Raw genomic sequence first — 68123 nt, 5'->3', positions numbered from 1 at the left:
AGCTGACAGGAGGAATGAATGGCTGGAAGTGGGACAGTGAGAGTGATTAATGGCCGGGCTTTGTGTGACCCGAGCCAGGCGGCTGAGCTCATACATTTTATACCAGGAGAAACCAAGCAACCGGAAGATGGGCAAGAGACGGCCGAGCAGAGCCAAATCTACACCCGCCCGACTCACCCCGGGGTAACAACACTGCAATGAGAACTAACCCTCACTCCACCGAGCCACGTGATCTCCTACACCCCGGGGGGGGGGCATGTAACGGAGATCTGGAGAACTTTTGCTCTATTTTTTAGGGTGGACTCAGCAGATCTATCAGTTTATTCAGTTGTCTGGGACCCGACCCCATCATAACGCCGTATATTGCCCCATACTCCCGTGCTACACTACAGACTACCCGATACACCATCAGACATTTTCTGGCCTGGTGGTCATTTAGTGTACAAGTCTCCTGCCCCCCTGGCCCAACATACTAATTGCCCAAGGTGCCCCCTGGGGATCCACATGTGTGATATCTCCCTTACAAAAAATTACTGCAGTTTTTCTGAAGTAATACTGCAGTTTTTTGGACATGAAAAAACTGCAATACTGCACTTTTACTGCAGTATTACTGCACATTTACTGCACTTTTTTTATATTGCAAACCTACAGTTGTTCTTCAATGTACTGCAGCTTTATTGCATTTGTACTTCCGTACAAAAACAACTGCAGTAAAACTGCAGTACAGTGAAGTACAAATGCAGTAAAACTCCAGTAAATGTGCAGTATTGCAGTTTTTTCATGTCCAAAAAACTGCAGTATTACTTCAGAAAAACTGCAGTAATTTTTTCGTAAGGGCTTCCTTTGGGGTCTTCTTGTTTAAGAATTTTAATAAAATCTCCCTTTTTAACCCCTTAAGGACAATGGGCGGTCCCTAAACCCATTGAAAACAATTTTGAGCCCGTACATGTACAGGCTTTGTCATTAAGGGGTTAAGTTCTGTTTCCCCTCGTTAAGGACTCGCAGATACCTCCACTAGGATCGTTATGATCAGGAGATGATTAGAGGAAGTGGAAAGTGCAACAGAGAACTGCTTCCCCCTGCCCTGGTGAAAGAGACGGGGGACCCCGACACACCGCGCGTCACCCAGAGAGAGCCCAGGTATGTTGATTGGTTTTTGCCATAGTAACAGAAAAGGCTGTAATTTACCATCTCATGATTAGTGGAGATCTGTCAATGCTCCGTCATATCGGAGTCTGGATAATACTTAACAAAATGTTAATTTAATGCAATCTAAATAACAACGCCAATGCCCCAAACCTTTAATTGCCCCTGGCTGATGATTAACCCCATGCTTGTACTACATACTAATAGGGATGTGTTTACTTCTCCAAACATGACCTCGGACCGTTTTACAGCCACTTATAATCAGCGCCTGAGGACTTTATCTCAAGCCTTGCCACTGCCTCCTCCCTCTGCAGACTGGTAATTCTATGTACCCACTACGTCTGCTATTCCCACCAGTTTGAACTCCTGCCCCTGACTACCCCCGGGAGGCAGATGTATAACGAGGTGCTGAACCCATTGACTCTGGTCTAATATTGACTGCGGCTGGAAACGGGGGAAATGCCACCAGTACTAAAAAACCACCACGGTCACAGCAAATGACGGACCCCGGAGTCCTGCAAAGAGTCTCGAGTCTCACGAGTCTCCTGCTTATTATTCCTTGTAGCGCTTTAGCTCTCGTGGAACGTGTTGGCATCTGGAGAGGGGACATTATGTTCCACCCTCCAGGGAGTCTCCGTTAAATAGTAACCAGACCCCCCCATAACACGTTGTTAAACAGATTGTTACCCCGGGCAAACAAGCAGGATCTTGCTGGTACCTGTGCAAGGAAACTGGGCCGACAGGACACGTGAAGGACGTCGGTCCATAAACAGGGGTCCCGGGAGTTAGCACACGGGGTACCTCAAACAAGGCTGGGGTACAGCTGGGCCAGGGGCAGTTCCAGGTCGTGCACCTGCCTCTAGCTGGGGATGTTTCAGACGATGGTGGGGGTATATGAATTCAGACAATCACAGGGAGCCCGGGGTACCTCAGTGGCAGGAGGCACCGCGTCTCGCTGAGGATGAAACGCGTCGGGTATTGAAGCGACTTAAAGTGTAACTGGAGGCAGAGAAGTCCCAAGAACTTACCCTGTGGGGAATTAGGAATAGGTGTGGGGTCCGGATACCCTCACACTGGGGAGTGCGCATGGTGAGATGGTGCGGGGCACATGGGTACGTCACGTGTCCATGGTGACCGAGCTGGACAGATACCCCGGGGTATCCAACGCCCATTCCTATAGGAGCTCAGGCCATTCAGCCCCTGGCTCCCGATCGCTGCCTAGTGCCTCCGCATGGGGGCAGGAATGCACCTGGGCTCCGGCTCCTGAAACGCACCAGCATCCAGCCCCTGACATTCATCATCCATCAGCGGGGCGGCCAAGGGACGGGGAGGACTGAAGCCAAAGAGGAGGAGGCCATGAGCGGCCCTGACAGTGGCATCATTGTGCATTCCTCAGGAGCAGCTCTGAATAGATCTGGGAGCCGCACAAAGAGCCCCTTACAATGGCCCTGTTTAGTATGCGCCAGGAGGGACGGGGCCGCTGCGCTCTCCTCTCTGTCCCTCCAACTCCCCTTCATCTCTCCAACTTCAAACGTACAGCCTGCACCTCCAACACCAAGGAAAATCATAGGCGATCAGGGTCACGCGGGGTACCCCCGCTCGGCCTGGGACACCCCCGGGACATGCAACAGGGCACCGTGCACCTGCAAAATAGCACTGCACACCTGCACTAGAACATGCAACACGGCACTGCACACCTGCACTAGAACATGCAACACAGCACTGCACACCTACAACACGGCACTGCACACCTGCACTAGAACATGCAACATGGCGCTGCACACCTGCACTAAAACATGCAACACAGCACTGCACACCTACAACACGGCACTGCACACCTGCACTAGAACATGCAACATGGCGCTGCACACCTGCACTAAAACATGCAACACGACACTGCACACCTGCAACACGGCACTGCACATCTGAACTAGAACACGCAACAGGGCACTAGACACAACTGCACTGCAACACAACACGCCAGCACTAGAACATGCAACAGAGCACCGCATACAGCACCATGTGCTACACAGCACTGCACACCTGCACTGCAACACAGCACTGCACACCTGCACTGCACACCTGCACTGCAACACAGCACTGCGCACCTGCAACACAGCACTGCGCACCTGCAACACAGCACTGCGCACCTGCTACACAGCACTGCGCACCTGCAACACAGCACTGCGCACCTGCAGCAGAACACGCTCTCCGTAAAGTAAAACTCCCTCCCGTTCCATCTCAGTCTCTGACGCTCTAGTGTTAGATTCCGCTCTCTTGTTGTAATTTTTCTCCTCCTTTGAAATAAATTTCCTCCCGTCCTTTATCCCTTTATGGATTTAAATGTCCCCTTTCTCTTTTCTCTCCCCGTCTCTCTCTCACTAATTTCTCTCCCCGTCTCTCTCTCTCCCCGTCTCGCTCCTCACTCTTCTCTCTCCCCGTCTCGCTCCTCACTCTTCTCTCTCCCCGTCTCGCTCCTCACTCTTCTCTCTCCCCGTCTCGCTCCTCACTCTTCTCTCTCCGTCTCGCTCCTCACTCTTCTCTCTCCCCGTCTCGCTCCTCACTCTTCTCTCTCCCCGTCTCGCTCCTCACTCTTCTCTCTCCCCGTCTCGCTCCTCACTCTTCTCTCTCCCCGTCTCGCTCTCTCTCCCCGTCTCGCTCCCCTCTCTTCTCTTTCCCCGTCTCGCTCCTCTCTTTTCTACCCCAAGCCGGACATATTGAGACCCCCTCGGTCTCTCCTCCTCTCTATCTTGCGAACCGCTCCCCATTTAAGTCACCTCCACTGAACTCTCTCCATCATGTCAATAATCTTCTGCAGATGGGGTCTCCAGCACTGTACCCACTACTCTAAATGAGATAGTGGGCAGAACCTCCTCCCTCTTCTTGCCACTATTACCCCTGTGGTGCCCGGTATTTCTTCTATGGGTAACCCACGTAAAGTTCTCTGCAGCCAGTCACAGGGGGCCGCGAAACGATAAAGCGCACAGAGAGGGGATGCGGGCGTTTCTGCCCCAGCATTTATCTGTAGGGTAGTTTATTAAGATCTAAAACAATATCGTATATCGAGTTCTGACGCCACGATACCGGGTAACATCCAAAGAGCGCAGCGTGACTGGCGAGACCTCAGCCGCTGCAGAACAGCTTTCTGCCCCAAGCCCTCGGGCCGGGGAAGACCCCCCAAAGCGGGGCAGATGACGTACCTTTAACCTATTAACGCCTGGATTCCATGAGGGGTGTCGGAACACGTCGTGGGTTAAGACTTCGCTCCCAAGGGGCAGATTCTGCGAGCAGGGAGAGCGGGGACCACCACTTGGTATTATCAGAGAGAAACTTTTCTTACCGTGACGGGCGGCGGATCCTCGGAGGACGGCACCGCACAACGGCAGCTCGAGCCCCGCTCCAATCGTCACCTCGTCACGGACCGAGCGATGTCGCCGGACGCAGCGAGTGACAGAACGAGACAACCTTCCTGATCAGAGAGAGACCTCCCGGCATCAGATCCTCTACACAAACAGATAGCGTCTCGCTTCCCACCGCCAAACAAAACACTCTCTATTGAGCACTCAACGCACCAAAGGAATATTTTTATTTAGCAGCATGGAGGGCGGCCCGACGGCGAGAGCCCGGTGAACGGGACGGCGGTGATTGGAGGGACATGAAATAAAGTGGGATGTGAGGAGGGAGGGGAAAGCCAAAGTTACAGAGAGATTTAATGAGCTGGAAATGAATGGAGTTCGCGAATCGCATTACTGAGAGCCGGGACAAAACTGGATACCACCGGGGGTGAGGGCGTTAGCAGCGGGCAATGGAGAAAAGGGGCCGAGAGACAGAGAGGGATGGGGGGAGGGGGGGAGTCAGGGGTACGGAGAGAGCGGGAGTCAGGGGTACGGAGAGAGCCGGAGTCAGGGGTATGGAGAGCAGGAGTCAGGGGTATGGAGAGCAGGAGTCAGGGGTATGGAGAGCAGGAGTCAGAGGTATGGAGAGCAGGAGTCAGGGGTAGAGACAGAGGGGTCCTCCAGCTTTTTCTTATTCTCCAGAATTTTTAGAGTAAAGTAAAGGGCCCGGTTTGTCCCGAATCCCAGGGGCTGAAATCCAGTAACCCCGTCCCGGGCTTTGTTTCGGGCTGAATAAATGGCGATGGAGGAATGAGGTCAGCGCCGAAGCGATGGAGACACAGAACTCCTTCACGTATCAGATGGCAGAGTCACCTCACAGTTACCCCTACCCGGCCCTCATCACTCGCACTATATACCCCTGTACCCGGCCCTCATCACTCGCACTATATACCCCTGTACCCGGCCCTCATCACTCGCACTACATATCACTATCATTGTTTGATAATAGACGTGCATGCCCAGGGGGTAGTAATATTACAGTACGGGGCATGTTTGTAGTTCAGCCAATCCTGGTGTGAGCTGAGGTGCGAGGGTGCATCGCGTGGGCACGAGGGGTGGAATCGTCGTAACACTGTACGCTTGTTTGGACACAAGAAAGCACTTGTTTGTGGCTTTAAGCCCACACTAACTCCACAGAATATAGTTTCATTTTGCTTTCTGTGATGGAGACCCCGTGTGCTACGTGGGAGCGAGCGCTCAGAGCAGAGATACTTCTGCACCCATTCAGTAAAGCAGGAGGAACGTCGGGCCCACTGACTGTATCCCCGCCCCAGCATATCACAGAGAGGACCTGTATCCCCCCCTCTCCATTATATCACAGAGAGGACCTGTATCGCCCCCTCTCCATTATATCACAGAGAGGACCTGTATCGCCCCCTCTCCATTATATCACAGAGAGGACCTGTATCCCCCCCCACCCCTCCCCGACATATCACAGAGGGACCTGTATCTCCTCCTCTCCCCGGCATATCACAGAGGGGACCTGTATCCCCGGACCCCTCCCCGTCATATCACAGAGAGGAACTGCATCCCTCCCCTCTCCCCTGCATATCACAGAGAGGACCTGTATCCCTCCACCCCTCCCCGACATATCACAGAGAGGACCTGCATCCCCCCCCTCTCCCCTGCATATCACAGAGGGACCTGTATCCCCCCACTCCTCCCCAACATATCCCAGAGAGGACCTGTATCCCCCCCTCTCCCCGGCATATCACAGAGAGGACCTGTATCTCCCCCTCTCCCCGGCATATCACAGAGAGGACCTGTATCTCCCCCTCTCCCTGGCATATCACAGAGAGGACTTGTATCTCCCCCTCTCCCCGGCATATCACAGAGAGGACCTGTATCTCCCCGGCATATCACAAAGAGGACCTGTATCTCCCCCTCTCCCCGGTATATCACAGAGAGGACCTGTATCTCCCCCTCTCCCCGGCATATCACAGAGAGGACCTGTATCTCCCCCTCTCCCTGGCATATCACAGAGAGGACCTGTATCTCCCCCTCTCCCCGAAATATCACAGAGAGGACCTGTATCTCCCCCTCTCCCCAGCATATCACAGAGAGGACCTGTATCTCCCCACCCCTCCCCGACATATCACAGAGAGGAACTGCACCCCCCCCGTCTCCCCTGCATATCACAGAGAGGACCTGTATCCCCCGTCTCCCCGACATATCACAGAGAGGACCTGTACCCCCCCTCTCCCCTGCATATCACAGAGAGGACCTGTATCTCCCCCTCTCCATTATATCACAGAGAGGACCTGTATCCCCCCTCTCCATTATATCACAGAGGACCTGTATCCCCCCCTCTCCATTATATCACAGAGAGTACCTGTATCCTCCCCTATCCATTATATCACAGAGAGGACCTGTATCCCCCCCTATCCATTATATCACAGAGAGGACCTGTATCCCCCCTCTCCATTATATCACAGAAAGGACCTGTACCCCCCCTCTCCGTTATATCACAGAGAGTACCTGTATCCCCCCCTCTCCATTATATCACATAGAGGACCTGTATCTCCCCCTCTCCATTATATCACAGAGAGGACCTGTATCCCCCCCCTCTCCATTATGTCACAGAGAGGACCTGGATCCCCCCCTCTCCATTATATCACAGAGAGGACCTGTATCTCCCCTCTCCATTATATCACACAGAGGACCTGTATCTCCCCTCTCCATTATGTCACAGAGAGGACCTGTATCTCCCCCTCTCCATTATATCACAGAGAGGACCTGTATCTCCCCCCCCTCCATTATATCACAGAGAGGACCTGTATCCCCCCTCTCCATTATATCACATAGAGGACCTGTATCCCCCCTCTCCATTATATCACAGAGAGGACCTGTATCCCCCCCCTCTCCATTATGTCACAGAGAGGACCTGGATCCCCCCCTCTCCATTATATCACAGAGAGGACCTGTATCTCCCCTCTCCATTATATCACACAGAGGACCTGTATCTCCCCTCTCCATTATGTCACAGAGAGGACCTGTATCTCCCCCTCTCCCCGGCATATCACAGAGAGGACCTGTATCTCCCCTCTCCATTATATCACAGAGAGGACCAGTATCCCCCCCTCTCCATTATATCACAGAGAGGACCTGTATCCCCCCTCTCCATTATATCACAGAGAGGACCTGTAGCCCCCCTTCTCCATTATATCACAGAGAGGACCTGTATCCCCCCCTCTCCCCGGCATATCACAGAGAGGACCGGTATCCCCCCATCCATTATATAACAGAGAGGACCTGTATCCCCCCTCTCCATAATATCACAGAGAGGACCTTTATCCCACCACCCCTCCCCGACATTTCGCAGAGAGGACCTGGACCCCCCTCCATTATATCACAGAGAGGACCTGTATCCCCCCCCCTCCATTATATCACACAGAGGACCTGTATCCCCCCCCTCCATTATATCGCAGAGAGGACCTGTATCCCCCCTCTCCATTATATCACAGAGAGGACCTGTATCTCTCCTCTCCATTATATCACAGAGAGGACCTGTATCCCCCCTCTCCATTATATCACAGAAAGGACCTGTATCACCCCACCCCTCCTCGTCATATCACAGAGAGGACCGGTATCCCCCCCCTCCATTATATAACAGAGAGGACCTGTATCCCCCCTCTCCGTTATATCACAGAGAGGACCTGTATCCCCCCTCTCCATTATATCACAGAGAGGACCTGTATTCCCCCCCCTCTCCATTATATCACAGAGAGGACCTGTATCCTCCCCTATCCATTATATCACAGAAAGGACCTGTATCCCCCCACCCCTCCTCGTCATATCACAGAGAGGACCGGTATCCCCCCATCCATTATATAACAGAGAGGACCTGTATCCCCCCCTCTCCATTATATCACAGAGAGGACCTGTATCCCCCCACCCCTCCCTGACATTTCTCAGAGAGGACCTGGACCCCCCTCCATTATATCACAGAGAGGACCTGTATCCCCCTACCCCTTCCCAGCATATCACAGAGAGGACCTGTATCCCCCCACCCCTTCCCAGCATAGCACAGAGAGGACCTGTATCCCCCCCTCCATTATATCACAGAGAGGACCTGTATCCCCCCCTCCATTATATAACAGAGAGGACCTGTATCCCCCCCCCCTCCATTATATAACAGAGAGGACCTGTACCCCCCTCTCCATTATATCACAGAGAGGACCTGTATCCCCCCCTCTCCATTATATCACAGAGAGGACCTGTATCCCCCTCCCTCCATTATATCACAGAGAGGACCTGTATCCCCCCCCATTATATCACAGAGAGGACCTGTATCCCCCACCCCTTCCCAGCATATCACAGAGAGGACCTGTACCCCCCTCCATTATATCACAGAGAGGACTTGTATCCCCCCCTCTCCATTATATCACAGAGAGGACCTGTACCCCCCCCTCCATTATATCACAGAGAGGACCTGTATCCCCCCCCCCATTATATCACAGAGAGGACCTGTATCCCCCCCTCTCCATTATATCACAGAGAGGACCTGTATCCCCCCTCTCCATTATATCACAGAGAGGACCTGTATCCCCCCACCCCTCCCTGACATTTCTCAGAGAGGACCTGGACCCCCCTCCATTATATAACAGAGAGGACCTGTATCCCCCCCTCTCCATTATATCACAGAGAGGACCTGTATCCCCCCACCCCTTCCCAGCATAGCACAGAGAGGACCTGTATCCCCCCCTCCATTATATCACAGAGAGGACCTGTATCCCCCCCTCCATTATATAACAGAGAGGACCTGTATCCCCCCCCCCTCCATTATATAACAGAGAGGACCTGTACCCCCCTCTCCATTATATCACAGAGAGGACCTGTATCCCCCCCTCTCCATTATATCACAGAGAGGACCTGTATCCCCCTCCCTCCATTATATCACAGAGAGGACCTGTATCCCCCCCCATTATATCACAGAGAGGACCTGTATCCCCCACCCCTTCCCAGCATATCACAGAGAGGACCTGTACCCCCCTCCATTATATCACAGAGAGGACTTGTATCCCCCCCTCTCCATTATATCACAGAGAGGACCTGTACCCCCCCCTCCATTATATCACAGAGAGGACCTGTATCCCCCCCCCCATTATATCACAGAGAGGACCTGTATCCCCCCCTCTCCATTATATCACAGAGAGGACCTGTATCCCCCCTCTCCATTATATAACAGAGAGGACCTGTATCCCCCCTCTCCATTAAATCACACAGAGGACCTGTATCCCCCCTCTCCATTATATCGCAGAGAGGACCTGTATCCCCCCCTCTCCATTATATCACAGAGAGGACCTGTATCCCCCCTCTCCATTATATCACAGAAAGGACCTGTATCACCCCACCCCTCCTCGTCATATCACAGAGAGGACCGGTATCCCCCCCCCTCCATTATATAACAGAGAGGACCTGTATCCCCCCTCTCCGTTATATCACAGAGAGGACCTGTATCCCCCCTCTCCATTATATCACAGAGAGGACCTGTATTCCCCCCCCTCTCCATTATATCACAGAGAGGACCTGTATCCTCCCCTATCCATTATATCACAGAAAGGACCTGTATCCCCCCACCCCTCCTCGTCATATCACAGAGAGGACCGGTATCCCCCCATCCATTATATAACAGAGAGGACCTGTATCCCCCCCTCTCCATTATATCACAGAGAGGACCTGTATCCCCCCCCTCTCCATTATATCACAGAGAGGACCTGTATCTCTCCTCTCCATTATATCACAGAGTGGACCTGTATCCCCCCCCCCTCCATTATATCACAGAGAGGACCTGTATCCCCCCCCCCTCCATTATATCACAGAGAGGACCTGTATCCCCCCCCCTCTCCATTATATCACAGAGAGGACCTGTATCCCCCCCCTCCATTATATCACAGAGAGGACCTGTATCCCCCCCTCTCCATTATATCACAGAGAGGACCTGTATCCCCCCCCTCCATTATATAACAGAGAGGACCTGTATCCCCCCCTCCATTATATCACAGAGAGGACCTGTATCCCCCCCTCCATTATATCACAGAGAGGACCTGTATCCCCCCCTCTCCATTATATCACAGAGAGGACCTGTATCCCCCCTCCCCAGCGTTTCTGTGCCGTGGGAAGGAGCAGCTGCCAGTTTTCTTCACACCCCTCTGTACTCGGCTCGCTACCTTTCCGGATGCTGCGCATCTCTCTGGAGTTTATTCTTAGAGCCCTAATAACACCATGACCCCGCGTCCAGGTGCCTTCATCCCCCGGACAAGGTACGTAAAATCCCCACATGCCCCCCCAGCTCCATCCCCGTTGGGTTCTCCCATCTCCATCACAAAGAGCATTTCTAAACTGAGAATTCCCAGCAAATTCTTTTCGAGGCGTTTAGTAATTATTCTGCGTCTGGGAGATTTTTTCTCCATTTTACCGAATAGCTGCTGTCTCAGGTGCCCCTCACTGAAATCAAACCTCTACATGCTTTTTTCCTCCCCATGGATGTGTTACTTTCCCAAATGGAAATGTCAGATGCGTGTCATTTTTGTGTGGTGTGTTATGTAATGAGGGTGTGGAGCCCATGGGCAAGGCGAGGGGGCATCAAAAAACCCTTTTGTGTGTTTACCGCCCAGCTCGGGGCAGACCCCATAAAACGCGAGCCATTTATATATACGGTGAGCGCCGGGGACTCGCAGACGACATGAAATCTCAAAGTGGTTTCCATGGAAACAGGCGAAGCAGGGGTGCCTGGGAGAGAGTGAAGCGACAATATATAGACTTTGGCCATCGGCTGAGGCTAAATTTAGATTCAATCAAAATTCTCAATATTTAACCCTTTTACGGCAGCAGCTCAGGTGAGGAGATGGGCTACACGTCAGGGACATGCTAACTCCGCGTTACGTGTGCTCGGTAGAGCGCGTGCAGCCCGCGTCGGGGCAGACACGCAAGTAACAAGCTATTCCAACAAGCCGCGCATGCTCATCTTCAGAACGAGCCACGTCTGACAGACCGGTGAAGGCCATCGGGGGGACCGCGCCACGCGGCACACAGCAGGCAAACAGGGGACAAGCGCGGGCACACGGTGTACAAACCACGCCGTTTTTAATTCCATGATTTTCTCTTCCATTCAGGTCCTAATACAGCACAGGGAGTCGGTCGCCATGACAAAGGACACCAAGGCATTCACATCAGCTTCGGGGGCCACAGTCACCAGCGCCAAACCGTTGCCCGTCTCACGCGCCACCAAACGGGCTGAAAAAGCAGAGAAAGCGGATAAAAAGCTGAGGCGGCGGCAGAGGTACGTGGAGAAAGACGGCCACTGTAACGTCCAGCACGGAAACGTGAGGGAGACTTACCGCTATCTGACCGACATCTTCACCACCTTGGTGGACCTGAGGTGGAGGGTCAGCCTGCTGGTGTTCATTCTGGCCTATGCCATCACCTGGCTGTTTTTTGGAGTTATCTGGTGGTTTATCGCTTACTGCCGAGGGGACTTGGATCACTTGGAAGACCAAACATGGACGCCTTGTGTCAACAACCTCAACGGCTTCGTCTCTGCATTCCTGTTTTCCATTGAGACGGAGACGACCATTGGTTACGGCCACCGGGTCATCACAGATAAGTGCCCCGAGGGGATTATTCTGCTGCTGCTGCAGGCCATTCTGGGCTCCATGGTGAACGCCTTTATGGTGGGCTGCATGTTTGTTAAGATCTCCCAACCCAACAAGAGGGCAGAGACGCTGGTCTTCTCCTCGCACGCAGTGATCTCGTTACGAGATGACAGACTCTGCCTCATGTTCCGCGTCGGAGACTTGCGCAACTCTCACATTGTAGAGGCGTCCATCCGAGCCAAGCTCATCAAATCCAAACAAACGCAGGAGGGAGAGTTCATCCCACTCAACCAGACGGACATAAACGTGGGATTTGAGACCGGCGACGACCGTCTTTTTCTGGTATCTCCTCTCATTATCAGCCATGAGATCAATGAGCACAGTCCCTTCTGGGATGTGTCCAAACGGCAATTAGAGAAGGACGAATTTGAGATTGTGGTGATCTTGGAAGGCATGGTAGAAGCTACAGGTATACAAAGCATTATAACCCAGCAGTCCCCGGTCCAGCAGACCTCAGCCGGCCCGGCATAAGAGCTCAGCATATTATACGCAAGAGAAAAAATACATTAAATACCACAAAAAAAATAACTTAAACACAGGAGCTTCCCTGATGATGCAGCACACGCTGACACCACCAGGGGGCGCTCTGACATGATGAGTCAAGCTTTGTTTATAAACGCGGCCCCCGACATACAGCGTGTAACCGTTACACGACGCACAGCAAACTACGCTAACCGCAACTGCAACATAACGTAAAGATCCACCCGGGTCACAAGCAGACAATCTGAAGTCTGCAGCCTCACCCCGGCAGCCGTGCCCCTAACCTTCACTTGGATCCCACAACCTCCAGGCAGATTGGCCCCATCCGGCCCGTCTAGTCAAACCTTAATCAGTTGTCGGTCTCGTCTTAGATTCAGGAGCCGTATGTCTATCCCATTCATGTTTAATCCCCTCATTGTATTACCCTCTACCACCTCTGCTGGGAGGCTGTTCCACTTATCTACCACCCAGTCAGTAAAACTTGCTTCCGTTGCATGTAAGCCTCTCACCTTTTAGTGTTAGGCTGTGGCATCTTGCATTTCCCCTCCGTTGCCCCCTGATGTTCACTGCACCCTTGCCCCGATATGCTTCCTGCCTGGGTGGGTGGTAAATACAGGGCAGATGCGGATTCCTTTTGGCGGAAGCCGATCTTAAGGCTGGGGCGAGGAGAAGACACAGAATTTCAAGACATGAGACCAATTATTCTGAAAGTCTGGCTTTCACGGCAGTGTTACAAAGCAGTGCCGCCCAGCAGGGTTACAAAGCAGTGCCGCCCAGCAGTGTTACAAAGCAGTGCCGCCCAGCAGGGTTAATTTAAACAAAACTGATTGTGTAAAATCCCCCCGAATCTACTTCTCTAGTCGGTAGCCGTTTTACTTTATTACTTTTGCTAGTAGCTGCCGCCCGTCACCCACATGCAGTGATTTGTGTTGCCCCCATGTCCTTTTCAAACCGTGTCCGCATCACTGGCTTTGAGATTTGCCCTCATGGTGAATACTCTTGCCCTCCCCATTAACTACTGCAGTGTTACAGAAGGCTGGGCAGGGATGAAAGTGCAGTGAATGTTAGGGTGCAGTGCACGGTGTGAGGGTGCAGTGAATGTTAGGATGCAGTGAACAGTGTGAGGGTGCAGTGAATGTTAGGGTGCAGTGAACAGTGTGAGGGTGCAGTGAATGTTAGGATGCAGTGAACAGTGTGAGGGTGCAGTGAATGTTAGGGTGCAGTGCACGGTGTGAGGGTGCAGTGAATGTTAGGGTGCAGTGCACGGTGTGAGGGTGCAGTACACGGTGTGAGGGTGCAGTGAATTCTAGAGTGCAGTAAATGTTAGGGTGCAGTGAATGTTAGGGTGCAGTGCACGGTGTGAGGGTGCAGTGAATGTTAGGGTGCAGTGCACGGTGTGAGGGTGCAGTGAATGTTAGGGTGCAGTAAATGCTAGGGTGCAGTGCACGGGGGGAAGGTGCAGTGAATGTTAGGATGCAGTGCACGGTGTGAGGGTGCAGTGAATGTTAGGGTGCAGTGCACGGTGTGAGGGTGCAGTGAATGTTAGGGTGCAGTGCACGGTATGAGGGTGCAGTGAATGTTAGGGTGCAGTACATGATGTGAGGGTGCAGTGAATGTTAGGGTGCAGTGAATGTTAGGGTGCAGTGCACGGTGTGAGGGTGGAGTGAATGTTAGGGTGCAGTACATGATGTTAGGGTGCAGTGCACGGTGTGAGGGTGCAGTAAATGATGTGAGGGTGCAATGAATGTGAGGGTGCAGTAAATGTTAGGGTGCAGTGCACGGGGGGAAGGTGCAGTGAATTTCAGACAGTAGTGCCCAGCGAGGGGTCTATATATTTCTGGTTGGGGTAAGTGCATGGAAGGGCGGGTGTGCAGTGGGGCTTGTGGCTGGGCAGTGCACTGAAGCCTTTCCTCTTGTTGTAGGGATGACCTGCCAGGCCCGGAGCTCCTATCTGGTGGATGAGGTGCTCTGGGGACACCGCTTCATGTCTGTGCTCTCCCTGGAAGACGGCTTCTACGAGGTGGATTATAACACCTTCCACCAGACATTCGAGGTGCCCACCCCCACATGCAGTGCCCGCGAGATGGCAGAGGCAGCAGCGCGCATGGACGCCCATCTCTACTGGTCTATCCCCAGCCAGCTGGATGAAAAGGTGGAGGAAGCGACGGAGAAAGAGGACAAGGAACAGAATGGGAGCCTCAACAGCCCCGAGAGTGAACCGGTCCCGGCGGAGTGAGCTTTGCCTCCAACACTGTTAAAGACGAGCACTTGTGTTGGGGTATAAATGGAGGCGCATCCGCAGCAGGGGGAGGGGGTTCAGCCGCTTTCTGCCCCGGTCTCACCAATGTCTCATAATAGCTTTTGCCTCAACGTCCAGGACCAGCCCTGGCACAGATCCTTTAGTTAAATTCGTCTCTAGGACTCCTGATTGTCCTCCCAGAACCAGGACTGGATCGCCACCTAAATCGGGATCCTGCCCCTTCCTCCCACCCTTGCTTCGTAGGGTAAAGTCCTAAAGCGGGTTATTGGCCTTTCAATGTTAGGCCCTGGATTTAATTGGATTTCTGACCTGAGTCCATGCAGCCCTTTCAAGTATTTATTTTTTACCCCCATGGCTTCAGCCCATTAGAAGCCCAGCGTTGGGGAGTGAGGCTCGTATGGGCAGTGTTGGGGAGTGAGGCTGGTATGGGCAGCGTCGGGGAGTGAGGCTGTTATGGGCAGCGTAGTGGAGGGAGGCTGGTATCGGCAGTGTTGGGGAGTGAGGCTGGTATGGGCAGTGTTGGGGAGTGAGGCTGGTATGGGCAGCGTCGGGGAGTGAGGCTGTTATGGGCAGCGTAGTGGAGGGAGGCTGGTATCGGCAGTGTTGGGGAGTGAGGCTGGTATGGGCAGTGTTGGGGAGTGAGGCTGGTATGGGCAGCGTCAGGGAGTGAGGCTGGTATGGGCAGCGTAGTGGAGGGAGGCTGGTATGGGCAGCGTAGTGGAGGGAGGCTGGTATCGGCAGTGTTGGGGAGTGAGGCTGTTATGGGCAGCGTCGGGTGGTGAGGCTGGTATGGGCAGCGTCGGGGAGTGAGGCTGGTGTGGGCAGGGTCGGGAGGGAGTCTGATATGGGCAGCGTCGGGGAGGGAGGCTGGTATGGGCAGTGTTGGGGAGTGAGGCTGGTATGGGCAGTGTTGGGGAGTGAGGCTGTTATGGGCAGCATCGGGGAGTGAGGCTGGTATGGGCAGCGTTGGGGAGTGAGGCTGATATGGGCAGCGTCGGGGGGTGAGGCTGGTATGGGCAGCGTCGGGGGGTGAGGCTGGTATGGGCAGCGTCGGGGAGTGAGGCTGGTATGGGCAACGTCGGGGAGTGAGGCTGGTATGGGCAACGTCGGGGAGGGAGGCTGGTATGGGCAGCGTCGGGGAGGGAGGCTGGTATGGGCAGGGTCAGGCGGTGAGGCAGGTATGGGCAGCGTCGGGGGAGTGAGGCTGGTATGGGCGGCGTCGGGCGGTGAGGCTGGTATGGGCGCCGTCGGGCGGTGAGGCTGGTATGGGCGGCGTCGGGCGGTGAGGCTGGTATGGGCAGCGTGTCGTGGAGTGAGGCTGGTATGGGCGGCGTCGGGGAGGGAGGCTGGTATGGGCGGCGTCGGGGAGGGAGGCTGGTATGGGCGGCGTCGGGGAGGGAGGCTGGTATGGGCGGCGTCGGGGAGGGAGGCTGGTATGGGCGGCGTCGGGGGGTGAGGCTGGTATGGACGGCGTCGGGGAGGGAGGCTGGTATGGGCGGCGCCGGGGAGGGAGGCTGGTATGGGCAGGGTCGGGCGGTGAGGCTGGTATGGGCGGCGTCGGGGAGGGAGGCTGGTATGGGCGGCGCCGGGGAGGGAGGCTGGTATGGGCAGGGTCGGGGAGGGAGGCTGGTATGGGCAGGGTCAGGCGGTGAGGCTGGTATGGGCAGCGTCGGGGGAGTGAGGCTGGTATGGGCGGCGTCGGGCGGTGAGGCTGGTATGGGCGGCGTCGGGGAGGGAGGCTGGTATGGGCGGCGTCGTGGAGTGAGGCTGGTATGGGCGGCGTCGGGGAGGGAGGCTGGTATGGGCGGCGTCGGGGGGTGAGGCTGGTATGGGCGGCGTCGGGGAGGGAGGCTGGTATGGGCGGCGTCGGGGAGGGAGGCTGGTATGGGCGGCGTCGGGGGGTGAGGCTGGTATGGGCGGCGTCGGGGGGTGAGGCTGGTATGGGCGGCGTCGGGGAGGGAGGCTGGTATGGGCGGCGCCGGGGAGGGAGGCTGGTATGGGCAAGGTCGGGCGGTGAGGCTGGTATGGGCGGCGCCGGGGAGGGAGGCTGGTATCGGCAGCGTAGGGGAGTGAAGGAGATACTGAGCAATAACAGGCAGTGAGGCTCGCAGTGGCAGAGAAGGGCAGAGAGGCAGTTACTGGGCAGTCCAGGGCTACCAAGAGAATTAGGGCATGGCCCTACAGATGTTTTCCCAAAGGGTTAATTCTCGTTTTAACCCCTGAGCCTCCCATGTGGTGGCACCAGACAATTATAAAAGTGGATTAAAGACAGAAGAGGGCACAACACTCCCTTTAACCCCACCCACTACTTTTAGGAAACCTTCCTGTAACCCCGCCCACAGCTTCAGGTAGCCCCTCCCAATGCCCTCCATTGTTGGACCATGAAGGAGCCATGACACTTTTTGTTAACAGATTTTATTTCTCTGAACAATATGAGAGAATTAGTAAAAACATCATGAATTTGCATTGTGCTTTTTATTACTCGTCACATTTATGGGATCTCTCTGTATTTACTGGTCGGCGGCTGCTCATCGAAGCATTCAGACATTCAGGGGTTAATAGGGGTTCTACTACTGTAAATGGAAATAGTGGCTGACTTACACCCCACCACCACCGGTCAGTGCCAGTAACGGCTCGGCCCACGAAAAAACAACCGGGTCAGTCCAGGTCAATCCGCGCGACAACCGGGACAGTCCAGGTCAATCCGCGCGACAACTGGGTCAGTCCAGGTCAATCCGCGCGACAACCGGGACAGTCCAGGTCAATCCGCGAAACAACCGGGCCGGCCCATGGAACCGGCCCATGGAACTGGGGCCCTCCGGAGCTCCTCTGACAGCTTTAGCGTCCAAGAAGACAGATTTGTACCCACAGGAGAGGCGTGTTTCACACACGCTAACGTCTGCACGGGACACCACGGATAACGCGTCCACAAACTAGAAGAGCTCAAGGCTTCCGCTCCTCGGTTGTCAAGATGTCTTCGTGAAGCAGCGGTCAGCCTCGAGACCCCGGCCCCGGCCCCGGCCCCGGAATTTAGTTAGAGATCCCCCTCCACCTACTTCAGCAACGTCTCTCAGATACATGAACCTTGCTGCTGGCGCTGCTTCACCTCTTGCGGTTCCGTAGGTGTCTGATATAGCAGCACGTGACTGTAGACATTACGGTGATCCCGACGAGTAAGGCGCTCGCCACGCCGCTGATCATGGGAATCAGAAGCAGGTCCTTGACTGAGAAACAGAAAGGACAATGAACACAGAGGAACAGAGAAAGGATAGAGAGAGGAGAGAGAGAGAGGAGAGAGAGGAGAGAGAGGATGGCGGAGAAAGAAATCCAAAAGAGACAACAAAGAGAAGCAAAGAAAAAGCCAACAAGAATACGTCCAACGGACACGAAGCCCCTGGCTGCGGCCCTCACCCCGTGAGTACGGAAACACGATGACGGAGTTGGACGCGGCAGACATGGCGTTGTACCAGCTGCGGTCGGGGTACTGGATCCAGGCGTTTACGGCACAGTGGTAATTCCCCTCATCTTTTGACTGGATGTCATATAGACGAAGCCGGTAGGTCTGTGGCCCCACCTTGTCCATGCTCAGGTCTCTTCCAGAAGCACGCTCCCCTGTCTCGGACACTCCGTCTCGGTTCACAGAGGCTAAGAAATGCGCGCTTGTCTCTTGCGGCATCTCGCCTGTCGACTCCACCCACCAGCTGACGGCCACATGTACCGGCTGCGCCGTGTCCACCGTCACGTTGCAGAGCAGGACGGCCGTGTCTCCGCGGTGCAGGGTCGGGGAGCCCGTGAACAGATGTGCGTTCAGAGTAACATCTGCAACGGGCACAAACGGCGTCACCGTCACCGGATATTATCACCGGACTGAACACTTACTACAAAAACCAAGGAGGACCCACCTTGCGTTGTCGTCACCACAGCCACAGCCTGGGACACCTTGCCGGCTACTTGGACGAGCCTTTGGCCGCGGTACGACACCATCGCCTTGACTCGGCAGCTGTACGATCCCACGTCTCCTGGCTGGGCAGAGTATATCCGGAGACGATAAACGCCAGGGTTTGGTGAGAGCTTCTCCAGGGAGATGTGCCTCTCGCCAACATCATAGCTGGTGTACCGTTCTCCCAGTGCCACCACCCCGTCTGTGGCCATCGCAGCCACGAGGTGTTCCCCAGAGTCCCCGGTGGAGGACACCCACCATTCAATGGAAAATGCCACATGTGGAGGAGGAGGGGGAGACACCGACACGTCGCAGAGGATCTCCAGCGCGTCCCCAGAACGCACCTGCAGCTCTGGAGGACGAGCACTCACCTTCAGCAGAGAGTCTAAAACACAGAGGACGAGAGTCATTAACGGCCTGCGCGGACCTCTCTCAGGGGTCTAATGCCTAAGGAGCAGATCCACGTCACCCCCAACAATGTATGCGTAGCTCGGGAAAGCCAACACTCGCATCTGCCCCTTAGAAGCCCCCAGCTCTTTCATCTGCCCCTTCCCATAGCAATGACCAGCCCTGGCGCCTGAGGTCTCACCTATACTTTGGATGGCCACCTCAGCCAGTACAGATCTTTTCTCTGTGATTTTTTGCCAGCTGCCATCTGGATCCTGGATCCACTGTGCCGCCGTGCAATGGTACGTGCCCGAGTCACGCGGCTGAGCCCGGGAGATCTCCATCTTGTAGGTAGGGCCGTCGGCTTTCTCTACTCTTATCTCTCCGTTCCGGTATCGCTCCTCATACACCGGGGAGGGCTCTACGCCGAAATCTCGCCGCACGGACACTATGTCCTGCAGGGTCTCTCTGCCAACAGGGGCGTTGGGGGCAGTCACTCCAAACGAGACGGAGAGGTGCGTGTGCTGCTCCGAGGAGCTCTGCGCTGCGCAGGTGAGATGCAGCTCCCTGCCCTCCGTCAGGGTTACCTGCAGAGGTGGCGCTGAGGCCAGCCTCCCCTGGGGAGCAGATCTGGCAGAAACCTGGAGAGTATCTGAAATAACTGAAAAAAGGATCCATGAGAAAAAGAGAGCCCACTCTATGCCGCAACATAAGATCCTGCACTGTCTGCATCAGTAACCTGCGCTCCTACCAGATCCCACACTGTCAGTTACCTGCGCTCATACCAGATCCCGCACTGTCAGTAACCTGCGCTCATACCAGATCCCGCACTGTCAGTAACCTGCGCTCCTACCAGATCCCGCACTGTCAGTAACCTGCGCTCATACCAGATCCCGCACTGTCAGTAACCTGCGCTCATACCAGATCCCGCACTGTCAGTAACCTGCGCTCATACCAGATCCCGCACTGTCAGTAACCTGCGCTCATACCAGATCCCGCACTGTCTGCATCAGTAACTGTGCTCCTACCAGATCCCGCACTGTCAGTAACCTGCGCTCATACCAGATCCCGCACTGTCAGTAACCTGCGCTCATACCAGATCCCGCACTGTCAGTAACCTGCGCTCATACCAGATCCCGCACTGTCTGCATCAGTAACTGTGCTCCTACCAGATCCCGCACTGTCAGTAACCTGCGCTCATACCAGATCCCGCACTGTCAGTAACCTGCGCTCATACCAGATCCCGCACTGTCAGTAACCTGCTGTCAGGCTCCATCCAGGCTGCGGAGCTGCTTCTCTCTTGTTCCCCCGTCTCGCTAGAGTTCCCCCCTTTGCTGTAATCCATTCCTGGATTTCCGTGTGCTCGGTTCTGTGCGTCTGATCCCTGGAGTCCGGCTCCGGTCTTTGCGTCAGCTCTGTTTCCTTTCTAAGGTGCGCCCCACCCGTTTGCTCTGTTTGTCTCGCTCTGCAGTCTACAGGTATGTCCTCCTCGCTTCTGTGTTTGGTTTCAGTTTATTAATAATTCAGTAGGCAGGCTTTAATGTTAGGGCTCGCTGTCATTGGAGTGCTTTGGCGTAGTGGTGGGCTAAGCATACTTTGGCCATAAGATGTGACAGAATCTCCAATTGTTATCTTATAGTCCTGTACAGAGGCGCATCTAGGGTATGGCACCTATGGCTCCTGCCATAGGCGCCATTTGAAAGGGGCGCCAGAGAGCGGCTTTCAAACTCCGTCTTTTTGGGGGGTTTTGATGCGGAGGCCTTTACCCCCGTCCCGGTGCCAGCGAGCTGTTTTTAAACACTTTTTTTTTTTTTCTTTTTTTTGATGCGGAGGAGAGAGAGGGGCGCCTCTCGTTCTCCCCTGCATCAAAAAAAAAAAGACAGCGTTGAAAAGCCGCTCGCTGGTGCTCGCTGCTTCAGTGCTGAGCACCGAAATATGACGTCATATTAAGGCGCTCAGCAGTGCAGCAGCGGGCACCGCAGCACTGCAAGAAGGCAGAAGTCTTTTGCTTGCGTCGCTGGACCTCAAGGTGAGAACTACAAAGGGGGAGAGGGGTTAGGGAGTGATAAGGGAAGGAGAGGGGTTAGGGAGTGATAAGGGAAGGAGAGGGGTTAGGGAGTGATAAGGGAGGGAGAGGGGTTAGGGAGTGATAAGGGAGGGAGAGGGGTTAGGGAGTGATAAGGGAGGGAGAGGGGTTAGGGAGTGATAAGGGAGGGAGAGGGGTTATAGAGTGATAAGGGAGGGAGAGGGGTTAGAGCGTGATAAGGGAGGGAGAGGGGTTAGGGAGTGATAAGGGAGGGAGAGGGGTTATAGAGTGATAAGGGAGGGAGAGGGGTTATAGAGTGATAAGGGAGGGAGAGGGGTTAGAAAGTGATATAAGTAAAGAGTGGATTAATGTGTGCATGCATTGAGTAAATGAGGGAGAGCATGAGTTAATATGTGAATGTATTGTCTGAATGAGGGAGAGCATGAGTTAATATGTGGATGCATTGAGTGAATCAGGGAGTGCATGAGTTAATGTGTGGATGCATTGAGTGAATCAGGGAGTGCATGAGTTAATGTGTGGATGCATTGAGTGAATGAGGGAGTGCATGAGTTAATGTGTGGATGCATTGAGTGAATCAGGGAGTGCATGAGTTAATGTGTGGATGCATTGAGTGAATGAAGGAGTGCATGAGTTAATGTGTGGATGCATTGAGTGAATGAGGGAGTGCATGAGTTAATGTGTTGATGCATTGAGTGAATGAGGGAGAGCATGAGTTAATGTGTGGATGAGTTGTCTGAATGAAAGTGTGAATTAGTGAGTGACTGTAAAAGTGTTTGTGTATCATAGATGTATAATTGTGGAAGGGCAAAGATGGCACTAGCAGGAGGTTTGAGCCTTGGGGACCAAGATGGCACAGGCAGGGTGTATATGGGACAAAGATGGCACTGGCCGGACTGTTTGGGGACAAAGTTGACTTGTGCTGGGCTATTTGGGGACAAAGATTGCAAATCTTATGTGTGTGTAATTTGGGTGCTGGTCGGGTTCTATGTGGGCAGTATGGACGCCAGGGCTGGCTTTGGGGTGTGCAACCTGTGATCTATGCCTGTAATTTAGGGGGTTTTAAATATACCTTTAATGCCCTGTTTTTATGTGAATTCCAATTGATCTGTACCTGCAAAGCTGGGTTTTTGTGTTATTCTGTAGATCCATATCTGCTATGCTATGTTTCCATACATTATTTATGTATACCTGCAAATACAGGGTTAATATGTCTTATTCAGTTGATTAATACCTGCAATGCTGTTTCCATGTATTTATTTGATCTATACCTGCGATGCTACGTTTCATATATTATTATTGTATACCTGCAAATACAGGATTTGTATGTCTGATTCTGTTTATTTGATCTATACCTTCAGTGCTGAGATCACAAGTGAATTTCAATTGATCTGGGTTTGTGTGTTGATCTATACCCGCTATTGGCAGCAGGGACTAATATTTACATATATATATATGTGGGCAGCAGGGGCTAATATTTATTTATATATATATGGGCAGCAGGGGCTAGTAAATGGGTTTTAGATATTTGGACAGGGGTGCAATTTCAGTGCTTGCCATAGACGCTGTTTTCATTAGATACGCCTCTGGTCCTGTATCCATGTGTGTCAGTGTTTTACGTGGCTTTGCCCTCCTACCCTGAATCATCTGAGGCGTTCGGTTCCTCTCCCTATGCCCCAGTTAAGATGTCCTATCTCTGCTTAAAGGAGAAGCGTCTGAGGATCTTGGCTTCTTACTCCAACCCTTGTGTTCCTTGTCTTGCTACCTGTCCTGTGTTGTGCCCTGTACCATGTATGTCTTGTCTGGTTATGTTTCTTGCTCGCTCTGCCCCCCCCCCCGTGCTCGCTCTGCCCCCCCTGCTCGCTCCATAGCGGGGAATCTTTCTGTCAGTAATCTGTTGGAGTGTGAGTGGCTGCTCTAGTCCTGGGAAGGCTCTACCTTTTAGGAGGACTTTGTCGCTGTAGCTGCCGAGATACTTGGCGTCGGTGGAGGGGGTGTAGCACTCGTACACCCCGCCGTCCCCCCTCAGAAGGCGCCTGATCCTGAGCTCGGCGCTGTCCCCGCTCACGCGGTGGATGTACACGTCTCCGCTGCGCACGCGGGGGGCAAACACGGCGTATGAGAAATCCGGGTCCTTGGTGCTTGCGATGGAGATGGGGATTTCAGGGGCCGCCGGCCGGTACACAAACCACTCGAAGTGCTGCGCGGAGGGGCCCTCGTATCCGCTGACATTGCAGGGGATGGAGATGGAGGTTCCTTCCACTCGGTACAACGGGCCATCCGGGACCAGAACCTCCCGGGCCCTGCAGAGGCCTGCCAAGGAAAGCAAACACGGGGAGGAAAAAACGCCAGGTTTACATACTGCCGGTGCCTCCCCGTTATGTACCCCACACGCTGCTCATTACACCCCGGGCTGTATCCCGCGTGACACCTATACATGGGATGTGTATGACTGCATGATATGACATGACAGACAGACAGACAGACGGACACCGTATTGGGGAAGGATTTTTATCCAGGAAGCAGAGCAGGCGGCAGACCTCACAGCGCAGGACTTCTCCTTTACAAACACACACTGCACAGGTGCGCACATACACACACACACTCTGCACATACACACACTGCACAGCTGCACACATACACACTCTGCACATATACACTCTGCACAGATGCACACATACACACACACTGCACAGGTGCGCACATACACACTCTGCACATACACACTCTGCACAGATGCACACATACACACTCTGCACCTACACATACACACTCTGCACATACATACTCTGCACATACACACTCTGCACAGATGCACACATACACACTCTGCACATACATACTCTGCATATACACACTCTGCACAGATGCACACATACATACTCTGCACATACACACTCTGCACAGATGCACACATACATACTCTGCACATACACACTCTGCACAGATGCACACATACACACTCTGCACATACACACTCTGCACAGATGCACACATACACACACTGCACAGGTGCGCACATACACACTCTGCACATACATACTCTGCACACACACACTCTGCGCACACACACACACACTCTGCGCACACACACACTGCACAGGTGCACACACTGCACACACACGCTCTGCACATACACACTGCACAGGTGCGCACGCATGCAAACACACTGTACATACATACAAACACAGCACAGGTGCGCATGCACGCAAACACACACACACACACATACTGCACAAACCCCAGGCACATACTGCACGCACACACACTGTACATACCTCCTGTGCACACACACACACACGGTGCGTGCACACAGCGCACATACACACCCTGCTGACACTTAATGTGTGCTCACCGATCACAGCCACCAGGAACAGAAAGCGCAGACCGATCTCCATCCGCCCTGAAACAACAGGACCGGCAGCACAAAAGCTCACCCCCGGGGGGTAACAGAGCTGCAGGAGACGCCCCGCAGCCGGGTGTGTGTCTCTCCCTCCCGCAGCCGGGTGTGTGCCTCTCCCTCCCGCAGCCGGGTGTGTGCCTCTCCCTCCCGCAGCCGGGTGTGTGCCTCTCCCTCCCGCAGCCGGGTGTGTGCCTCTCCCTCCCGCAGCGGGGTGTGTGTCTGTGCCTCCCCCCATGACGTGCCTCTCCCCTCCCACAGCCTGTGTGTGTTTCCCCGCACTCCCCCCCCCACAGCCTGTGTGTCTGTCCCCGCACCCCCCCCCACAGCCTGTGTGTCTGTCCCCGCACCCCCCCCCCACAGCCTGTGTGTCTGTCCCCGCACTCCCCCCCCACAGCCTGTGTGTCTGTCCCCGCACCCCCCCCCCACAGCCTGTGTGTGTGTCTCCGCACTCCTCCCCTCCCACAGCCTGTGTGTCTGTCCCCGCACTCCCCCCCCCTCGCACAGCCTATGTGTCTGTCCCCGCACTCCCCCCCCACAGCCTGTGTGTCTGTCCCCGCACTTCCCAAACCCCCCCTCCCACAGCCTGTGTGTCTGTCCCCGCACTTCCCAAACCCCCCCCCACACAGCCTGTGTGTCTGTCCCCGCACTTCCCAACCCCCCCCCCACAGCCTGTGTGTCTGTCCCTGCACACCCCCCCCACAGCCTGTGTGTCTGTCCCCGCACCCCCCCCTCCCACAGCCTGTGTCTGTCCCCGCACTCCCCCCCCCCACAGCCTGTGTGTCTGTCCCCGCAGTGTCTGTGTCGGCACTGTGTTTTTTTGGTCAGTCCTTGGTGTGGCGGATCGGTCGGTAATTGCCGTGACTGCAAAACCTGTTCAAAGCTCCGGGTCAGAGGTGTAAAACGCGCAGGATTAACGGTGACTTTACTGTACCGGCGCATTCTGAGAGCCACATGCCTACCCCATGCATGTTAATTCCCTCACTGTATTAACCTCTACCACTTCTGCTGGCTGGCTGTTCCACTTATCCACCACCCTGTCCAGGAAGATTATTTTAATATACACGTTCCTTTCCATGCATCAGAGGTCACATCGACAGACCCCGTAACCAGTCACCTGTCAGAAACAGACTCAGGCCAGGTTCGGTCATAATGCCCCTGGGACAGCAGCAGAAGTTCAACTGCATGCTGAAGCAGGCCTACCCCCTGGAGGATGATCAGGGGACTGCAGAGCCAGTCTGCCCTCTGGTGGATGATTGGGGGACTGCAGGGCCAGTCTGCCCTCCGGTGGATGATCAGGGGACTGCAGAGCCAGTCTGCCCTCCGGTGGATGATCGGGGGACTGCAGGGCCAGTCTGCCCTCCGGTGGATGATCGGGGGACTGCAGAGCCAGTCTGCCCTCCGGTGGATGATCGGGGGACTGCAGAGCCAGTCTGCCCTCCGGCGGATGATCGGGGGACTGCAGAGCTAGCCTACCCCCTGGAGGATGATCAGGGGACTGCAGAGCCAGTCTGCCCTCCGGTGGATGATCGGGGGACTGCAGGGCCAATCTGCCCTCCGGTGGATGATCGGGGGACTGCAGAGCCAGTCTGCCCTCCGGTGGATGATCGGGGGACTGCAGGGCCAGTCTGCCCTCCGGTGGATGATCGGGGGACTGCAGAGCCAGTCTGCCCTCCGGTGGATGATCGGGGGACTGCAGGGCCAGTCTGCCCTCCGGCGGATGATCGGGGGACTGCAGAGCCAGTCTGCCCTCCGGTGGATGATCGGGGGACTGCAGAGCCAGTCTGCCCTCCGGTGGATGATCGGGGGACTGCAGAGCCAGTCTGCCCTCCGGTGGATGATCGGGGGACTGCAGAGCCAGTCTGCAGTACATGTTTGGGGACTAAGTGCTAGGATCGTTCCCTGTCCAGTCGGCCCCTGGACCGTTATGGATGTTGATAAAATGAGCCGCTTCTGGCGCCCGAAACAAGCATCACCAACCAATCAGGATATAAAATCTTTATTACAGCCTAAAGTGACGCGAGACTCTGGAACAGCCTTCTGTGTACAAAGCGATCAAATCTGTGCAAATATCCAAGCAGTGAAATACAAAACCTCCCTGGGCAGGATGTGCAGCAACTGCCCCGGGGGCAGAAATCATATGGCAGGCCAGAGACTAGCAGTATACTTCACACTGTCCAGCTCAGAGAGTGGCAGTATATGCGGCGCTGCACTTCCACTCAGCCCGGGTGCGGGAGTATAAACATTTCTGTGTATTATGTCAGGGGCCGCAGCCGTCCCTGGGTTATAGAGCCCAGGGGTGTGTGGGGGGGGGTAGATGCATCACATGCATTCCATTATCTGACAATGCAGAGCAGCCTCCTCCGCTCATCGCCGGGGTATAAGACGGGGCTCCCCCATAACTCCCCTGCCTGGGGTAATAGTAGTTAGGGGGGACCTGAGAGGCACAAAGGCACTTCTGTACTGTGTGCTAGGAGCTGGGAGGGTTATTTACACAGGGGGTCATCGGGGGTGCAGCCCCCCAGATCCCAAGTGTTTTGGGGCAATTAGAAATCGATTGTCCTTTCAAGTCACTGAATCCTTTTTCTTTCTGAAAGGAGACTTGAAGCGTTTCCAGAGCGAGGCGCGCGGCTTGGATTTCCTCCCCAGCGCCAAAGCCGCATCCCGCTCCTTCTTCCGGATCTCGCGCACAAGCGCGTGGAAGACGTCATCGATGTAGTAACGGAACGCGGCGGACGTCTCGAAGAACGGGCAGCCAAATTCACGGGCGAGAGAGCTGCCCTCCTCCTTAGAGACCTGAAGAACGACACGAAAACAACGGCTCCAGAAACAGCGCTGCAGGAAGGGGCAGATTATATGGAGCAGGGGAGCAGGGGCCCGGGGGCAGACCGCACACCCCCCTAGTGTATAGAACCTCACATTATTATTGAGACGGCCCCTCACCTGGCGCAGGTACGACAGATCCGACTTATTCCCGACCAGCACGACCGGCGTGTCATCCGTGCGCCGCACCCGGTAGATGAGCTGCTTGAAGTCCCGCGCCTCGTGGAAGCTGCGCCGGTCAGTGATGGAGTAGCAGATGATAAATCCTTCGCCGGCGCGCATGTACTGGTCCCGCATGGCAGTGAACTCGGCCTAAGACACACAAACGGCCAATAAAATTCAGCGTTACACAGGAGAGAAGCTGCCCCTGCCACCGGCTGCCTCCCACGCCAGCTCTCCGGGGGCAAAACAGACATAACGAGGAGGCCGCGGCCGTTACGGCATTCAGCTCTTCTAACCCCAAACAGGACAGGCGGATAATGGAGATGGATACCCCCCGGCAACACGGAAAATAACTCCTTCAATAAGACTGGTAAACGGGGGGCCGCGCAGGCACCGGGCCTCTCGGCTCACTAACCTGGCCTGCGGTGTCCAGAATATCCAGGCTGGCCGGCTCGTCGTCGATCCGGATCCGGATTTTATAAGCGTCCTCTGCGGGAGATGAGGACAGACTGAGTACATGCGCTGACCCCCCGGGGGGGGCATCTGTGGGGCAATAAACACTCACCGATGGTGGGGTCGTGGTCTTCAGGAAACCGATGGCTTATAAACTGCATGGTCATCGCTGAAAGACAGAAAACAACGGCCTATCACTCCGAGTCAGCCGGAGCGAGCAGCTCCCTTTATTTACTGAGAGAACTCACCGCTCTTCCCAACCCCGCCCGCTCCCAGCATCACCAGCTTATACTCCCGGGGGGGCAGCGGGGGCTGGGCGGGAACCAGACGGCCCGAACCACTGTCCATGCCACGCGGGGGGGGGGCACCCTACAAAACACGGGAAATAATAACATACAGTATACTCACTATACAGAGAGACCCCCCACATACAGTATACTCACTATACAGATACCCCCCATACAGTATACTCACTATACAGAGACCCCCACATACAGTATACTCACTATACAGAGAGACCCCCCACATACAGTATACTCACTATACAGATACCCCCCATACAGTATACTCACTATACAGAGACCCCCACATACAGTATACTCACTATACAGATACCCCCCCATACAGTATACTCACTATACAGAGACCCCCCCATACAGTATACTCACTATACAGAGAGACCCCCCACATACAGTATACTCACTATACAGATACCCCCCCATACAGTATACTCACTATACACAGATACCCCCCCATACAGTATACTCACTATACAGAGAGACCCCCCACATACAGTATACTCACTATACAGATACCCCCCATACAGTATACTCACTATACAGAGACCCCCACATACAGTATACTCACTATACAGATACCCCCCCATACAGTATACTCACTATACAGAGACCCCCCCATACAGTATACTCACTATACAGGGATACACCCCACATACAGTATACTCACTATACAGAAACACCCCCCACATACAGTATACTCACTATACAGAGATACCCCCCACATACAGTATACTCACTATACAGAAACACCCCCCACATACAGTATACTCACTATACAGAAACACCCCCCACATACAGTATACTCACTATAGAGTCGGACTCCGGTGGTCACGTGATCTGCTTCCTGGTCCTTTCCGTATGGCGTCATGTCATGGGCGTGGTCTTGCAGCTGGAAGCCGCCATGTTTTGTGAGGCGGTGGTCACTGGAGGGATAACCGTACAGATGTTCCGCCGGGTTCCGGTAAGAGGATAAAACCAACTCCCGCCGGGTGTCACCAACACGGAGCAAACATGGCGCCCGCTACGTGTTTGTGCGTCATGACGTCACCTACTGTAACCATGGCAACACGGCATCGCTTTCAGAGCGGTGATGGGAAGTTCGGATCAGTAAAGTGAATCGGTTCATTTCGAGTGATTTATTGAAATAAACCGATTCATTCCTCACTGCAGTCACACTGACGATTGCCCCGGCCCTTTCCTTATAATCTATAAATCCTCCTGCCTGCCCAATCAGGGTGATTTGTTTGTGTTACACGCCAATGTATTTTACAGTCATGTAATAAGTGTTACACCCCAATGGATCGTACAGTCATATAATATGTGTTACACACTAATGTATTGTAAGTCATGTAATATGTGTTACACACCAATGTATTGTACAGTCATGTAATATGTGTTACACGCCAACGTATTGTACAGTCATGTAATGTGTGTTACACCCCAATGTATCGTACAGTCATGTAATATGTGTTACACACCAATGTGTTTTGCTCAGCAACTCAACTCACACTAATGTGCATCACCTTATCTATAACATTCATATTTGGGCTGTTGAAAGTTAGGGGAGGCTGGGGTTAATTTAGGGGCAGTTAACGTTAATGGGATCTTTAGGGTTAATTTAACATCCTGTGGATGTATTGTGTAATTACATTTACTTCTAATCATTTAATTGTTAGTAATTAGATTTGTGTAATTAGCTTTGCTTCAAATCATTGGTTGGTATTTGTGTGGTGCCGTTGTGTGGACACATTATGTAGTTTATTATTAAAAGCTGAAGTCTGAATCAGTGAACTGGTGACTCAGTTAGCTACTCTGAATGGTTCTTTGAGCCAGTGAACTGATGACTCAGAGCCGGTCTGAATGGTTCTTTGAGTCGATGAACTCAGAACTGCATTTAGGCAGCTAATGGCGCCATCCTGTGGATGTATTGTGGAATTACATTTACTTCTAATCATTAAATGACATTTAGGCAATTTATGGCGCCACCTTGTGGATGTATATTTGAATTACATTTACTTCTAATCATTAAATAGCATTCAGGCAACTGATGGCGCCACCCTGTGGATTTAATGTGGAACTACATTTACGTCTAATCATTAAATGGAATTAAGGCAACTGATGCCGCCACCCTGTGGATTTATTGTGTAATGACATGTACTTCTAACCATTAAATGGCATTTAAACATCTGATGGCTCCACCTTGTGGATGTATTGTGGAATTACATTTACGCAACTGGCGCCACCCTGTGGATGTATATTGGAATTACATTTACTTCTAATCATTAAATGGTATTCGTCAACTGACGGCGCCACCCTGTGGATTTAATGTGGAATTACATTTACGTCTAATCATTAAATGGAATTAAGGCAACTGATGCCGCCACCCTGTGGATTTATTGTGTAATGACATGTACTTCTAATCATTAAATGGCATTTAAACAACTGATGGTGCCACCTTGTGGATGTATTGTGGAATTACATATACTTCTAATCATTTAATGATTGTTAGTAATTAGATTTGTGTAATTAGCTTTGCTTCAAATCATTGGTTGGTATTTGTGTGGTGCCGTTGTGTGGACATATTATGTAATTTATTATTAAAAGCTGAAGTCTGAATCAGTGAACTGGTGACTCAGAGCTACTCTGAATGGTTCTTTGAGTCAGTGAACTGATGACTCAGAGCTGCTCTGAATGGTTCTTTGAGTCGGTGAACTAATGACTCAGAGCTGCTCTGAACCGTTCTTTGAGTCTGTGAGCTGGTGACTCAGAACTGATCTGAACGGTTCTTTGAGTCAGTAAACTGGTGACTCAGAACTGCATTTAGGCAGCTAATGGCGCCATCCTGTGGATGTATTGTGGAATTACATTTACTTCTAATCATTAAATGGCATTTAGGCAATTTATGGCGCTACCTTGTGGATGTATATTTGAATTACATTTACTTCTAATCATTAACCCCTTCAGCACCGGGACGTACCTGGTACTTCCTGGTTACTGGTCACCGGTAGACCGGGACGTACCAGGTACGTCTCCTCCAAAAAACGCCCCCACATCACCACGATCGCGGTGATCGTGGAGGCGCTGCTGCTGCTGTCTGCCCAGGAGTTCTGGGCAGACAGCACAGCCTCTCTAAACCCGCCCCCAAGCCTACGATCACTCCCACGGAGTGATTTTGTAGGCAGAAACAGCGATTGCAGAAAGATCTGCAATCGCGGTTTCAGCTGCCACAGGCAGCTTCAGGGAAAGGGGGGTGTTGAATGGGTTCCCACACAAGTGTGGGGACCTGATCCAACACCCCCCTGCTGCCTGATCGCTCCATGAGGCATTGAAGGGGTTAATTGCCGTTTTGTAGGGGGCTCTGCTGCTGGTGGTCTGCCTGGAAGCCCAGGCAGACCAGCAACAGCAAAAACGACCCCCCAGAAGTCCTCTGATCAGTCCTGTAGGACTGATCAGAGAGACTCCTCCCCTACAATCTCCAGTCTGTTGGAGATTGTGTCCCAGCTGCCAGAGGCAGCTTCAGGGACAGGGAGACAGGGTTCTTTGGTCTCCACATGAGTGTGGAGACCAGCCCCCCCACCCTCACCCTTCCTCAGTTAACCCCTACCCCCCCTCTTCCTCAATTAACCCCTTCAATGCTGCGATTGTGTATGACCCCCATCGCAGCATTGCAAGGGTTAATATTAGTCCCCACAAGCTTGTGGGGACTAAATACCAGTCAATGCTGTGCTTCAATGGAGCATCAGCATTGAAAGAGTTAAAAAAAAATGTAAAAAATAATAATAATAAAAAAAAATTAAAAAAAAATTAATTTAAAAAAATTAATAAAATAATAATAATAATAAAAAAATAACAGCACTGACCTGAAAGTCCAGGGTGCTTCCAGGTCAAATGCTGGGCTGATCAGATCGCTCCTGGCCAATAGGAGTGATCGGATCATTATGGCAGCCCACGGATGACCCTGCTCTACAAAGAGAGAGGGGTCATCTAGGGTAATTATGAAAAAACACAAATTATTAATTAATAAAAAAATCATAATTATTACCTGATCACTTGTCGGTGACATTTTAAGTCGCTGATTATTGATCGGTCTCCCTGATTGATGTCAGCGGCCTAAACCTGTCACTTACAAGTAATCTGATGAAAAAAATATTTTAAAAAATGTAAATGCACATGTTCCAGTTTTGCCCTCATAGCTTCCTAAAAAAATGCATGAACCATGCATGTGAGGTCTTGTTGGAATCATGGGATGTTGGTGAACAAAATGTGTGTTTTCTTCCACTGTTGCACTTATGGTGTGCAAGAAATTCAGTGCAACATTGAAATGTATGCGTTAAAAATGCAATAAAATAATGTCCCTGTGAAGTTTGGCAGACATCAGTGAAGAAATGGCTGGCTGAAAACTGTCAAAACTACCCTAGTTGAACACCTTGACTTGTCTACTGTTCATAAATATATACTTTTATGGGGTAATTTACATTGGGGGGCTTCCAAAATGTCCCAAATGGGATATGGGCCCAGGAAACCAATTTCTGAAAATTCCAAATGTGGAAACGAAAATGCGCATGTTCTAGTTTTGCCCTCATAGCTTCCTCAAAAATTGCATGAACCATGCAGGTGAGGCCTTGTTGGAACCGGGGGATGTTGGTGAACACAATTTGGTGTTTTTTTCTGCAGTTGCACATATTCTATACAAAATATAATATAAAATCTAAAGCAACATTGCAACATATGCAAAAAAAACCAAAAAAATATAAAAATACCTCAAAATTTGGCAGCAATTGGCGATAAAATCCCTGTTTGAAAAGTGTCAAAATGACCCTAGTTGTACACCTTGACTTATCTACTGTTCATAAACATATAATTTTGGGGGGATAATCAGTATCTGTGACAACTATTGCAGTTATTAGACTACCATGCCAAGTTTGAAAAAAATTACATTTCAAAAACGTAATGCATGCCTTGCAATATTTTCCCTATACTGGTCAAAATAGATAAAAATCCTGGCCATGTTGGGTGGTTTCCAAATCAGGACAACTTAATGAATATATTTGGGATAATTTTTTCCCATTGGTTCAATGTGTGTACAATTTGTATGTATACAAAACTGTAAAAAAATGCGTTTTTTTCATTTCCCCCCCACTTTTTCCAGTTTATTTCAAATAAAACAATGTACTACCCAGCTTAATATGGTTTCAAATGAAAGCCCTACTTGTGCTGAAAAAAACAATATATGATTTGTGTGGGGGGTGCACCACTTGATAAGAGAGAAATTACAGTTGAAGAAAGACATGGCAAAAACACAAAAACGGCTCCGGTCCTTTAGCGACACCCTAGCTTAAAAATCCCGGTCCTGAAGGGGTTAAATAGCATTCAGGCAACTGATGGCGCCACCCTATGGCTTTATTGTGGAATTATATTTACTTCTAATCATGAAATGGCATTTAAGCAACTGATGGCGCCACCCTGTGGATGTATATTGTAATTACATTTACTTCTAATCATTAAATGGCATTCAGGCAACTGATGGCTCCACCCTGTGGATGTATTGTGTAATTACATTTACTTCTAATCATTTAACGATTGTTAGTAATTAGATTTGTGTAATTAGCTTTGCTTCAAAAATCATTGGTTGGTATTTGTGTGGTGCCGTTGTGTGGACATATTATGTAATTTATTATTAAAAGCTGAAGTCTGAATCAGTGAACTGGTTACTCAGAGCCACTCTGAATGATTCTTTGAGCCAGTGAACTGGTGACTCAGAGCTACTCTGAATGGTTCTTTGCGTCAGTGAACTGTTGACTCAGAGCTGCTCTGAATGGTTCTTTGAGTCAGTGAACTGATGACTCAGAGCTGATCTGAATGGTTCTTTGAGTCAGTGAACTGATGAGCTACTGACTCAAGAGCTTTGGTAACCTGATCTGCGAGTCTGTGTACTGTGCAGTTCACTCACTCTAGGACCATATTACCAGTGCAGTTCATGATTCACAAATTGAACTGTTACAAATGAGTCTACTGAACCGATTCATCCGGTTCATTGAAAAGAATCGGTTCAAAAGAACGAATCGTTCGTAAACTGGACATCACAAATATGACAGTAAGAAGCTCCTTCTGTAGCCCAATGCTGTAGTCAGTAAGAGCTTGTAAGTAAAAGGCTCAGAGTTAGTGTGAGGATCCCCAGCCGGCAGTCACAGGAGCAGAGATACTCTGGGCAGACAGCAGCTGGATCTGTGTTCATGGCAGTTGTTGCAGAATATCGCTGCGTGAATGCACGTGGCTGTGCCTATTAAGCATATCTGTGTATATCTTCAGTACTCTCCACCTTCTCTTTATACCAGCTGTCCCTATACTGGCTCCCTCTGGTACTCTCTGCCCGTCTCTATATCTGCCATCTCTGTCCTTCTGTCAGTGCACCAGCCGCCCCGGGTAGCCTGTGCGCCTCATGAGCCGGTATAAAGTGCTACGGTATCCTGTTTGTGTTTTTGGGGAGAACTCGAGGCTCAGACTGCTTCGTATTTCATCGTCTACTTATTTTATCGGCTGAGGCACCTCAGAGGTTAATGAGAAAGCGATGAGCTCATCCCGTCCCCAGGGCTGCCATCTCCCAGTGGCACAGGAGATGACATCAGCCCATTGAGCTGTCCCTTTGTCTGAACCCCCCCCCCCCCCGATGCAGCCAGACTCCAACAGCGGCTCAGCTCAGTGAATCAGGCTTTATTGTGATAAATCCAATGTACAATACAGCGGTACAGAGCGTAAGCTTATTATATGCAGCACACGCCGCAGGGGGGCGCCTTGGCTTATGCACGTTTATTTCATCGAGGCCCGAGGGACACGTGCCAGTTATCAACGTTCTCACTGGTTCGGTACCAGTCGTGAGATCCATGTTCGTAATATCCATGGCGACCATTCTATGCGGTTGGACTGTGACAGTATCCAGCAGACCCTTCCAATAGTAACAGCATGTGCCCCCCACCCCACCCCACCCCACTCCTCTCCTCTCCTCTCCTCTCCTCTTACCCCCGGAGAATTCTCCAGACCGGAATAATCATTAGTGAAGCAGATCAGGCAGAAGAGCCGTGGAGGCCTCAGCATCGTCACGCCAGGAGAACAAAGGAAGCAGCCATTAGGGAATGACAATACGAGATACCGGAGGGACAGAGAGCATGGAGCCTGCTGGGAAGGAAATACGGAGCAGAATTGGCTGAAGGGAGAACACAGAGTTAAATTGTTGGGTGAAAGACAAAGAGAGCAGAGCTTGCTGAAGGCTATACGATTATTATGTCTATGGGGGGCATCATCCTCTCCCCCGCCCTCCACGTGCCACCTCGGCTTTGACGAGGGGAATGGCATCTGAACATCCTCACAGAGTGCCCGTTATTCTCGTATCTCTCTACCGCCAGCTTCTTTGGGTGCTGACCCCGCACCGGTGCCGTGTGTTGGCAGATGCCGGAGTAGCCACCAGTCCAACGCCCATTCGTTGCGTGACTCGGGAGGCCCTGAAATGATCTTCACTCACAAAAGACAGGAGGTGTGACAGGTCCCAGACCCAACACTGCATTCGAGAGCTCCCCCCCCCCCAGGTTCCTTCCCCATGAGAGTCCTCGCAACGCACGAAGCTGTTTGTGCCAACGGACATCGGGTCTGCCGCCCCGGCGAGCCTCCTGCCGCCCCGGCGAGCCTCCTGCCCCTGGACTCGAGATGTTCCTCAAGATGCCTCCTCGTCCCCTGACCTCGGCAGTGTCGGCTTTACTTAGAAAGTGCTTTAAGAGCGGGTTTAAAGCCACAAGGCATGGACTCGCGCGGGTTCTATTAGGCTTCTGACCCGCGTTATGGTTTACCAAATTCAGATTTCAGTGCCGGGAACAGAGAGAAGCTGTAACGGTGATCTGAAACGCATGCTACGTAGTGGTGCCACCGTGACACTAGAAAGCTTGTTCGCTGCGCCGGAGCCTAAGGAGCTGAGAGATCTCAGACTCCCCGCTTCAAAAAACCGAGTCGCAAGCTGCTTGGGTGCCAAACCCCCCCCCCTTCTACACCGCGCAGGAAGAACCCTCAGCACTCTCAGCCGGACAGGGATCGGCGGGAAAGCAGCGCAGGTACCAGACATGCACAGGGTTTTCAGCGAGAAGAACCAAAGACACCCCAGGGATCGGTTAGACAATTCCAGTCGGCCATAAACATGCAATTACGGGATTATTAGAGTCCGGCTACGAATAAATATTTGTCATCGTGTCAACGAACCATTTAGTAATGAAGTGTCTGAAGTTATCGTGTCCGGTAAAACATCGCCTAAGAAAACTTTAAGCTACCACTAAAACGAGGTGAACACCTTCGGGGCCGGGCGGACCCGGGACGCCGCCGCGGTGACAGGAGAAGGATATACACGATTACACAAAAAGGGGGATATTCCTGCCACCTCCCCGACCTGTCCATCCTTTTCGCCCCAATGTATTTGCCCCTCCTTTACGACATGTTTGCCCTAGTACTCGCTCAGATTATGCCACTTGGCAATGAGCTTCCTGGGGTTGTCGCACACCTCCCGCCAATGTTCGGCGCCGTCGGCGGTTACGCTGTGCGCCCCTAAGATGATCCTGCCCACCACCTGGTTCTTGGTGGTGCGATCGAAGTCGATGACTAGGAACTCGATGCTGATGTCGGGCAGCAGCTCCGCGGGGATGTCGTAGATGAAGGATTCGTTGAACACCGGGTTCAGGGTGCACTTCTTCACGTGGGTCTTCTTCTTGGCGATGCGTTTCCTGCCGTAGTAGATGTTCACTTTGACGTACGGGTCTGTCGGAGAGAAAAAATACCCCGCCAATTACACAGTCCACCATGTTGCCCCAGGGCTTGTGCTAAACAACAGAACAGTAGCCCCAGCGTCAAACTGGAAGCCAGTGGGTTGGGGAGAAACGGACGCGGAGCGGTAATTTCTGCGGGCGCTTCTCGTATGGCGCAGACGCACGTGGACGATGCCCGCCACGTTTCATCACTTAAAAGGCTCATTCGCCCCCCCCCATCCTCACGCGTTACCCACGTTTCTTGCTGGGGTCAGGCTGGGGATTTATGGGGCCGGCTACTGAAACACGGTGTGCGACTAACAGCCCGTAACGGTATCTGAAAGAGCCTTCGCGGTTCAATAGACCACAATAATATACAGTAAGCCTCAGTAAACTGCCCCCGGGGCGGGTAAATAGCTGCTACCTGAGAGGCCAGTGATGTCCATTCTGGGCAGGTGCTTGGCTTTTAACACCACCACAGTCATTCTCTGAGCCACGGGCTGGTAGGACAGCGACACCTGCAGCTCCCCCCGGCTCATACATTTCTGAAAGAGAAAGAACAATGTGTGGAACGAGCAACATGCGCAGCGCCGCGGTTTCCACCCGCCAACCGAGACTACAGCCTATGAAGAGCGACCAGGAGGAGGAGCGCTACTGGCCAAAGCCGGCTCTGGCTCACTCAGATGAAGCTGCCGTGACGGAAAGAAGGGGTGTGGGGGGCAACAGGGACGTTATCTCTGCGCAGCAACCTGGGAGCAGAGTTATAAAACCTGCAGGTATTAGACTGTAAGCCTTTGGGGCAAGAACCCCTCTCCGGAGGGACAGGCCTTTCGGCCGACTACTGGTTGCAGGCAGGTGGAATCCGGCCATACTGAAAGTTCCAGGCCGGGGCTTCTCCAGAGCCCAGGTCCGGACTGAAAGATCCAGTCCGGGGCTTCTCCAGAGCCCAGGTCCGGACTGAAAGATCCAGTCCATGGCTACTCCAGAGCCCAGGTCCGGACTGAAAGATCCAGTCCGGGGCTTCTCCAGAGCCCAGGTCCGCACTGAAAGATCCAGTCCGGGGCTTCTCCAGAGCCCAGGTCCGGACTGAAAGATCCAGTCCGGGGCTTCTCCAGAGCCCAGGTCCGGACTGAAAGATCCAGTCCGGGATTCTCCAGAGCCCAGGTCCGGACTGAAAGATCCAGTCCGGGGATTCTCCAGAGCCCAGGTCCGGACTGAAAGATCCAGTCCGGGGATTCTCCAGAGCCCAGGTCCGGACTGAAAGATCCAGTCCGGGGATTCTCCAGAGCCCACTCAGGACTCCTAAAGTTATCACACGGACCGTTTGCTGCTTCTCGATGACGTAGAGCAGGAGGCACCGACCTGAATGTTCCTCTTGATGATGTCTCTCGTGAGCTGCACTTTCCCAGTGCTTGGGTCGATCCCTGCCAGAGGCACCATGACTTCGCCGATGACATCATCGCGCGAGAAACGGTCGAAGCTCAACACCAGGAAGTGAAGCACCAAGTCGTGGAGCTGACTGTAGGGAATCCCATAGAAGGTGAAGGTCTCGTCAAACACGGGCTCGAGCGTCTTTCGCAATACCCTGGTCTTCACCCTGTGCTTCTTGTCGGGTAGGATGGTCATCTTAATATAGGGGTCAGAGGCCTGGGAGTGTTCGTCCATCACGGGGAGCCCGTGGGCCTCTTGGATGGTCACCACCAAAGCTTTTTTTGGGAAGTTGTAGTCCACGGAGAGCGTAAGGGATCCGAGCGCGACCTCGCCTTCTGGGGACGCCGGCGACAGGGTCTTGCTGCTGCCGGACGTCAGGCTCTGGACCGGGCTTACTTCGTCCCCGTAGTCCCCTCTGACGGGCAGCTGGTCCGTGCAGGTGGCGGTGCCAAGTCCGTTTGGACCACGTTCAGGCTCCATTAAGCCAGCCTCGGCTCTGTCCGGGGTAAGGTTTGCCCGGGAGGGGCAATTGTCCGAGGGCGTCTTCTCTTTGCGGATGGCTTTCTTTTTGTTGCTTAGAGTCTCGGGGTAGATACTAATGCCCTTCAGCATGTGAACAAACTTGTACGGTGGATTTTTATTCTTCTTCTGTGCGCGGTGGTGGCAGCAGGTCCACAAAAAGATGGCCACGGAGACGGACACCACCAGCACGGCGGCACCGACGAACCCGGCCGCCACCGGTGACATATCTGTGGGCGAGAGACAAGTGTGAGCCAGAAGAGCCAGACCACAAACACATCCTGCAACCCAACCCCAGGAGCGGGGAGTGGAGGGGGAACTCGCCCTGACGGAACAGCCCCCCCCTCGAAGGAACAGCCCCCCCTTAACGGAACAGGCCCCCCCCTCGAAGGAACAGCCCCCCCCGCCGGAACACGCCCTGGCGCAGGTCTAAAATGCCAACTCCAAACATGGTAATAATGCGGGACCCTCACCCCCTCCTAATACACAGACACCGGGACCCTCACCCCCTCCTAATACACAGACACCGGGACACAGACCCCCTCCTAATACACAGACCCTGGGACACGCGCCCCCTCCTAATACACAGACACCGGGACACGCGCCCCCTCCTAATACACAGACACCGGGACACGGACCCCTCCTAATACACAGACAGCGGGACACGCACCCCCTCCTAATACACAGACACCGGGACACGCACCCCCTCCTAATACACAGACACCGGTACACGGACCCCCTCCTAATACACAGACACCGGGACCCTCACCCCTCCTAATACACAGACACCGGGACCCTCACCCCTCCTAATACACAGACATTGGGACACGCGCCTCTCACCCCTCCTAATATACAGACACCGGGACACGGACCCCTCCTAATACACAGACACCGGGACACGGACCCCTCCTAATACACAGACACCGGGACACGCACCCCTCATAATGCACAGACCCCGGGACACGGACCTCTCCTAATACACAGACACTGGGACCCTCACCCCTCCTAATACACAGACACCGGGACCCTCACCCCCTCCTAATACGCAGACACCGGGACACGGACCCCCTCCTAATACACAGAAACCGGGACCCTCACCCCTCCTAATACACAGACACCGGGACCCTCACCCCCTCCTAATACACAGACATCGGGACACGGACCCCCTCCTAATACACAGACACCGGGACACGCGCCCCCTCCTAATACACAGACACCGGGGCATGGACCCCCTCCTAATACACAGACCCCGGGACACGGACCCCTCCTAATACACAGAAACCGGGACATGGACCCCCTCCTAATACACAGACACCGGGACACGCACCCCTCCTAATACACAGACACCGGGACATGGACCCCCTCCTAATACACAGACCCCGGGACACGGACCCCTCCTAATACACAGAAACCGGGACATGGACCCCCTCCTAATACACAGACCCCGGGACACGGACCCCTCCTAATACACAGAAACCGGGACACGGACCCCCTCCTAATACACAGACCCTGGGACACGCGCCCCTCCTAATACACAGACTCCGGGACACGCGCCCCCTCCTAATACACACACACCGGGACATGCACCCCCTCCTAATACACAGACACCTGGACACGGACCCCTCCTAATACACAGACAGCGGGACCCTCACCCCTCCTAATACACAGACACCGGGACACTGACCCCCTCCTAATACTCAGACACCGGGACACGAACCCCTCCTAATACACAGACACCGGGACACGAACCCCTCCTAATACACAGACACCGGGACACGGGCCCCTCCTAATACACAGACACCGGGACACACGCCCCCTCCTAATACACAGACACCGGGACACGCACCCCTCCTAATACACAGACACCGGGACCCTCACCCCCTCCTAATACACAGACACCGGGACACGCGCCCCTCATCACACGCTAAGAAAAGCTCTCTCCGTGCCCAAGGCCTCCTTCCCTCTGCGTCTCGCATCAGATGATTTCAGCAAAGCTTCCTCGTACGCAGTAACAGACATGACGTCACGTGTAGCAGCTGGGTCCCCGTCATACGGCCCAGCATTACACGGCAAGAACCGGGGAGGACGGCCCTATTGTGTCCAGCACCAGACACACCTTACACGCCGCAGACTAAGCGGACACAGCCCTAAGGAGGGACAGAGGCCTCTGGGGCGGCGGGGGACCAGGCAGCACCCAGACTTGGATGACAGAGAAACCCACCAGCAGGACCGCTCCAACCCCCGCATGGCCGCTCCTCGCTTTAATACCCCACGACCTAAAACGCTGAGCCAACTGCGTCCATGCCGACAACCCTCAGTATCACATTGTGAACGTCCCTAGATACCCCCCAGCGCCTGACATCCACCATCCTGACAATCCCCAGATACCCCCCCAGCGCCTGACATCCACCACCCTGACAATCCCCAGATACCCCCAGCCCCTGACATCCACCATCCTGACAATCCCCAGATACCCCCAGCCCCTGACATCCACCATCCTGACAATCCTCTGATACCCCCCAGCCCCTGACATCCACCATCCTGACAATCCTCTGATACCCCCCAGCCCCTGACATCCACCATCCTGACAATCCTCTGATACCCCCCAGCCCCTGACATCCACCACCCTGACAATCCTCTGATACCCCCCAGCCCCTGACATCCACCACCCTGACAATCCCCAGATACCCCCAGCCCCTGATAATCCCCAGATACCCCCAGCCCCTGACATCCACCATCCTGACAATCCTCTGATACCCCCCAGCCCCTGACATCCACCATCCTGACAATCCTCTGATACCCCCCAGCCCCTGACATCCACCACCCTGACAATCCTCTGATACCCCCCAGCCCCTGACATCCACCACCCTGACAATCCCCAGATACCCCCAGCCCCTGATAATCCCCAGATACCCCCAGCCCCTGACATCCACCATCCTGACAATCCTCTGATACCCCCCAGCCCCTGACATCCACCATCCTGACAATCCTCTGATACCCCCCAGCCCCTGACATCCACCACCCTGACAATCCTCTGATACCCCCCAGCCCCTGACATCCACCATCCTGACAATCCCCAGATACCCCCAGCCCCTGACATCCACCATCCTGACAATCCCCAGATACCCCCAGCCCCTGACATCCACCATCCGGACAGTGCCTGGGGACAGGCTTACCGAAGCTGGGAGGGAGGCTGGTGATCTGGGCCATGCTGGCAGCTGTGGGTGCTCGCCGGGCTCCTACTTCATGTCCTGCCGCCTCAGCTGATGCTGCGATCCCCGGAGAAGCAGGAGCAGCAGCTGGTCCTGATGCAAGGCGAGATCACGCCCACAGGGTGCTGGCGTAACCCCTCCCACAGGCTCGCCCATGGCGGGGGAAAACAAGGGCTGGAGCTACGCCCAGCTGGCCCGCCGCCATCTTTGTACACCCCGACAACGCCTTAGCCTCAGGAACTCGTTACCGAGCCGCTCGCCAAGGAAGGATATGCGGCGTATACGGTGATGCTGAGCGATGAACCGCAGCTACTATACTAAACGTTTCACCGTGCGTGAGCGCCGAGCTCTCCGCTTGATGAAGGTTGGCGAGGTGTACCAACATGGCCGCTGGCTATACTCAGTAAGCTATTATGGCGGGGCTACTGGGCCGCAAGGAAAATCTCCCAGGGGCTTCCTCCGCAGAAGGCATCAGATGGGAGGGTCTTTAATCAAACTGCCGGTGTAGCGGCCCCTGGGCGAATGGAGCGGCCCCTGGGTGAATGGAGCGGCCCTCGCCCTATTGTGTCTGTATGAGGCCGAGTCGTGCTGATGAAGAGGCATGTTGTTGGGTCGAAGCGTCGGCATTGTGCGCTTTATTACTCGGGGGTGAATGTGCTCTCTGGCGGGGTATGTAATGTACGTGCCGGGCACGTACCTGGGAACTTGGGGGGTAACACCCCTTTTAAAGGGAAAAGGGGCGAGGAGTGGGCATGTCAGGGTCACGTGACCCAGAGAGTTCCCAGGTACAGCAACGCAGCTCGCCGGCAAACCGCCTTCAAGGGCAAGAACACTGCCGATGGGGCAATAATGAGGGCACGTCGTAACTTGCATATGAGTATTTGTTTTATATAGCGCCATCGCAGCCCGCGGCGCTGTACAAAGACGGGCAGGCAGGACGTGACATGTAACATAACACGATGACCGGTGACATTCCAGCCGTAGGGATCTGGCCCCGGGGGGCTTCCGCTTGTTGCAGACGGAATGAGCCCTTACCCCAAGCGAGTGCACTCCAGGCTGTTACAGCACTAGAGCGGCAGAGCTGGGGCGGAAAAAGCAGGGCCTTTTAACAGCTGGAACGGTGCTTTCAACCCACTGGGGGGAGCTGTTGCTTCATGTCTCTGTTCAGCCTCTCCCATGTGTTCATGTCATTAAAGGGTCAGTCTAATGTCACCGGCGCTCTCATGTACTGCAGCAAGTAGCGCTCTCTCCCCAAACCCCCCCCCCCGCACGAGGCACCCCGCGTGACATAGAATCTTAGTGGATTCTGCGCGCTGGGTGCCACGCGTGTCCCCTTTGGGCCTGTGGCTTCTGTCCCTAGGGGCTGCAATCACCTGCTGCTGCTGAGCATCTAGATATGACATCATCTCAGCACCGCATAGCAGGTGCGCGCAGGTATGGAGGGTTAGGCACATTAAACTGCAGCCGCTGTGCCCCCCATCCTTCTCGCATTAAACTGCAGCCGCCACGCTCCCCCTTCCTTCTCACATTAAACTGCAGCCACCGCGCTCCCCTTTCCTTCTCGCATCAAACTGCAGCCGCCGCGCTCCCCCCATCCTTCTCACATTAAACTGCAGCCGCCACGCTCCCCCTTCCTTCTCACATTAAACTGGAGCCACCGCGCTCCCCTTTCCTTCTCGCATTAAACTGCAGCCGCCGCGCTCCCCCATCCTTCTCGCATTAAACTGCAGCCGCCGCGCTCCCCCATCCTTCTCGCATTAAACTGCAGCCGCCGCGCTCCCCCATCCTTCTCGCATTAAACTGCAGCTGCCACGCTCCCCCTTCCTTCTCGCATTAAACTGCAGCCGCCGTGCTCCCCCTTCCTTCTCACATTAAACTGCAGCCACCTCGCTCCCCTTTCCTTCTCGCATTAAACTGCAGCCGCCGCGCTCCCCCATCCTTCTAGCATTTAACTGCAGCCGCCGCGCTCCCCCCAGCCTTCTCGCATTAAACTGCAGCCACTATGCCCCCCATACTTCTCGCATTAAACTGCAGCCGCCGCGCTCCCCTCATCCTTCTCGCATTAAACTGCAGCCGCTGTGCCCCCATCCTTCTCGCATTAAACTGCAGCCACCGCGCTTCCCCCATCCTTCTCACATTAAACTGCAGCCGCCGCACTCCCCCATCCTTCTCGCATTAAACTGCAGCCGCCGTGCTCCCCCATCCTTCTCACATTAAACTGCAGCCGCCGTGCTCCCCCCATCCTTCTCGCATTAAACTGCAGCCACTATGCCCCCCATACTTCTCGCATTAAACTGCAGCCGCCGCGCTCCCCTCATCCTTCTCACATTAAACTGCAGCCGCTGTGCCCCCCCATCCTTCTCGCATTAAACTGCAGCCGCTGCGCTCTCCCCCATTCTTCTAACATTAAACTGCAGCCGCTGTGCCCCCCATCCTTCTCGCATTAAACTGCAGCCGCCGCGCTCCCCCCATCCTTCTCCCATTAAACTGCAGCCGCTGTGCCCCCCTTCCTTCTCACATTAAACTGCAGCTGCTGTACCCCCCATCCTTCTCGCATTAAACTGCAGCCACCGCGCTTCCCCCATCCTTCTCGCATTAAACTGCAGCCGCCGCACTCCCCCATCCTTCTCGCATTAAACTGCAGCCGCCGTGTTCCCCCATCCTTCTCACATTAAACTGCAGCCGCCGTGCTCCCCCCATCCTTCTCGCATTAAACTGCAGCCACTATGCCCCCCATACTTCTCGCATTAAACTGCAGCCGCCGCGCTCCCCTCATCCTTCTCGCATTAAACTGCAGCCGCTGTGCCCCCCATCCTTCTCGCATTAAACTGCAGCCGCTGCGCTCTCCCCCATTCTTCTAACATTAAACTGCAGCCGCTGTGCCCCCCATCCTTCTCGCATTAAACTGCAGCCGCCGCGCTCCCCCCATCCTTCTCCCATTAAACTGCAGCCGCTGTGCCCCCCTTCCTTCTCACATTAAACTGCAGCTGCTGTACCCCCCATCCTTCTAACATTAAACTGCAGCCACCGCGCTCCCCCCATCCTTCTCACATTAAACTGCAGCCACCGTGCTCCCCCCATCCTTGTTGCATTAAACTGCAGCCGCCGCGCTCCCCCATCCTTCTCGCATTAAACTGCAGCCGCCGCGCTCCCCCATGCTTCTTGAATCAAACTGCAGCTGCCGCGCTCCCCCATTCTTCTCACATTAAACTGCAGCCGCCGCGCTCTCCCCCATTCTTCTAACATTAAACTGCAGCCGCCGCGCTCCCCCATCCTTCTCGCATTAAACTGCAGCCGCCGCGCTCTCCCCCATTCTTCTCGCATTAAACTGCAGCCGCCGCGCTCTCCCCCATTCCTTTAACATTAAACTGCAGCTGACGCTCACTGCTAGCCCCGGAGGTGTCCCACTAGTAACAAACCCAATGAATATACCCCATTAACCCCAGCCTTCTGCCCTCTGCCACTCAGCCATCCGGTTATCCCTGTAACTATTTACCGTCCAAGCCCAAACCTGCAATTTATTTATGAGGGACAGAGTCAGTCACCCAGACAGGGCGTACCTACTGCCCCTCCCGGGGCTATTATCACAAGGGGCTCTCACACCCGGCTCACTGGAGGGGGTAATATTGGAGGTTCTCACCGCCCCCCCTCTATGAGTCGGAACGGCCGGCGGAAGTAGCGCCACGGCACGTAACTTCGCGCGCCGGATTTCTTCTGTGCTGACGTCACCCGGCTGCGACAAACTCCTGTGAGCTGCCGGCGCACTGCATTATGGGTCCCGCCGTCTGGAACGCAGCGTTAGCCGTTACTGACGTGAACGAAGAGAAGAGATGTGACGTGAGAGACGCTCGGGGCTGCGGAATTTATCCGGTAACGGTGGGGAAGGAGGAGCTTGGGCGGTTAGTGGGCGCGACTCGCTGCTTACGTTGGGCCAGCACCGGAGGAGCCTTATAGGTCTCTTCCTCCCAAATACATTAGCCTTCAGGAGTTTCCTCTGCGGTCATGGGCTCGTGAACCATGATTTATAAATCAAAACGGGGCCTTCAGCAGCTGGGTGCGAGCGTATCGCACCGTCCTGCAGTCCGGACGCCGACATTAACGTGCAGAAGTTTAACTTGCAGAGTAGTAGATAAGTGGGACAGCCTCCCAGTGATAGAGGGTAATACAGTGAGGGGATGTAAACATGCATGGAGGAGGCATAGAACTTCTGGATCTAAGATGAGACCAATCAGTGGTAAAGGCCTTTGCTGAGGAGACGGGCCGGCGGGGGGCCGACCTGCCAGCAGCTTGTATGGTTTTGTCTATAGGGACAGCAGTGAAATAATGTAAGCTCCCCTTTCTGCCCCTGGGGGGGTGGTGACGTGACGTGGGGTGTAATGTGTAATGTTTGCTCTCCAGACACGCACATAGGCACGAGCTGTGCCCGGTAACACCCACAATTCCCAGCCGCCCGCCGGAGCAGGGACGGGACGCTCTTCCCAGGGACAGGCCGCTCTTCCCAGGGACAGGCCGCTCTTCCCAGGGACAGGCCGCTCTTCCCAGGGACAGGCCGCTGGGGCCGAACCCTTGCAGCTCTTCATGGATCGACCCGCTGAAGCCAAACAGAGAGGCTCAAATGCAGCGTCTGAAGCCCCTCGACAACAACTCCCAGAACCGCCGCCTGCCGCTCGAACAACATCGCCCCCGACAGACCTCCCAGAGCCTTTCCAGAAGCCCATCCGCGCGTCAGTAAGAACTACTACTGTGCTCTCGGACCTCCCCGCCACCCGTCTCTCCAAGTCCCCCTCTGACGCCCCGCGGGGGAGAGACGGCGCCGAGACCCCGCAGGATAGAACGCCTCTGAACAATCGCAAAAGTGACTGCGGGAAACGGACAAGTCGTCAGGATGCATCTCGAGCGGGTGAGAGTGCTGGGCAGTAACAGAGCTGTGCGCCCCCTCTCTGCGCCCGCCCCCCCCGGATACTCTGTGTAACCCATGCTGTTTGTTTCAGATCCCCCTTCGTCTTCCTCGCGTGTGCAAGCAGAGCACCAAGGAGCCGCGTCACGGCTGAAGGGATCGCTCCAGCGAGGGGACGGAGCGAGCGAGGATGAGATGGAGCTCTTCATCCTCATGGGTTGGTACAGACTGCGTGATCGGGGGCCGACTACGCTCTGGGATCTGGCTTCATAAACTCCGTGTTTTTGGTTCTAAGCCGGGGCTTTAAAGCGCCCCCCTGGATAATGTGCTGAGTGCCGGCGAGGTGTAAGCGGGGGGTGCACATGGGGGGTTGGTTTAAAGCGCCCCCCCTGGATAATGTGCTGAGTGCCGGCGAGGTGTAAGCGGGGGGTGCACATGGGGGGTTGGTTTAAAGCGCCCCCCTGGATAATGTGCTGAGTGCCGGCGAGGTGTAAGCGGGGGGTGCACATGGGGGGTTGGTTTAAAGCGCCCCCCTGGATAATGTGCTGAGTGCCGGCGAGGTGTAAGCGGGGGGTGCACATGGGGGGTTGGTTTAAAGCGCCCCCCTGGATAATGTGCTGAGTGCTGGCTAGGTGTAAGCGGGGGGTGCACATGGGGGGTTGGTTTAAAGCGCCCCCCTGGATAATGTGCTGAGTGCCAGCGGGTGCACATGGGGGGTTGGTTTAAAGCGCCCCCCTGAGTGCTGGCGCGGTACAGTCAGGATAACGCTGTTCCATCTCTTCCATGGAACAGAGGACCAGAACCCTGAAAAGGCTGAGCCCAGGCGGAAAAAGAGATGCGTTCCTGGGAAGAGAAAGCGAGAGAGCAAGCCGGAGGAGGACGACGGTGAAAGCGCCGTGCCGACTGACATGGACAACCCGCTGGATCGGAACTTGGATGACAGAGCAAAGCAGCACAACCTGACGGTGGTGAACGTCCGCAACATCCTGCATGTGAGCGGCTAAGTGTGGCAGTCTAATGCGCTTCTTCGTCTTACGCGTGCAGTACACCGCCTGCCTGCCTGCCTGCCTGCCGGCAGAGAGATCCGGCAGTCACCGCGGCGCTGCCGGGCAGACTGCGATCCGGCGGTTACCATAGCGCTGCGGGGGGAGCCGTGTCATTGTCTCGTGCTGAAGTGATTTTGTCTCTGCAGGAGGTTATCACCAATGAGCACGTCGTAGCCATGATGAAAGCGGCCATCACGGACACCCAGGGCCTGCCTCCGTTTGTAAGCGCTTCCGCTGCATGTAAACGTCTTTGGAATGTTTCGCTCCTGTTTGCAGGACCAGGATGTCATTTTCTTTTTCTTCCCAGGAACCCAAAATGACGCGGTCCAAGTTAAAGGAAGTGGTGGAAAAAGGGGTGGTGAGTGCGGCTTTTCCAGTCCCTCTGGGCTCTTCTTCCCGGTAATCAGCGAGGATAATAAAGTGTTTGGCGTTTATCTCTTAGGTCATTCCCACCTGGAATCTGTCTCCCGTTAAGAAAGCCAGCGACGTGAAGGTGAGGCGCTCGCGCCCGATTTGGATGCTAGTTAAAGCGCTGCTGGCTTTCCGCATAGAACGTGACAACCTTTCGGCCCGCTCGGTCCAACCTTTTCTAAAATGCTTTCACCTTGGGCTATCTTCTTGGCTGTCAATCTCCACTAGTCCTCAACTCTGTCTCCTCGGTGGCTGCCCTCATCTCCTCTGTCTCTCCTTGGTGGCCGCCCTCATCTCCTCTGTCTCTCCTTGGTGGCCGCCCTCATCTCCTCTGTCTCTCCTTGGTGGCCGCCCTCATCTCCTCTGTCTCTCCTTGGTGGCCGCCCTCATCTCCTCTGTCTCTCCTTGGTGGTCTCCCTCATCTCCTCTGTCTCTCCTTGGTGGTCTCCCTCATCTCCTCTGTCTCTCCTTGGTGGTCTCCCTCATCTCCTCTGTCTCTCCTTGGTGGTCTCCCTCATCTCCTCTGTCTCTCCTTGGTGGTCTCCCTCATCTCCTCTGTCTCTCCTTGGTGGTCTCCCTCATCTCCTCTGTCTCTCCTTGGTGGTCTCCCTCATCTCCTCTGTCTCTCCTTGGTGGTCTCCCTCATCTCCTCTGTCTCTCCTTGGTGGTCGCCCTCATCTCCTCTGTCTCTCCTTGGTGGCCGCCCTCATCTCCTCTGTCTCTCCTTGGTGGTCTCCCTCATCTCCTCTGTCTCTCCTTGGTGGCCGCCCTCATCTCCTCTGTCTCTCCTTGGTGGTCTCCCTCATCTCCTCTGTCTCTCCTTGGTGGCTGCCCTCATCTCCTCTGTCTCTCCTTGGTGGTCTCCCTCATCTCCTCTGTCTCTCCTTGGTGGTCTCCCTCATCTCCTCTGTCTCTCCTTGGTGGTCTCCCTCATCTCCTCTGTCTCTCCTTGGTGGCCGCCCTCATCTCCTCTGTCTCTCCTTGGTGGCCGCCCTCATCTCCTCTGTCTCTCCTTGGTGGTCTCCCTCTTCTCCTCTGTCTCTCCTTGGTGGCCGCCCTCATCTCCTCTGTCTCTCCTTGGTGGCCGCCCTCATCTCCTCTGTCTCTCCTTGGTGGTCTCCCTCTTCTCCTCTGTCTCTCCTTGGTGGCCGCCCTCATCTCCTCTGTCTCTCCTTGGTGGCCGCCCTCATCTCCTCTGTCTCTCCTTGGTGGCCGCCCTCATCTCCTCTGTCTCTCCTTGGTGGCCGCCCTCATCTCCTCTGTCTCTCCTTGGTGGCCGCCCTCATCTCCTCTGTCTCTCCTTGGTGGCCGCCCTCATCTCCTCTGTCTCTCCTTGGTGGTCTCCCTCATCTCCTCTGTCTCTCCTTGGTGGTCTCCCTCATCTCCTCTGTCTCTCCTTGGTGGCCGCCCTCATCTCCTCTGTCTCTCCTTGGTGGCCGCCCTCATCTCCTCTGTCTCTCCTTGGTGGTCTCCCTCATCTCCTCTGTCTCTCCTTGGTGGCCGCCCTCATCTCCTCTGTCTCTCCTTGGTGGGCGATTTAGTCCAGCTCTCCTGACTTTCCTCTCTTCCAGGTGCCTCAGTTTGTTGATATCCCCCTCGAAGAGGAAGATTCATCTGATGAAGAATATCGGCCTGAAGAGGAAGAGGAGTACGAGACGGCTGAGGAGGTTCGTTCAGGAGGCTCCCTGCCCCCTTACCGAAAGATCTGGTGTAGCTCCTAGTATTCCGCAGGGGTAGGGGTGTTTGGGGCTGTAGTGTGGAGGGTGGGAATAACCTATTGTGTTGCTCCAGAACCTCCTGGAGAGTGATATTGAAAGTACATCCTCCTCGCCCCGTGGACACAAACGGCAGCGCTCGCTTCCCGCACCTGATTCCGCGGAGGAGAGCATGGATTGCCAGCAGGTAACTGGACATTCTGCCAAACCAATGGCACCAGCTCACGGCCGCTCCAGAAACTGTACCCCCGAAAGCTGTGTGGAGTGTCCTTCACGTGATCTCTTTATTACCAGACAGAGGCAAGACCCCCGGTCTGTGGCTCGCATGTTAGTCCTGAGATTGTCCCAATGGGTCCACCTCCTCCCCCCAAAGAGAAGTCCATACAGGACAGCACTTTTATGGAGGAGCTGCACGCGGTGGATGAGGAGCTGGCTAGAAGCCACATGTGCATGGAACCCTTCCAGGTGAGCAGCTCTCTCCCCGCTGCCCTTACAAACCGGAAGCACATCCAACATTGGTATAACTCTTCCCTCTCTCTGCAGACCCTGGATGACAGCCTGATTGCTTTTCGCACCCGCTCGAAGCGGCCCTTAAAGGATGTCCCTATTGGCCAGCTGGAGGCTGCGCTCAAGGCTCCGGATATCACGCCTGACATGTATGACCCAAACACGGCTGATGACGAGGACTGGAAGATGTGGCTGCGCAGCCTCATGGAAGATGACCTGGGCAATGAGGGTGTGTGTGTGTGTGACAGCGATGTATAAGTGCACAGAGAGACGGGGCTTCTCCTTATTTCTGTCCCGGCCACAGAGCTCATTCGTATTTGTAAAAGGGACTTGTTCACGAGCTCGGGTACCCTGGCAGCCTTTCTATGTCATAACTTCCCTGGGACCGGGATGGACTCGTCAAATACTGAAGACGCTTGGAGCTGCCCGCCTAACGTGAGGAGCCCGGCTCGTTTGCGGAGCTGCCAGCGCTTGCTTCGCTTCCGTGCAGTCTGTCATGAGAGACGATATTGGGGGTTTATGGCCTGTCCCGACCGCTCAATTCTCCGTTTGGTGTTTGCACGCGATGCGGTCCTCCCTGATTTGTTTTACCATTCAGGACCCTGATATAATTATTCTGAGATCCTCCAGCCGTGACAGTCCCCCTACACCCCGAATTCCCCTACACCCCAAATTCCTCTGATCTGCTGTAAGAACCGGCCGCTCGGTCCTGCAGCTGGGGGTGAATGGCTCTGTCCTAATGACCTTTGGTTTGTCGTAGATGAGGCCGATGACGACGATGATCCAGAATACAATATCCTTGACGATTTGGACGAGCCGGATACAGAGGACCTTCGTAACGACCGAGCCGTGAGGATCACAAGTGAGTGCCCCCCACGCGTTTTATGGAGGACGTGAGGGATTGTTAATGCGTGTCTGTAGCATGTTACGCCCCTCCGCTTTGGGGTCACTTCTCATGATCTTCCACTTGTGGTTTCCAGAGAAGGAGGTCAATAATCTGATGGAGGAACTCTTTGAAACGGTAAGAGCATCATCTGGCACCCTCATGCCACGTCCATCTCGCCCTGTAACCCACATCATGCTCCTCTTGACCTGCGCCTCCCCGCACCGAGTCTGTCTCGCCCCGTGATGCCATGTCACACAGATCGGCGGCTTCCATCGTGCCGCCGTCCCCACCTCTGTTCCTATATACCTCGTCTTTAGTTTCAGGATGAGGTGGGCTTCTCCCACGTGGAGGAAGATGGGCCTGAGGATGAGGACAGCAACTCGGATACCCCTCCTGACTTCAACACACCGCAGGCAATGAGGTAATAAAACTAAATATGCAGCCAACGTGGCGCAAGGCATCACCACGCAGCTCGCGTGAGGTCACAGGCCGCTGGAAATGTGGTTGTTTGTGCCAAGGAGCGTAAGCTTTGGCGCTGTTTGGCAGGGCAGGGTAGTTAGAGAGCCTCCCTATTTATGGGGCAGTGCAGCTGCAGACCACACTGTATCTGCTTGGGAGGGGAGGTAAAGGAACGCGGGCGCATGCTCTCCCTTTCAAAGAAGCCGTTGTGACGGGCGAGAGCTGAGCAGCCCCACAGTCCGCTCTGTCCTGCCTGCGTGCGCTTGGCTTTATCTGTAACGAGCGAGCGATAAATGTCCGTTCCCCATCCGCGCACGATGCTGTTTTCACGTAGGAGCCCGTGAGAGCCGAGAGCGGCGTTTCTCGTTCTGCTGATCGCAGGCAGGAAAACGCGGTGCGATCGTTAAAACGTTAGCCGCTTACGCTAAGGAAACGCGCTGCCGCCGTCAGTGACGCTTCGTGTCTGTCTGTATCAGGTTCCAGGAGCCGCTCGCTAATTTGCTAAATCAACACCACCGTACGGTCAAAGCCCAGCTGGAGTTCCTGAGGATGCGGAAATCCATGTGGAAGCCGGCGGGGCAGGAGGAGTCCGAGAAGGGCAAATCACCCCAAGTGCAGGCAGCGGAAGAAAAGCATCCGGCTGAGACCAAGGCGGCCCCGGTCCTTGGCCTGAACGCCGAGCAGAAGAGGCGCCTACAGCAGCAGATGCAGCAGGTACGCGGGCCGTGGGGGTATACGGCACGTTGGGAAAGAAGGCAGGGGCCGTTAGTGGGGCGGTTTGGTTAAAGGCTATAAGGCCCTTGTCTCTCCTGGCTAATGGCGGTAACCTGAGTGTCTGTCGCCTTCTCCTGCAGCACGTCCAGCTCCTGACACAGATGCACCTGCTCGCATGCAGAAACCCAGGGCTCAGCGCCGAGGCTGAAAACGCTCGGGTGTTCCTGGTGAGACCCCCCAGGCCTGCAGTATAGGCCCCTCTCCGTTCCCTCTTTTTTTCTTTGTGTATTTTGGGTGTCTCTTTAAGAGCAATCTCTGGTCTGTCCCCTGTGTTTGCACCCTTCCTGTCATACACGTCTCACGCCTAGGGGCTGATGCCTTTACGACGTGCGCTGGGGGTAAAGCTCCTCTCTCCCGTTACTGGCTGTGCTTGCGTTGGGGGTAAAGCTCCTCTCTCCCGTTACTGGGGGTAAAGCTCCTCTCTCCCGTTACTGGCTGTGCTTGCGCTGGGGGTAAAGCTCCTCTCTCCCGTTACTGGGGGTAAAGCTCCTCTCTCCCGTTACTGGGGGTAAAGCTCCTCTCTCCCGTTACTGGGGGTAAAGCCCCTCTCTCCCGTTACTGGCTGTGCGTGCGCTGGGGGTAAAGCTCCTCTCTCCCGTTACTGGCTGTGCGTGCGCTGGGGGTAAAGCTCCTCTCTCCCGTTACTGGCTGTGCGTGCGCTGGGGGTAAAGCTCCTCTCTCCCGTTACCGGCTGAGCGTGCGCTGGGGGTAAAGCTCCTCTCTCCCGTTACTGGCGGTGCGTGCGCTGGGGGTAAAGCTCCTCTCTCCCGTTACTGGCGGTGCCTGCACTGGGGGTAAAGCTCCTCTCTCCCGTTACTGGCTGAGCGTGCGCTGGGGGTAAAGCTCCTCTCTCCCGTTACTGGCTGTGTGTGCGCTGGGGGTAAAGCTCCTCTCTCCCGTTACTGGCTGTGCGTGCGCTGGGGGTAAAGCTCCTCTCTCCCGTTACTGGCGGTGCGTGCGTTGGGGGTAAAGCTCCTCTCTCCCGTTACTGGCTGTGCGTGCGCTGGGGGTAAAGCTCCTCTCTCCCGTTACTGGCTGTGTGTGCGCTGGGGGTAAAGCTCCTCTCTCCCGTTACTGGCTGAGCGTGCGCTAGGGGTAAAGCTCCTCTCTCCCGTTACTGGCGGTGGGTGCGCTGGTTGTAAAGCTCCTCTCTCCCGTTACTGGCTGTGCGTGCGCTGGGGGTAAAGCTCCTGTCTCCCGTTACTGGCGGTGGGTGCGCTGGGGGTAAAGCTCCTCTCTCCCGTTACTGGCTGTGTGTGCGCTGGGGGTAAAGCTCCTGTCTCCCGTTACTGGCTGTGCGTGCGCTGGGGGTAAAGCTCCTCTCTCCCGTTACTGGCTGAGCGTGCGCTGGGGGTAAAGCTCCTGTCTCCCGTTACTGGCTGTGCGTGCGCTGGGGGTAAAGCTCCTCTCTCCCGTTACTGGCTGTGCGTGTGCTGGGGGTAAAGCTCCTCTCTCCCGTTACTGGCTGTGCGTGCGCTGGGGGTAAAGCTCCTCTCTCCCGTTACTGGCTGTGCGTGCGCTGGGGGTAAAGCTCCTCTCTCCCGTTACTGGCTGTGTGTGCGCTGGGGGTAAAGCTCCTCTCTCCCGTTACTGGCTGTGCGTGCGCTGGGGGTAAAGCTCCTCTCTCCCGTTACTGGCTGTGTGTGCGCTGGGGGTAAAGCTCCTGTCTCCCGTTACTGGCTGTGCGTGCGCTGGGGGTAAAGCTCCTCTCTCCCGTTACTGGCTGTGTGTGCGCTGGGGGTAAAGCTCCTCTCTCCCGTTACTGGCTGTGCGTGCGCTGGGGGTAAAGCTCCTCTCTCCCGTTACTGGCTGAGCGTGCGCTGGGGGTAAAGCTCCTCTCTCCCGTTACTGGCTGTGCGTGCGCTGGGGGTAAAGCTCCTCTCTCCCGTTACTGGCTGTGCGTGCGCTGGGGTTAAAGCTCCTCTCTCCCGTTACTGGCTGTGCGTGCGCTGGGGTTAAAGCTCCTCTCTCCCGTTACTGGCTGTGCGTGCGCTGGGGGTAAAGCTCCTCTCTCCCGTTACTGGCGGTGCGTGCGCTGGGGTTAAAGCTCCTCTCTCCCGTTACTGGCTGTGCGTGCGCTGGGGGTAAAGCTCCTCTCTCCCGTTACTGGCTGTGCGTGCGCTGGGGGTAAAGCTCCTCTCTCCCGTTACTGGCTGGGGGTAAAGCTCCTCTCTCCCGTTACTGGCTGTGTGTGCGCTGGGGGTAAAGCTCCTCTCTCCCGTTACTGGCGGTGGGTGCGCTGGGGGTAAAGCTCCTCTCTCCCGTTACTGGCTGTGCGTGCGCTGGGGGTAAAGCTCCTCTCTCCCGTTACTGGTGGTAAAGCTCCTCTTTCCCGTTACTGGCTGTGCATGCGCTGGGGGTAAAGCTCCTCTCTCCCGTTACTGGCGGTGGGTGCACTGGGGGTAAAGCTCCTCTCTCCCGTTACTGGGGGTAAAGCTCCTCTCTCCCGTTACTGGCTGTGCGTGCGCTGGGGGTAAAGCTCCTCTCTCCCGTTCCCGTTTTGTTCCCAGATTGAACTCTCCAGCTTTGCAGAAACCTCCGTCTTGAGTTATCGCCCAGCGAACCCTGATTTCCAAAGCATGTTCCAGGCCTGGAACCTGAAGAAAGCTCTGCAGCTCCTGTGCAGCTTCCACAGCCGGGTTCCTGAAAGCTCCGAGCCCCCTAAAGTGCTCCGAAAAAACGGTACGGTAGCCCACAGCGCACAGGTTAACTGCCAGGCAGCGCATGTGGGCTTTCAGTGCGGCTCACAGCGCACACCGCGCCTGTGAGTAAAAACAGACGGTCCAGACCCTCATTCTGGGTTTGTGTCTTTACAGCCAGTGAGATTATCGGCCTCTCCTCGGACGTGGCCTGGATCGTGGCTACGCGGCCTCTCTTTATGTACCCGGAACTGCTGCCTGTGTGTGGACTGAAAGCCACGGGGCCTCGAGACAGAGTGTTCTTCACCAAGGCTGAGGACAGGTAGCTACCCCTCCGCGCACCCCGTCTGCTTCCCCTCCGCGCACCCCGTCTGCTTCCCCTCCGCGCACCCCGTCTGCTACCCCTCCGCGGACCCCGTCTGCTACCCCTCCGCGGACCCCGTCTGCTACCCCTCCGCGGACCCCGTCTGCTACCCCTCCGCGGACCCCGTCTGCTACCCCTCCGCGGACCCTGTCTGCTACCCCTCCGCGGACCCTGTCTGCTACCCCTCCGCGGACCCTGTCTGCTACCCCTCCGCGGACCCTGTCTGCTACCCCTCCGCGGACCCTGTCTGCTTCCCCTCCGCGGACCCTGTCTGCTTCCCCCCCCCCGCGGACCCTGTCTGCTTCCCCCTCCGCGGACCCTGTCTGCTTCCCCCTCCGCGGACCCTGTCTGCTTCCCCCTCCGCGGACCCTGTCTGCTTCCCCCCCCCCGCAGACCCTGTCTGCTTCCCCCCCCCCCGCAGACCCTGTCTGCTTCCCCCCCCCGCAGACCCTGTCTGCTACCTGGCTCTGCCGTCACGCAGTCTGTGACCTGAACCCCCTCTGCTTCTTCTAGTTTACTTGTGTTGGGCCTGAAGCACTTCGAGGGCACCGAATTCACCAAACCGCTTATCAGCAAGTACCTTGTAGTGGCAAAGACGGCCCAACAGCTCACTGCACGCGTCAGAAACCTCACGATGAAGAGGAGCCCGGACAACATCATTAAAGTGAGCCCCGTCATGTTTATACCGTTTGGGGTCCGTTATACTCGGTAGAGCTCTGCGCGGGACTGCTTTTTTAATCCCGCTCCCGCAATGTGGGTGTTCCGCTCCCGCCACATTTGTGGCCAATCCCGCCCGCTCCCGCCACATTTGTGGCCAATCACGGCCGCCTCCTTACCTGATTAACCGCGCAGTCCCACAAGTTGTTCCCTCACAGCGTCTCTTCTCTTGCTCCGCCCAGGAACGAGGCGGAGTCACGGGAAGTGATGTCACATCACGTCCTTGTTCCTGGGCAGCGCAAGATAGGAGACACTGTTATGGAGCAGCGAGAAGACAGGCCTGCGGGACTGCGCGGGGTTACCGGGACCCGCAGGTACAGTGCCTGACCTCCCGCCCGCAGCCCCAGCAAGACCGCCTGCGGGACCCGCCTCCCAATGCAGTCCTCTAATACTCGGCAGGACCGGCCAAAGACCACTCAGCGTCTGATTTTATTCCCCTCTCAGTTTTTCAAGAAGACCAAGTCGCTGCCGGTGATGATTAAATGTTGCGAGGACGTCCAGCCGTACAACGCCAAGCCCCCCTTGGAGAGGGAGAAGCACAGACTGCCGCACTGGCTGAAGGTAGGCCGGGTCGTGCCGCGCCTGCCGTGTTCTTATTGCACCCGGTTACTGCCCTGGGGCAGGGTGTCCTGTCGCTGGGTCCAAAGGACCGTCTGGGTAAGTCCTGCGTGAGTGACGTTGTTTGTCGTCTTCAGGCCAGCCTGCCCAGCATTGAAGCAGCAATGAAGAAACCTCCGGAAGGTGTCACGGAAAGAGCAGCAAACAAGTACCCTCTGCTGATTCCTTCTGGGCTGACGCTGGAACTCAATCCGGTCCCCGGCAGATTTTACCACAAAGCGTGGCGTCAGAAGAGATCCTCCATCTTAAAACCGCTTCTGATCCGGCCCGGCAATAGCAGCAGCGCGAACCCCAGCGGCCTGATGAAACCGTTGGTGAAGAGCTCCCTCGTTCAGACCGTGCCCGTCAAGATAATGGACCGGCTGCCGTCTTTTGTGCCGGTGCAGGGCATCGTGGGTGTGAACCCGCTGAGCTTTCCAATTGTGGCAAGGACTCAGGAGGTCTGCTACCGCGTGCCGTCAGAGGCGAGGGGCTCTAGCGGATGCCCTGTGCAGTTTGCAGGCCCCCCGATTAAAGTGACAGCTCCTCCTCTGGCCGCGCAGAGAGTGCGGAAGCCCTTTCTAGGTGGGGGTCCCAGAAGGAAGATAGCGGCCAAAGGTCCTTGTTTCCGAGCAGCTCCCTTCGCCCATTCTCCTCTGATACTGGCCGTGCCCAACACAGCCTTAAAGCTGGTGAGTTTGGGCGCTCCGTGCGGTGTGATCCAGCCGGTGACCTCCAGCCCTGGCATTCCTCTCGCCACAGTGCTGCTCAATCCCTCCACCATCCCGGTGGCCCAAACGCTCGTCCCTTCGCGTTTGGGTGAGAGCCTGGTTCCCGTGCCTCCTGCGTTGCCCAAGATGGAACAGAACGAGTCAAAGCCTTTCGGGGACGCAGCTGCGAGGGAGGACGGAAAGGACTGCGTGTCCGTAAAAGTGGAGGAACATAATGGAGAGGAGGGAGGGAAAGAAGGCACGGGGCAGGAGGGGGGAAAGGAATATTCGGGGAGACGTTCTCCCGTGGAAGATGGTGACTCCGCGGACAGGACAGACGCGGCAGCAGAGCTCAGCACGTCGGTGGAAGAGGAGAGTTTCTCGGGGTCCGTTCTCTCCCCGCACGACAGCCGACCACAAGAAAAGCCTGATTGTGACCCCGCCGTCCAACCCGCCAGCCCGCGGGATCCCGACACTCAGGAGAAGGACGGCGAAGGGGAGCGTGCGGCTGACCCTGAACCCTCCGACACTCGGCTCGTGGAGGCAGAACATCCCACCGAACCCGAAGATGTACAGAATCCGGACGGAGAGATGGCGCAGGACCCCCCCGAAGGCCAAGCCGCTGGGGGCCACGAGTCTCCCCAAAACACTACCTCTCCTACAGAAATGGACGCGAGCAGCCCCGCGGAGACCAGCCACAACGCCTCCAGTCCCCTAGGCCAGCAGCAAGACGCCAAGGACGGCCCTGACGAGGAAGAGGAGGAAGACTTTGGTGATCTTACGCAGGATGAAGATGAAGAACTATCCTCGGCATCTGAGGAGTCTGTGCTGTCCGTGCCTGAGCTCCAGGTGAGAAGGGGATGGGAGGCGATGGGGGATTATGACTCCGCTTATGTAATAAGGTACCTAGAACCTGCCGACGGATCGGCCCCATCCGGCCCCCCTGTCTAGTTGCCCGTTTCTCCTGCTGTAAAGATTTGGAGCAGTAAGAGGAATGTTAGAAACCCCTCAGGGGCAGTTAATTGTCGCCAGTGGTTTGTAAGGTCCGGTAACAGGCGTGAAGCAGAAGCTGCCCCTTTGGCCGCGTGTTCCTCACGTGTCGTGTGTTCTCGCAGGAGACCATGGAGAAGCTGACGTGGCTGGCATCGGAGAGGCGCCTGAGTCAGGAGGGAGACTCCGAGGAGAACTCCCAGGAGGAGAACTCTGAGCCGGAGGAAGAAGAGGAGGACGGCGAAGAAGCTCTTGAAAGCTCCGTGCAGAAGGAGGAAGAAGAAATGACAGAAGCGATCGTGGAGAGCAGCGCATCGCCTCCCGTCCGCCCGAGCGCTCCATCGCCTGCTCCCCCGGCACCCGTCATGGACCCGGCAGGTGGGACCCCGTCTTATAAACGGAGCGCTGCGAGTTTGTGAGTACTTGGGCTGGGCCCCTGGGGAGAATTAAAGTTTTCTTTTTTTGTTTTTCCAGACAAGACCCCTAAAGGAAGCAATAAGAGCAGAAGCTCCCACAGGGTCAGGAGCGCGAGGGGCCGTACCCGGACTAGTAAAGACGCATCGAAACTGCTCCATTTGTATGATGAAAACATTCTCCTGAAGGACCCCATGAGGGAGCAAAAGGACATGGCGTTCGCGCAGGAGTATCTGAACCGGGTGAGGGTCTTGCCGCCAGGCGGCTTTTGCAGTAAGCGTGTGGCCAGCGCCGGCCTCGTAACGAACCTCTGCATGTTCCCGCTTGCGCAGGTGCGGGAAGCGCTCCGGTTTGTCCCTGGGAAGTACGAGCAGTTCCTGCACTTGATTTACCAGTTTGAGAGCAGCAGGAATACGAAGACCGCTGTGGATCTGTATGAGAACCTGCGTGAAATTCTGGGCGACTGGCCCCAGCTCCTCAGGGACTTTGCTGCTTTCCTGTTGCCGGAGCAGGCGCTGGAGTGCGGGCTGGTAAGTGACGCGTCCCGGCACGTTATTAATGGCGTCCCCATCCATGAATTCAGACCCCCAACCTCTCGGTCAGTTTCAGGAACAGCAAGCGTTCGATAAAAGCCGCAAGTTTCTCCGGCAGCTGGAGATCTGCTTCCTGGAGAACCCGCCTCACTATCAGAAGATCATAAAGCTGCTCCAGAGCTGCGTGGAGCGCCCCCTACAGGAGATCAATAAGGTGCAGCCCACGCAGAACCTGCTAACCTTTTTAGATTGATTTCTTTTTCACGTGGGGTTCCCTGGCGCGGTGGCCACCTCTGTGGCCCTTCTCTCTCGGCTAGTGGTTCCATCTACGACAGGCAGAGATGGTGGCCTTTGCTCGGCAGAAAGCTTGGACTACTCTTGGGTATCGTGGGCATCTCTCTCTTTTTTTGCCCCGAGACCGCGGACCTCCCAGACGGCATGTAATTTGACGGCCGAGCTCCATGTGCTGCCGGCCGGCTGCCAGATACGTTGCCGACCTTCTTGCTCTTTGTCTTGCAGCTCAAGGCTCAGATGTGGCGGCTTTTGAAAGGTCACAATAATCTGCAGGACGAGTTCTCGCTCTTCTTTGACCAGCTGCGGCCCCCGGCCGGGCGCGGCGAGGACTTTGAAGTCGTGAACTGGACTGGAGACAAAGAATACAAAGTGAGTGATAGGGACGGCCGCTAATTCTGGTCGGGAGAGCCCTGTAAAGACATATTCATGGGTGGGATGGCATAGACATGGGTGAGGGGCCTGTTGGGGTATATTTATGGTTGTGGGGGGTGTATTTATGGTTGTGGGGGGGTATATTCATGGTTGTGGGGGGGGTATATTTATGGTTGTGGGGGGGTATATTTATGGTTGTGGGGGGTTGTATTTATGGTTGCGGGGGGGTATATTCATGGTTGTGGGGGGGTATATTTATGGTTGTGGGGGGTGTATTTATGGTTGTGGAGGGTGTATATTTGTATGTTTATATTTATGGTTGTGGGGGGTGTATATTTGTATGTTTATATTTATGGTTGTGGGGGGTGTATATTTGTATGTTTATATTTATGGTTGTGGGGGGTGTATATTTGTATGTTTATATTTATGGTTGTGGGGGGGTGTATATGGTTGTGGGGGGTGTATATTTGTATGTTTATATTTATGGTTGTGGGGGGTGTATATTTGTATGTTTATATTTATGGTTGCGGGGGGTATATTTATGGTTGCGGGGGGGTTTATATTTATGGTTGTGGGGGGTGTATATTTATGGTTGCGGGGGGGGTATATTTATGGTTGCGGGGGGGTATATTTATGGTTGCGGGGGGTGTATTCATGGTTGTGGGGGGGTATATTTATGGTTGCGGGGGGGTGTATTTATGGTTGCGGGGGGGTGTATTTATGGTTGCGGGGGGGTATATTCACGGTTGCGGGTGGGTGCATATTTATATTTATGGTTGCGGGGGGGTGTATTTATGGTTGCGGGGGGGTGTATTTATGGTTGCGGGGGGGTGTATATTTGTGGTTGTGGGGGGGGTGTATTTATGGTTGCGGGGGGGTATATTTATGGTTGCGGGGGGGTTTATATTTATGGTTGTGGGGGGTGTATATGGTTGCGGGGGAGTATATTTATGGTTGCGGGGGGGTGTATTCATGGTTGTGGGGGGGTATATTTATGGTTGCGGGGGGGTATATTTATGGTTGCGGGGGGGTGTATTCATGGTTGTGGGGGGGTATATTTATGGTTGCGGGGGGGTGTATTTATGGTTGCGGGGGGGTGTATTTATGGTTGCGGGGGGGGTACATTCACGGTTGCGGGGGGGGTACATTCACGGTTGCGGGGGGGTGCATATTTATATTTATGGTTGCGGGGGGGTATATTTATGGTTGCGGGGGGGTGTATTTATGGTTGCGGGGGGGTGTATATTTGTGGTTGCGGGGGGGTGTATATTTGTGGTTGCGGGGGGGTGTATTTATGGTTGCGGGGGGGTGTATTTATGGTTGCGGGGGGGTGTATTTATGGTTGCGGGGGGGTGTATTTATGGTTGCGGGGGGGGTATATTCATGGTTGCGGGGGGGTATATTTATGGTTGCGGGGGGTGTATATTTGTGGTTGTGGGGGGGTATATTTATGGTTGCGGGGGGGGTGTATTTATGGTTGCGGGGGGGTGTATTCATGGTTGTGGAGGGGTATATTTATGGTTGCGGGGGGTATATTTATGGTTGCGGGGGGGTTTATTTATGGTTGCGGGGGGGTTTATATTTATGGTTGTGGGGGGTGTATATGGTTGCCGGGGGGGGTATATTTATGGTTGCGGGGGGGTGTATATTTATGGTTGCGGGGGGGTGTATTCATGGTTGCGGGGGGGTATATTTATGGTTGCGGGGGGGTGTATTTATGGTTGCGGGGGGGGTATATTCACGGTTGCGGGGGGGTATATTCACGGTTGCGGGGGGGTATATTTATGGTTGCGGGGGGGTATATTTATGGTTGCGGGGGGGTATATTTATGGTTGCGGGGGGGTGTATATTTGTGGTTGTGGGGGGTATATTTATGGTTGTGGGGGGGTGTATTTATGGTTGCGGGGGGGGTGTATTCATGGTTGTGGGGGGGTGTATTCATGGTTGTGGGGGGGTATATTTATGGTTGGGGGGGTATATTTATGGTTGCGGGGGGGTGTATTTATGGTTGCGGGGGGGTGTATTCACGGTTGCGGGGGGTATATTCACGGTTACGGGGGGTATATTCACGGTTGCGGGGGGGTATATTTATGATTGTGGGGGGTGTATATTTATGGTTGCGGGGGGGTGTATTTATGGTTGCGGGGGGGTGTATTTATGGTTGCGGGGGGTGTATTTACGGTTGCGGGGGGGTATATTCACGGTTGCGGGGGGTATATTCACGGTTACGGGGGGTATATTCACGGTTGCGGGGGGGTATATTTATGATTGTGGGGGGTGTATATTTACGGTTGCGGGGGGGTATATTCACGGTTGCGGGGGGTATATTCACGGTTACGGGGGGTATATTCACGGTTGCGGGGGGGTATATTTATGATTGTGGGGGGTGTATATTTACGGTTGCGGGGGGGTATATTCACGGTTGCGGGGGGTATATTCACGGTTACGGGGGGTATATTCACGGTTGCGGGGGGGTATATTTATGATTGTGGGGGGTGTATATTTACGGTTGCGGGGGGGTATATTCACGGTTGCGGGGGGTATATTCACGGTTGCGGAGGGGTATATTCACGGTTGCGGGGGGGTATATTTATGATTGTGGGGGGTGTATATTTACGGTTGCGGGGGGGTATATTCACGGTTACGGGGGGTATATTCACGGTTGCGGGGGTTACTGTGTAAATGAGACGCTGTTAGGAGGCGCGGGAGAGGATCTCACCGTTTGATGCCGTTGGGTTCTGCAGTTTGATGGCTTCGAGGAGGTCACGTTACCAGACGTGGAGGAAGAAGAAGAGGCGGCCGGGAAGATTCCTCCGCTTCACCGGAGCAGAAAAAGGAAGGAGAGCCACCCAGGGCAGGTGAGGACGCCGCCGGTAACGTGTATCTGTCGTCACAGAGCGCTCGGCGATTCCGGGGGCACCCCGCGGACAGCCTGTGCCGGGAGCTTCGAGGGAGGTGTAGATTAAGTAGATTCTCCTTCCCTGCGGTGACTCCTGGGGTGTTGTGGCTTTCAGTCGCACTCCGTAGGACGGAGGAGACGGCTTTTGCTGCAGTTTTCATGTCCCTGCCGCGCGGCACACGGGGTGGTTGGAATAAAATGTGGGTTCGCGTAAAGGCCGGGCAAGCGCCCCGATGGGCGAGCGCCCCGTATGTTTTACGCAGCCGTGTTTCTCAGGGCAGGGCTTGACAAATTTGTTGTGAATCTCGGCGCCAGGTAAAAAAGTTAGGAGCCAGGATTTTTTTAAACTAACAGTTGGTCAGGAGTGATCTGATCATCATCAGCCCACTTACTAAACTCACAGCGTTTGACCTGGAAGCACCCTGGACTTTCAGGTCAGTGCTGTTTTTTTTTTTTAATTATTATTATTTTTTTAACCCTTTCAATGCTGATGTTCCATTGGAGCACAGCATTGACTGATATTTAGTCCCCACAAGCTTGTGGGGACAAATGTTAACCCCTGCAATGCCACGAATGTGTCATACACAATTGTGGCATTGAAGGGGTTAACGCTGCACTGTCGCTCTCGGGGAGCGATCAGGCAGCAGGGGGGTGTTGGGGCTGCTCTCCACACTCATGTGGAGACCAAAGAACCCTCTCCCCTGTCCCTGAAGCTGCCTCTGGCAGCTGGGACTCAATTGCTGGTCTATAGACCAGCCATTGCAGGGGGGAGTCTCTGATGACTGCTGTAGGCTTCTATGCCTACAGGAGTCATCACAGGGCTTGTGGGGGCTCGTTTTTGCTGTTGCTGGTCTGCCTGGGCTTCCAGGCAGACCACCAGCAGCAGAGCCCCTTACAAAAACGGGAATTAACCCCTAAATGCCGCGATCGCGGCATTAAAGGGGTTAACGCTGCACTGTCGCTCTCATGGAGCGATCAGGCAGCAGGGGGGGTGTTGGGTCAGGTCCCCACACTTCTTCCCTGAAGCTCCCTGTGGCAGCTGAAAACACGATTGCTGGTTTTGCAGCAACCACGTTTTCAGCCTACAGGCTCACTCCGTGGGAGTGGTCTCAGGCTCGGGGGCGGGCTCGGCGTGGCTGTGCTGTCTGCCCAGACTCCTGGGCAGACAGCAACAGCAGCGCCCCTGTGTGGTGACTCAGCCTCCTACATCCACATTTTTTTCTGGATGTAAGAGGCTGCCAAACCTAGGCGCCAGGGCAACATTTTCTGTCGCCATGGCGACCTGGCGCCTGGGATTTGTCGAGCCCTGTCTCAGGGACCACTCAGATTTTCCAGGTACTTGGAACCTCCTCCGTGTTTGGGACTGCTGTCTGTCTGTCTGTCTGTCTGGCGGGCGTCTGTCTAACGGTTTGTCTGCACCACAGGATGTTGATTCGGTGGACGGTGGGAAGGACAGCGCATGTTCATATCACGAAGCAGCGGAGCAGAGGGTGAAGCGGTGTAAGAAGAGGATGAGCAGTAAGGTAAGTTTGCGTTTGGAGAGCCGTCCGTTTAAGTTCTTCGCCGCGTCGTTGTGTCATTCTGCCATTTTCTGCCACGCAGGGTCCTGACAGCCGTTCTCACCGGACCAAGAAGGCTCCGGAGGGAGCGGCCGGCCGGTCGCACGGTGCTGTGCGCTTTGAGGAAGCGGGTATGTGTCTCTAGGTGCAGCCGAGGGGCTTCACCCCTGCTCTGTGGAAGATGGTCCTATTCCAAGGTCATTGGGGTCGCTGTGTTCACTCAGGACCTCTTGCTTTTCACAGGTACCGGCGAGGGAAAGCTTCCTCTCCCTAAAGGCAGCGGGCTGGAGGACAGGCTGCCGGCAGCAGCTCGGGGTAAGGGCTCCTCTGCCCACCACCACAGGGTCACCATGCAGAAATCTCGCACCGCTTCCCGTGCGCAGAGCGTCCCGGTGACAGACCGCAAAAGCAGAGCGAAACCTCCCCGCGGGGTCTCCACAGGCAGGAGCGTCCACAAACCCAAGGCCGTAGAAGCTTCCGATCCTGCTTTACCAGCACACAAGGCCCTTCATGGCGGCCACTATCTCCCTGCTTGTGACCGGGTGGAAGGGGTCCCCGCCTGCTCCCCCCCACCCAGCATGGACGACAACGATCTCTCCCAGCCCCGCATCCCAGAGTCGACCGAAACGCAGGAGAAGCCACTCATGGTGTGCGCTAAAAACATCGCTGTGAGCTCCAGCGGGGAGAAGGTGATCCTGTGGACCCGGTAAGTACAGTGCGAGGACATGCGCGAAGACTTGCCGCTCTCGCGCGGATCGGGGCAGTGGTTTAACGTGCGGTTTCTTTGCAGGGAGGCAGACAGGATCATCCTCACCGTGTGTCAGGAGAGAGGCGCGCAGGAGGAGGCGTTTGCTGCAATCTCCGAGAAGCTTGGAAACAAGAGTCCAGCGGAGGTGGGAGACGGGGGGGTCGTTAAACGGGTTTAGGGAAATAACGGGTGGGCTGCGGCCCTCTCTCAATGCCTTTACACAAAGAATTTTATGCATTTTTATTGGCAAAGAAATGTATACATCAGTGTCGCTGAGCCCCCGACCGCCCTTTGTCTATTATCAGGTGTCGGAGCGCTTCCGAGAGCTCGTCCGCCTCTTCCAGACGTCCTGCGGCACCAGCTCCGACGAGGAAGAAGCCACGGAGGAGATGTCCGAGCCGGAGGCCGTGTCCGAGGAGGATTAGAGGCTGGAGCGCGTTAGAGAAAGCCTTTGTATAAAAGTGTTTAGTGTCTGTGTGTTAAGCTATTTCTGCTGCTGCTGCCGCCATTAAATGTATCTTAAAGTTCTGATGGCGTCACGCAGACGGGGCTTCTCGCTTTTACTCCAGGGCGCCAGCCACGGCCCACGTGCTCCTTTTCCCCTTCAGCCTTCCTCGTCGCTTTCGTCTCCCCCCGTTGTGCTCGAGTAACATTGTGATAGACTCTTCAGTTCCTGCAGGGTCTCCTGAAACGCGTCCTCTTCCACCCCGGCGCTGAAGAAGCTGGAGCAGCGCCTCACATCCACCCTCCGGATCTCCTCGTACAAAGAGCGCAGCGTGTGATGGAGAGCTGTGGAGGTCTGGAGAGCAGACAGCACTGGAACGCTGTCCACGCCTGGACGGGAAACACAGCGGTGAGACTCTTACCCCAACGACACCAAACACATCATCTCTACTCCCACCCCTTACCTGGTGGCTCCCGCGAGGGTTCGCTCCGAGTAAATCCTTCCTTGGTGATGGAGGAAGAGAAGAACGGAGGGAAGGAAGGTCCCAATCTTGCGGGTTGTTGCAGCAGATTCACGGCGCTGCAGGGAGAGTCGATCGTATGAACACCAAATGACATCATAACCCAGACCCGAGCCACCCAGCATCTACTGGAAGCCGCTCCCTTTGGTGTAGGATCATGAATCCAGGGCTGGTGGTATTTACTGCGGCACTCTCACCTAACTGCCCCTGGGAAGGCGCTGTTTACGTAATGCTGCAGGACCTCCTCTCCGGTGGCCAGCGACTGCAGCGCTGAACGTTGTTTTACCCCGGCGGGTCCATGACTGGTGGGTGAGAAGACAACGGGTTAGACGTGGTGGGAGCCCCCGTGTCCCAGGCAGGTGCCGGTGGGAACCACCGTGACCCAGGCAGGGGTCGGTGGGAACCCCCGTGTCCCCTTTACCTTATCTGTCTCTGCTTGCTGACCCCCCGCAGCACTACCGATTGGGAGAAGCACCGGGCTCCGCTCGAGCTGCCGCCGTTTCCGCAGGCAGACAGAGAGGTCCACGGGGGAGAGGTCATGTAAGGCAGAAGTGCATCAGGGAGGCAGGAATCCGGTCCAATGGGAAAGGGAAGTGAAACGGAGACCGAGGAGACCTAAGGATGAGCAGAAGGTGACGTTGCAGAACGGTAGAGGGTTCGCCGCACGTAGACGCCTTACAGACTTACCTTCCGTCCGCAGAAGTTGAGGTTCTCGGCCAAGCCCGCCATGGATAAGTGAGAGGAGGGAAGTCTGTAGGGGGCAGTTACTGTGTCCAGGGCAAGTGCCAGCACCGCACTGCTGTGATACTGGAGCCGAGTCTGGAATAAGAAGGGTATTTGAGGTCCGCGACTGCAGCTGGAGGCCGGGAGCCAGGAAGAGGTTTTACAATAAACCGAAATACTCACATCGTACAGCAGGTGCGGGAAGGAGGCCGGGGGGCCGGGTCTCCGGCCCAGGTTAGAATTTAAGGTGAGAGGGCAGAAGAGCGAGCTGTGGCCGGCCATCTGGACGATCCCCATGATGGTGTTCATGAGCCGGAACAGGCCCTTCCGCAGATCCTGCAGGGGGTGGTAAAAAGGGTCATTGCCCGTTGTGGATGCACAGTGTCTCGTGGCCAGCCTTTGTCCTCACTCGGGCCTTACCGTGTCTCCTGAGTCGACAGGGCAGGTGCCCCAAGTCAGAAGCCCTCGTCCCGGGTACTCATCTTGCAGAAGCTCTACCATGCGGGCCCCGACTCCAGAGA

General features: G+C 55.0%; 8 protein-coding genes across 8 annotated transcripts in view; 2 read left to right on the top strand and 6 right to left on the bottom strand.

The window, feature by feature from the left end:
- KCNJ10 (potassium inwardly rectifying channel subfamily J member 10) overlaps positions 1–4674 on the bottom strand; it is a 7991-nt gene extending 3317 nt beyond the window's left edge. Inside the window, exon 1 of the mRNA XM_053474905.1 lies at positions 4487–4674. The gene's annotated coding sequence lies outside the window, so the exon portion shown is untranslated. The remainder of the gene's footprint in view (positions 1–4486) is intronic.
- A 5992-nt stretch (positions 4675–10666) lies between these two features.
- On the top strand, positions 10667–15192 carry KCNJ9 (potassium inwardly rectifying channel subfamily J member 9). Its single transcript, XM_053475159.1, has 3 exons — positions 10667–10804; positions 11657–12605; positions 14599–15192. Exons 2-3 carry the CDS (start codon positions 11687–11689, stop codon positions 14910–14912), a joined length of 1233 nt encoding a protein of 410 aa, XP_053331134.1. The 5' UTR covers positions 10667–10804; positions 11657–11686; the 3' UTR covers positions 14913–15192.
- Positions 15193–18026: 2834 nt separating this feature from the next.
- IGSF8 (immunoglobulin superfamily member 8) lies at positions 18027–24797 on the bottom strand. Its single transcript, XM_053475158.1, has 6 exons — positions 24663–24797; positions 23246–23620; positions 19466–19924; positions 18839–19261; positions 18348–18755; positions 18027–18160 (listed from the first exon to the last, which is right to left on the bottom strand). The coding sequence occupies exons 1-6, from the start codon at positions 24703–24705 to the stop codon at positions 18039–18041; spliced, it is 1830 nt and encodes a 609-aa protein (XP_053331133.1). The 5' UTR covers positions 24706–24797; the 3' UTR covers positions 18027–18038.
- Positions 24798–27234: 2437 nt separating this feature from the next.
- Positions 27235–28501, bottom strand: RIT1 (Ras like without CAAX 1). Its single transcript, XM_053474821.1, has 5 exons — positions 28394–28501; positions 28258–28314; positions 28108–28181; positions 27651–27842; positions 27235–27503 (listed from the first exon to the last, which is right to left on the bottom strand). Exons 1-5 carry the CDS (start codon positions 28491–28493, stop codon positions 27273–27275), a joined length of 654 nt encoding a protein of 217 aa, XP_053330796.1. The 5' UTR covers positions 28494–28501; the 3' UTR covers positions 27235–27272.
- Positions 28502–36287: 7786 nt separating this feature from the next.
- Positions 36288–42507, bottom strand: SYT11 (synaptotagmin 11). The gene is made up of 4 exons (XM_053475519.1): positions 42348–42507; positions 38584–39401; positions 37646–37766; positions 36288–37234 (listed from the first exon to the last, which is right to left on the bottom strand). The coding sequence occupies exons 1-4, from the start codon at positions 42379–42381 to the stop codon at positions 36924–36926; spliced, it is 1284 nt and encodes a 427-aa protein (XP_053331494.1). The 5' UTR covers positions 42382–42507; the 3' UTR covers positions 36288–36923.
- Positions 42508–46928: 4421 nt separating this feature from the next.
- Positions 46929–66457, top strand: GON4L (gon-4 like). Its single transcript, XM_053474336.1, has 31 exons — positions 46929–47283; positions 47375–47497; positions 48073–48272; positions 48473–48547; positions 48634–48684; positions 48769–48819; positions 50309–50404; positions 50529–50639; positions 50747–50917; positions 50996–51188; positions 51720–51821; positions 51940–51980; positions 52163–52266; positions 52781–53018; positions 53159–53245; positions 55589–55760; positions 55895–56039; positions 56595–56745; positions 57243–57359; positions 57494–58954; positions 59221–59473; positions 59570–59751; positions 59842–60039; positions 60113–60256; positions 60562–60705; positions 63453–63566; positions 65032–65130; positions 65210–65297; positions 65410–65872; positions 65957–66059; positions 66220–66457. Exons 1-31 carry the CDS (start codon positions 46962–46964, stop codon positions 66337–66339), a joined length of 5919 nt encoding a protein of 1972 aa, XP_053330311.1. The 5' UTR covers positions 46929–46961; the 3' UTR covers positions 66340–66457.
- DAP3 (death associated protein 3) overlaps positions 47030–68123 on the bottom strand; it is a 31094-nt gene continuing 10000 nt past the window's right edge. The window contains exon 13 of the transcript XR_008355463.1: positions 47030–47039. The gene's annotated coding sequence lies outside the window, so the exon portion shown is untranslated. The remainder of the gene's footprint in view (positions 47040–68123) is intronic.
- The window catches only part of MSTO1 (misato mitochondrial distribution and morphology regulator 1), an 8243-nt gene continuing 6245 nt past the window's right edge, over positions 66126–68123 (bottom strand). Inside the window, exons 7-13 of the mRNA XM_053474570.1 lie at positions 68023–68123; positions 67786–67938; positions 67567–67698; positions 67301–67494; positions 67077–67181; positions 66823–66938; positions 66126–66748 (exon numbers count right to left, since the gene is read on the bottom strand). The exon at positions 68023–68123 is cut by the window's right edge and continues 34 nt beyond it. Of these exons, the coding sequence (XP_053330545.1) occupies positions 66519–66748; positions 66823–66938; positions 67077–67181; positions 67301–67494; positions 67567–67698; positions 67786–67938; positions 68023–68123 (1031 nt within the window). The 3' untranslated portion in view covers positions 66126–66518. The remainder of the gene's footprint in view (positions 66749–66822; positions 66939–67076; positions 67182–67300; positions 67495–67566; positions 67699–67785; positions 67939–68022) is intronic.

Source organism: Spea bombifrons, chromosome 9 (assembly GCF_027358695.1).
Source record: "Spea bombifrons isolate aSpeBom1 chromosome 9, aSpeBom1.2.pri, whole genome shotgun sequence".
Taxonomy (NCBI): Eukaryota; Metazoa; Chordata; class Amphibia; order Anura; family Pelobatidae; genus Spea; species Spea bombifrons.
This window is presented reverse-complemented; position numbering and strand designations above follow the sequence as displayed.

Bases quoted from the DNA above. Each gene is read 5' to 3' on its own strand.
- GON4L (XM_053474336.1), top strand. From the start codon at position 46,962: ATGGATCGACCCGCTGAAGCCAAACAGAGAGGCTCAAATGCAGCGTCT. The intron at 56,746-57,242 runs GTGAGCCCCGTC...TTCCCCTCTCAG, and splicing joins GCCCGGACAACATCATTAAA to TTTTTCAAGAAGACCAAGTC. The intron at 57,360-57,493 runs GTAGGCCGGGTC...TGTCGTCTTCAG, and splicing joins GACTGCCGCACTGGCTGAAG to GCCAGCCTGCCCAGCATTGA.
- RIT1 (XM_053474821.1), bottom strand. From the start codon at position 28,493: ATGGACAGTGGTTCGGGCCGTCTGGTTCCCGCCCAGCCCCCGCTGCCC. The intron at 28,182-28,257 runs GTGAGTGTTTAT...CATCTCCCGCAG, and splicing joins AGACCACGACCCCACCATCG to AGGACGCTTATAAAATCCGG. The intron at 27,504-27,650 runs GTGAGGGGCCGT...GTCGTTCTTCAG, and splicing joins ATCTGTCGTACCTGCGCCAG to GTCTCTAAGGAGGAGGGCAG.
- SYT11 (XM_053475519.1), bottom strand. From the start codon at position 42,381: ATGGCCCAGATCACCAGCCTCCCTCCCAGCTTCG. The intron at 39,402-42,347 runs GTAAGCCTGTCC...TCTCGCCCACAG, and splicing joins CAGCCTCCCTCCCAGCTTCG to ATATGTCACCGGTGGCGGCC. The intron at 37,767-38,583 runs GTCGGTGCCTCC...TTTCTCTTTCAG, and splicing joins TCATCAAGAGGAACATTCAG to AAATGTATGAGCCGGGGGGA.
- KCNJ9 (XM_053475159.1), top strand. From the start codon at position 11,687: ATGACAAAGGACACCAAGGCATTCACATCAGCTTCGGGGGCCACAGTC. The intron at 12,606-14,598 runs GTATACAAAGCA...CTCTTGTTGTAG, and splicing joins AGGCATGGTAGAAGCTACAG to GGATGACCTGCCAGGCCCGG.
- IGSF8 (XM_053475158.1), bottom strand. From the start codon at position 24,705: ATGGAGATCGGTCTGCGCTTTCTGTTCCTGGTGGCTGTGATCG. The intron at 23,621-24,662 runs GTGAGCACACAT...TTTCCTTGGCAG, and splicing joins GTTCCTGGTGGCTGTGATCG to GCCTCTGCAGGGCCCGGGAG. The intron at 19,262-19,465 runs GTGAGACCTCAG...TCTGTGTTTTAG, and splicing joins GGTGGCCATCCAAAGTATAG to ACTCTCTGCTGAAGGTGAGT.